The 72,089-nt window shown below is 43.5% G+C and overlaps 1 protein-coding gene and 3 pseudogenes across 1 annotated transcript; 2 read left to right on the forward strand and 2 right to left on the reverse strand.

The window, feature by feature from the left end:
- Positions 1 to 812: 812 nt before the first annotated feature.
- On the reverse strand, positions 813 to 24,401 carry LOC120058656 (inactive dipeptidyl peptidase 10-like). The gene is made up of 22 exons (XM_039007407.1): positions 24,341 to 24,401; positions 24,107 to 24,201; positions 23,369 to 23,440; positions 15,215 to 15,267; positions 14,498 to 14,579; positions 13,942 to 14,062; positions 13,159 to 13,313; positions 12,939 to 13,036; positions 11,910 to 12,033; positions 11,033 to 11,137; positions 9,329 to 9,420; positions 5,307 to 5,354; positions 4,217 to 4,335; positions 4,018 to 4,074; positions 3,681 to 3,791; positions 2,846 to 2,912; positions 2,390 to 2,584; positions 2,233 to 2,287; positions 1,987 to 2,086; positions 1,835 to 1,893; positions 1,667 to 1,739; positions 813 to 1,521 (listed from the first exon to the last, which is right to left on the reverse strand). Exons 1-22 carry the CDS (start codon positions 24,399 to 24,401, stop codon positions 1,298 to 1,300), a joined length of 2,166 nt encoding a protein of 721 aa, XP_038863335.1. The 3' UTR covers positions 813 to 1,297.
- Positions 24,402 to 50,956: 26,555 nt separating this feature from the next.
- Positions 50,957 to 59,072, forward strand: LOC120058657 (annotated as a pseudogene).
- Positions 59,073 to 60,328: 1,256 nt separating this feature from the next.
- LOC120058658 lies at positions 60,329 to 63,938 on the reverse strand (annotated as a pseudogene).
- LOC120058894 lies at positions 62,147 to 69,227 on the forward strand (annotated as a pseudogene).
- Positions 69,228 to 72,089: the final 2,862 nt, after the last annotated feature.

Here is a 72,089-nt window from a genome sequence, read left to right on the forward strand (position 1 = left end):
AAAAGTTCTATTTTGGTTTCATCTGACCATATGACATTCTCCCAATCTTCTTCTGGATCATTCAAATGCTCTCTAGCAAACTTCAGATGGGCCTGGACATGTACTGGCTTAAGCAGGGGGACACATCTGGCACTGCAGGATTTGAGTCCGTGGCGGCGTAGTGTGTTACTGATGGTAGGCTTTGTTACTTTGGTCCCAGCTCTCTGCAGGTCATTCACTAGGTCCCCCCGTGTGGTTCTGGGATTTTTGCTCACCGTTCTTGTGATCATTTTGACCCCACGGGGTGAGATCTTGCGTGGAGCCCCAGATCGAGGGAGCTTATCAGTGGCCTTGTATGTCTTCCATTTCCTAATAATTGCTCCCACAGTTGATTTCTTCAAACCAAGCTGCTTACCTATTGCAGATTCAGTCTTCCCAGCCTGGTGCAGGTCTACAATTTTGTTTCTGGTGTCCTTTGACAGCTCTTTGGTCTTGGCCATAGTGGAGTTTGGAGTGTGACTGTTTGAGGTTGTGGACAGGTGTCTTTTATACTGATAACAAGTTCAAACAGGTGCCATTAATACAGGTAACGAGTGGAGGACAGAGGAGCCTCTTAAAGAAGAAGTTACAGGTCTGTGAGAGCCATAAATCTTGCTTGTTTGTAGGTGACCAAATACTTATTTTCCACCATAATTTGCAAATAAATTCATTAAAAATCCTACAATGTGATTTTCTGGATTTTTTTTTCTCATTTTGTCTGTCATAGTTGAAGTGTACCTATGATGAAAATTACAGGCCTCTCTCATCTTTTTAAGTGGGAGAACTTGCACAATTGGTGGCTGACTAAATACTTTTTTGCCCCACTGTATGTGTTACATAACAGCATAGCAGGCTGATTTTAGCTGTAATAAGTTAAGCAAAGTTAAGATATGCAGGATAACGAAACATAGAAGAATGCATTGTAAACCACTCTGCTTCATGCAGCCTTTACGACATGCATGTTCAGGCTATTTTGTAAACTTTAAGAAGAATCAACATTTGGCCTGGCCATGGTCACTTCTTGGATAATGGATCCACACAGTGTAAAGAATCAGGGACAACAATTCAAACAGTACAAACAATGTTGGGAAGAAATTGTATATTTCCAAAGTTGCTGTGAACTGATAACAGTAGGCTGTGATCTGATATTCTTGGTCCACACTCCCGTGCTCTTGTGTCTAGTCAGTGGCTGTGGGAAGAGACTAGTGTTTAGTAGTAGTCTGACTTTGAGTAGTCGTCACTTCTCAGTATGTTTCTCCAGTACCAGAGGTGGGAGTACTCAGTCGTCCTCCTCATCCTCATCTGGCTCCTCTATGGAGGCCAGGAGGGGGTTGTGTCTCAGGCAGGTCTGGAGGTAGTGCACCAAGGTCCGTTGGGAATGCTGGATGCTGCGCCGCTCCTTCAGGATGTGGCCCTCGTCTGGGTACAGCTGCAGGGAGTAGTTGGCCTCCACCTTCACCAAGCGGCTCAGGAGCTCTGCACTGTGCTGGAAGTGGACCCGTGCTGCGTAACCCAAAGCCAAAAAACACACACATAAGAGAATAAACAAACACATACAAGTTATTATTAATAAGTTCAGCAGTTGAATTGCATATTGATTAAAAAAAAGTGGACAAATGTAGCTGTTAAAATCATAGCCAAATCTCACCGTCTGCAGTCCCATGCAGTAAGAGGAAATTCTCGTCTTTAAGCTTGTGAACATCTTCCAATACAGATGCCGTCTGAGGAGACAAAACAGAGACAGAGAGCCCTTACAATAACCTATTGCCTTATACTTCCTACCATGCATGTTTACACAAGGTATGAGGATCCTCACCAGGTAAGTGTGCTCCTCCTTTGCTGGGAGACCTAGATACCTCTCTGAGAAGGCAGCACCTATACATGAAAGCAAAATAGATTACTGTTATTGGTTTCCTTTTCAACATAGGCTCTTGTGTGTTTTTTCACTATTGTATAGTCTTCACTTACTGTAGAGTTTGAAATCTGTTATGGGAGCCACAGCGGCTGCACATTTAAACAGCTGATCAGTCGCAGCTAGCATCTTGAGGGATAAATAACCACCAAATGCCTGTAGGGAAAGACACAAGTGCCGTTAAACAGAGAGACTTTATAATATATGCTTTTGCAACATTATACTTTTGAAACTCATGTGATCACGTGGTCATGGCCAGAATATAGGTTAATTGTTGCTGCCATAGTTAACATAATAGTAACCTTGCCATACAGGGCAATCCGCCGATCATCAATGTAAGGCAATTGCATCAACCACCTGTGGAGAAAAAAACAAATAGGTCATACATTTATTTATGGATAATTTCTACAATATGTCAACAAAATGTCATGGCCAATAATAACACTGTATAAAACTAACTCTACGACTCCTAGTTGATCTTTGACTCTGAGGGAGCTGAGCTTGCGGGGATCCACACTGCTAATCTTCTGCCCCCGGCCGACCCCACTCCTTCCATCCACCCAGGCTAACGCCATGTCATGTGTGCTGGCGAGCACCTCAGGCCATCCCATAGTAAACTCCTCCGTCACCGACTGACTGCCTGGAACTCCGTCCCTGCATGACAACATGAGGAACAGGGTCAGCTGGTTTTGACAAAAATTTCAACTGGAGGGACTGAGCAAAGGGCAAAGGTTAAACAACTAAGCTGTGGTTTAGCCTGCTGGTAAACTATGGGGAAATCAATGTCTGTTAAAAGTTATGTAACAGGCCGTAAAACTGTAAAAGTGAATCCTTGATATAGGCTCACATTAAGAGGCTTCATACAATGGCATAATCATGTTATAACACCATTGATCAGCTGTGTTTATAACTTACACAATGATGAGTAGAGGGAGAAGGTGGGCCTCATAACCCTGGGGCAGAGACAGCTTCAGGTGTAGATCTAAAGGAAAACGAACAGAGGGCCCACACTCAGTCTCAGATAAGATATACAGAGATATACACTGAACCAGAGCTCATCAGTATTCTCCCCCTGAAACACCTGTGGGCGCCAAACTAAAGGACCAGTAAATGAGCTCCCCTGAGTCCTATGCATGTCACTTAAACAATGAGTTAACGGTAGCTTATTGAGAATGTGTAGGCCTACAGTTGACACCCACACACACACACACAAAGCACACATACACGTGCGCACGCACACACTTTGTTCTCCTCCCAAAGGGAGAGTATGAATCATGCTCTCGCTACCATGGAGACCTAATCGCTAAATGAAACAATTACTTTCTTGATGGGTATGCTGCTGTATTTGGCTTGTTATTTACATGCCTGGCCAAGCGGAACCAGTCTGTTCTGTGACTTTTTAAACCTAAAGCAGTCTCTGTTCTGTGACTGTTTGAACCTAAAGCAGCCTCTGTTCTGTGACTGTTTGAACCTAAAGCAGTCTCTGTTCTGTGACTGTTTGAACCTAAAGCAGCCTCTGTTCTGTGACTGTTTGAACCTAAAGCAGCCTCTGTTCTGTGACTGTTTGAACCTAAAGCAGCCTCTGTTCTGTGACTGTTTGAACCTAAAGCAGTCTCTGTTCTGTGACTGTTTGAACCTAAAGCAGTCTCTGTTTTGTGACTGAAGCGAATGGAAAATTATGTCAGTGAATGTTAATTATAATTTTAGACTGCTCTGTGTGTGTGGGCCCAGGGTGGTTTCACACACTTACCATGGTTGTCAGCTGCGAGGGTCTTGAAGACCGTCTCTGGGAGTCTCTTCCCTTCTAGGGTCTCAGAGAGAGGTGTGTTGTCCTCCAGAACTATGTATCCTAAAGGAGATCAAACAAAATACATTTACATTTACACAGTCTATTCACGGTCATGCAGCTATCTGCCTCCTTTCTGAATTCCAATAACTGTCTGAAACTGCTCAAAATTCTTCTCTACATTATATGTTCGTTTGCTCATGTTGCCCTCTACTGGCCATTGTTGAAAGTGTCTGATGGTAAAAAGTGGAGAAGGTTCGAGATAAAGATTCAGAGTGTTTAATAGATTAGTCAGACAAACCAGACTCACTGGAGGGGTCCTTCGTGTTGTGTACTGTCACCTTGGGGACTCCGGGGCCTAGGGAAACATGGGCCAAAGAGATAGAAAAATTATACATGTTTGATTATTGTTAAAATGCTGTTTTAATTCAAGCAGTAGGGTGTGTGCGTGTGGTGTGTGAGCGTGCCTGCGTTTGAGTGCGTGTGTACAGAGCTCCTACCTAGGCAATAAAGTGTGAAATATGTCTGATTGGGGCTGAACACTGCTTTGAAAAAGCTACAGTCATCTAGAAGGTTGCAGGTCAGACACTGGCGTTGGAAGATCCCTTCAAAGTCCGCACTGAAAGAGAGGAAGACAACAGAGTGACCAAACACACCTTAAAGAATAGTGTATGAGGAAGGTTTGGGTCTGAAACTATTTGGCTGTCCCAATCAATACATTAAGGTTGTAAATTACACCTTAATTAAACAAATAATACAATGATAGCTATGCTAAAATACATTACTGAGTTGACTCCTCAAACACAAATAGGACTGACTTCTCAACACAAATAGGACTCTTCAAGGGTGAAAAAAAGGCAACAATTTAAATAAAACCACTATCTCCGACCTCTCAGTAAGTATCTCTCTCCAAGGGAAGTACCAAAAAAGAATGCACAGAAAATCACCTTTAAACCAGACGCCAATCTCTCCCTCTACTCTATCATCTGGTGAGGCCAAAAGCAGACTAATAAAAAACACAATATAAAACATATAAGGCGAATGACTGGGGGGCTGAGCACATTAATCACAGGTTGTGGATCAGTTTTTATGTATGTATACTGTATGTATACTGTAGGGCAATATAGGGAATAAGGTGCCATTTGGGACGCTGTCGTTACGTCCCAGTGACTCATCCTCTAGCACAGCACCATCCCATCCACTGCGTTGGCTTGGTCCCCTCTGATTAACATGTTAGGTGGTCTGCCTGGAGCGCCCTTCGAGAGGAACGGCTTCGGCTGCTGCACAATTTAACCCTTCAGCTCACGCCTCACTTCTCTGACCATCTACCTTCTCATGAAACCAGAAAATTGTTGAGCCACCATTCCTTTGACTTGAATTTGAAGTAGATAGTTTTGTTTCATTGGCTGATAAACTAATATTTTCATCTTAAAAATCGGGAATTACATTCAGTAAAAAAAAGGTATGTTTCAGTAACTAAAATGTTTTGATTTGGGAGCTGAAAAAGAAAATTTAACTTCATCAGTCAAAGTCAGCACGCCTACGAAGGATGAAATTCTGGATAAAGTAGTTTTGACAGTATGGCCTCACCTGTACAGGTGTCTGCTCTGTCTGGATTCTTCTGTGCTGAGGAAGTAGCTGCAAACAGAGAGGACATAGTGATGCAGTCAATAGAAGACATTCAATCAACTCCCACCTTCCCAGGACCGCTGAATGTGGAGATACACTACATGATCAAAAGTATGTGGACACCTGCTTGTCAAACATCTCATTCCAAAACCATGGTCATTAATATGGAGTTGGTCCCCCCTTTGCTGTAATAACAGCCTCCACTCTTCTGGGAAAGCTTTCCACCAGATGGTGGAACATTGCTGATGGGACTTGCTTCCATTCAGCTACAAGAGCATTAGTGAGGTCGGACACTGATGTTGGGCGATTAGGCCTGGCTCGCAGACGGCATCCCAATTCATCCCAAAGGTGTTCGTTGGGGTTGAGGTCAGGGCTCAGTCAAGTTATTCCACACCGATCTCAACAAACCATTTCTATATGGACCTTGCTTTGTGCATCGGGGCATTGTCATGCTGAAACAGGAAAGGGCCTTCCCCAAACTGTTGCCACAAAGTTGGAAGCACAGAATCGTCTAGAATGCCATTGTATGCTGTGGCGTTGAGATGTATCTTCACTGGAACTAAGGGGCCTAGACAGAACCATGAAAAACATCCTCAGACAATTATTTCTCCTCCACCAAACTTTAACGTTGGCGCCATGCATTCGGGCAGGTAGCATTCTCCTGGCATCCGCCAAACCCAGATTCGTCTGTCGGACTGTCAGATGGTGAAGCGTGATTAATCACTCCAGAGAACGCGTTTCCACTGTTCCAGAGTCCAGTGGTGGCAAGCTTTACACCACTCCAGCCGATACTTGGAATTCCGCATGGTGATCTTAGGTTTGTGTGCGGCTGCTCGGCCATGGAAACCCATTTCATGAAGCTCTCGACGAACAGTTATTGTGTTGATGTTGCTTCTAGAGGCAGTTTGAAACTTGGTAGTGAGTGTTGCAACCGAGGACAGACAATTTTTACACACAACGCGCTTCAGCACTTGGCAGTCCCGTTCTGTGAGCTTGTGTGGCTCACACAGCTTCACAATAACAGCCGATACAGTTGACCGGGGCAGCTCTAGCAGGGCAGAAATTTGTCAAACTGACTTGTTGGAAAGGTAGCATCCTATGATGGTGCCACGTTGAAAGTCACTGAGCTCTGCAGTAAGGCCATTCTACTGCTAATGTTTGTCTATGGAGATTGCATGGCTGTGTGCTAGAGTTTATACACCTGTCAACAACGGGTGGGGCTGAAAGAACTGAATCCACTAATTTGAAAGGGTGTCCACATGCTTTTGTATAAATAGTATATGTTAGTTAGTCCATATGGACACTATGATATCTATGATTTATTTACACACTTCACTCAACACATTCATGGCATTAGTTGATTCTCAGACAATGTCGATAAGGCTGAATTACAGAACCTTTCCAGTGATTTGAGTTTGACTCCATTGTCTATACAGCAAAATTAGTATGAAAGCTGTGCTATATGAGTGTCTTGCTTGGAGGCAGACAGCCGTGCCAGCCACCACATGGGCAATTGGGACTGTCTGCATCCATCCGGTTCCCGTCATGCTCTGTGATGATGATGATGATGCTGCCACACACACACACACACACACACACCGCACATGCACAACTCAATTTGTCTAAGCATGAAGGACTTGTGACTCTGGCCTGCTCAGTCTATGACCATCTAATCATGTCTTGTTCAGTTTCAGCTGACTTGACCTGAGCAAAGTCAGATATTTTTTAAGTGAATACTACATTGCCTCTTTAAGTTAAGGATCAAGGGCTAGCTATTTTAAAAGGCAATAATACCTTTATGTGTTTTTGTGTCCAAAACATCGTTCTACAACAGTAGCCTACTTGTAATTTCTGCTAATCATATCAACACACACAGTTGCTCTCCACATAACATCACACGCAGAGGCTTTCTATATAGCATCACACCCAGAGGCTCTCTATATAGCATCACACGCAGAGGCTTTCTATATAGCATCACACCCAGAGGCTCTCTATATAGCATCACACGCAGAGGCTCTCTATATAGCATCACACGCAGAGGCTTTCTATATAGCATCACACCCAGAGGCTCTCTATATAGCATCACACCCAGAGGCTCTCTATATAGCATCACACGCAGAGGCTTTCTATATAGCATCACACCCAGAGGCTCTCTATATAGCATCACACCCAGAGGCTCTCTATATAGCATCACACGCAGAGGCTTTCTATATAGCATCACAACCAGAGGCTCTCTATATAGCATCACACACAGAGGCTTTCTATATAGCATCACACCCAGAGGCTCTCTATATAGCATCACACGCAGAGGCTTTCTATATAGCGTCACACCCAGAGGCTCTCTATATAGCATCACACGCAGAGGCTTTCTATATAGCATCACACCCAGAGGCTCTCTATATAGCATCACACGCAGAGGCTTTCTATATAGCATCACACGCAGAGGCTCTCTATATAGCATCACACCCAGAGGCTCTCTATATAGCATCACACACAGAGGCTCTCTATATAGCATCACACACAGAGGCTCTCTATATAGCATCACACCCAGAGGCTCTCTATATAGCGTCACACGCAGAGGCTCTCTATATAGCATCACACGCAGAGGCTCTCTATATAGCATCACACACAGAGGCTCTCTATATAGCATCACACGCAGAGGCTCTCTATATAGCATCACACCCAGAGGCTCTCTATATAGCATCACACCCAGAGGCTCTCTATATAGCATCACACACAGAGGCTCTCTATATAGCATCACACGCAGAGGCTCTCTATATAGCATCACACCCAGAGGCTCTCTATATAGCATCACACGCAGAGGCTCTCTATATAGCATCACACCCAGAGGCTCTCTATATAGCATCACACGCAGAGGCTCTCTATATAGCATCACACACAGAGGCTCTCTATATAGCATCCACACGGAGGCTCTCTATATAGCATCACACACGGAGGCTCTCTATATAGCATCACACCCAGAGGCTCTCTATATAGCATCACACCCAGAGGCTCTCTATATAGCATCACACACAGAGGCTCTCTATATAGCATCACACACGGAGGCTCTCTATATAGCATCACACACAGAGGCTCTCTATATAGCATCACACCCAGAGACTCTCTATATAGCATCACACACAGAGGCTCTCTATATAGCATCACACGCAGAGGCTCTCTATATAGCATCACACCCAGAGGCTCTCTATATAGCATCACACGCAGAGACTCTCTATATAGCATCACACACAGAGGCTCTCTATATAGCATCACACACGGAGGCTCTCTATATAGCATCACACACGGAGGCTCTCTATATAGCATCACACGCAGGGGCAGTCACTTTACAAATTACAATGACTAACCTGTATCCCCGCACATTGACTCAGTACCGGTACCCCCTGTATATAGCCTCATAATTCTGTTACTTTTGTGTAATTATCTTTTTTACTTTAGTTTATTTCGTAAATATTTTCTGAACATTTTTTTTTTTAAACTGCATTGTTGGTTAAGGGTTTGTAAGTAAGCATTTCACGGTAAGGTCTACAGCTGTTGTATTCATTGCATATGACAAATAAAATTTGATTTGATTTTCTCTATATAGCATCACACGCAGAGGCTCTCTACATAGCATCACACGCAGAGGCTCTCCACATAGCATCACACATAGAGGCTGTCTATATAGCATCACACACAGAGGCTCTCTATATAGCATCACACACAGAGGCTCTTTATATAGCATCACACACAGAGGCTCTCTATATAGCATCACACACAGTGGCTCTCTATATAGCATCACACACAGAGGCTCTTTATATAGCATCACACACACAGAGGCTCTCTATATAGCATCACACACAGTGGCTCTCTATATAGCATCACACACAGAGGCTCTCTATATAGCGTCACACACAGACGCTCTCTATATAGCGTCACACACAGAGACTCTCTATATAGCATCACATGCAGAGGCTCTCACATACATTTTCCTATTGTCCTCATCCAGGGCACACAGCACAGTGACATCCCAGTTCCCGGACGTCAGAAAGCGAGGAGGGACAGAGGGGATGGCAGGCTGTGTCACATAGAATGAGAGAGAAAAAGAGGGGGATGAATACAGAAACAGACAGACTGCCAGTGGAATGCAGAGTCATCTAGAGAAAGATGTAATAAGATGTGAAGGGCCTCCCGAGTGGTGCAGAGGTCTAAGGTACTGCATCGCAGTGCTAGCTGTGCCCCTAGAGATCCTGGTTAGAGTCCAGGCTCTGTCGCAGTCGGCCGTGACCGGGAGACCCATGGGGCGGCGCACAATTGGCTCAGCGTCATCCGGGTTAGGGAAGGGTTTGGCTGGCAGGGATGTCCTTGTCCCATCGCGTTCTAGCGACTCCTGTAGCGGGCCGGGTGCAATGCACGCTGACAGGGTCGCCAGGTGCACTGTGTTTCCTCCGACACATTGGTGTGGCTGGCTTCCGGGTTAATTAAGTGGGCATTGTGTCAAGAAGCAGTGCAGCCTGGCGGGTCGTGTTTCGGAGGATGCATGGCTCTCAACCTTCGCCTCTCCCGAGTCCGTACGGGAGTTGCAGCGATGAGACAAGACTGCAACTACCAGTTGGATACCATGAAAAAGGGGTAAAAGCAACAACAACAAAAAGATGTGAAGAGAGTAACCGACAGATAGGGAGATGCAGATAAGAACATTGTCAGCAAAACAGAGCTATTCAGAAACAGTCACAGATACCTAAAATAATCACTGCCAAGACTTCAGCTCTCTGATATTAAGATCTGTATAATAACATATTGTTTTATGCCACCCTGCCCTTGCCTGATGACTCAAACTGAATTCTTCCACTGCTCTATGTTCGCTAGACTACCATCGCTGAAGTCATTTGTGGTGACGTCAAAATGACGTCACCACAAACTAATCAGAGTACCAAATCTAATGACGAATTTTCAAAACGCCCACGTGTGTTCTAGCTCTGGCCCAACCCATCGGTTCCTGTGACCAATCAGAAAGGTTAGAATATCTTCCGAGTGACACAGCAGTCTAAGGCACTGCATCACAGTGCTAGTGGCGTCACTACAGATCCGGGTTTGATCCCAGGCTGTGTCGCATGCGGCCATGACTGAGAGACTCATGAGGCGGAGCACAATTGGCCCAGCGTTGTCCAGGTTAGGGGAGGGTTTGGCCGGCTGGCATGTCCTTGTCCCATCGCGCTCTAGCGACTCCTGTGGCGGGCCGGGCGGATGCATGCTGACACAGTCGCCAGTTGGACAGTGTTTTCTCCGTCACATTGGTGTGGCTGGCTTCCGGGTTAAGCAAGCGGTGTGTCTAGAAGTTGTGCGGTTTGGCAGGGTTGTGTTTCGGAGTACACGTGGCTCTCGACCTTCGCCTCTCCCGAGTTGCAGCGATGGGACTAGACTGTAACTACCAATTGGATATCACGAAATTGGGGAAATAATGGGGTAAAAAGTAAAAATATAATATGTTTGTGTTCTAGAAATTGTTAGGGAGGTACTTAGATCCACACTCATTGTAGAGAAGAAACAAACGTCAGTGGGCGTGGCAGAGCAAGGAGTTTGGGTAGCCAGGCAAACCCTGACCCTATTGAAGATTTAACAAGCAGTCTGGCATTAAACCCTTGGAGGATGACACAGGGGTATAAAAGTTTGAGTGCCCTCACACTGACCTGGGCTGGCAGACTGGCAATGTGGCGGAACTCCCCCCGGGCACCCTGCTTGGCTGGCAACGTCAAATAAAACCAAGAGCCATCAGATGAAAACAATGGCACCTCCTGTTGGACAAATGAGACAGGCATGGTCAACAATACCAATCCAGGAAATATCACAGGCCAATAAGACTGGATCAGTATTCCAGTTTCAATTAGTAGCAGCTTTTGTGAAATGAGAAATGCCTACCTGTCGTTGGTTTTGCATTAAGTCCATGACCATTGTGTGTTTCTGTGGATTTGATATGGAGATACGAAATAAAGAAAACGTTTCAGCATATTTAAACAGCCAAAGTTAATATTGTAATGAATCCATAAGGACTGGCTGGAGAGAGGTGGCAAACAAATGCTGCAGCGGATCATTGGAAATGTATCACAAGCAGTATAATTGACCTTATTTAAGCTGGAAGAATATGACATCTTAAAGGAAAAGGGTTGGTATTTGTTTCATTAGTCCATTGTTGATTTAGTCCCAAAATGTTCTCCTTGTCAGCAATCTAGTGTTCAAGATATGCAAGTTTCAAAATACAGAAAGCAATTTGCATCATATGATGCTGCGTTTTAGCATAATTCGGGGATGATTTCTGTATTTTTTAAAAAGTGACATAAGTTGAAAACTTGAGTGCTGACAAGCAAAACATTTTGGGACTATGTCAACAATTGACTAATTAAACAAATACCAAAAAATAGTTTTTGGGTGGAGTTTTCCTTTAAGGAAATCAATCCAAACACCCCAGTGGATAGCTTGTGGGATGGAAATGCTATAAAAGTAATGAATGGCAGAGAGAAGAGTCAGGACACCCATTGGATTACTGTGGAGTAACCTTTGACCTCTCACCTTTGAGCATGCCCCAGTGGTGGCCTCACACACACAGAGCTCTGATTGGTTCTGGGCCCGGTTCAACCAACGTACCGCCAACTGAGTGCTGCTGATCCATGTCACCATGGAGATGTAGCGGTCTCTAGGGAGACATTTAGGGAAACAGACAGAAAGAGAACGTCTCTTGGATGGCACAACACAGATGTAAAGGGGATTTTCTAGGTGAAACAAATAGGAGAGCAGTCGTTGGTAAAGGCAATCAAAAATGAATCTGGTTTAATACAAGTTGCAACAGGGAGACAACCTGCAGCATGGGAGCATAGAAACATAACGAGCCGTCTCTGAGCAGGCCCTTATATCCTAATCACATATGTTCTGTAAACACATAACAAAAGACATAACACAAGGTACTGAACCACACAGTCTCACACAATACAATAATAACCAGTGTATCCTCTGAACTGGCTCCTTTAAAGCCAATGTATGCTTGATCCAAAAATGTGGTCGGAGGCTCTGTGTGGAGGGTGTGACGCAATTGTGGAGCATCCGGGGGCATGCAGATGCCAAATCCAGCTCTGTACCGCATCGCTGTGCGCCTCCCAAATTTTGTAACAATGCGGAGGGCTCTATATAGCTTCGTGTAGCTCTGCATTAACATAATTGGTTGACGGTAGGTGGGGGCAGGAGGTCCTGTATAAACACAAACTCCCTTCCTTGACAACTTCCTTCACAACAGCGCTGCTCTGCTACACGAAGCATGAATGCCCTGACATTTGCAGAGGCAGTATCACCGTAAATGCTGCAGAGCCTTTTAGACTGGCGCCAATATCATCAGCAGATAGGAGTCTATAAGATTCAAATCTAGAATTCAAGTCTAGTGACCATCAACCTTGCACAAACAGAATCATGTGTATTACAGAAAGGAAAAGTATAATAGATTGTTTTAATCACTTAACTGAATATTAACTTTATTCATCTTAAATTTCCCATTAGAACAGATAATAACATTAATGACGATGTCAGTTGGTTAAATTTTGGACATAGTACCTGGCCCTGACAGAGTCTGGAGGGATCATCTCTAGAGTGTGAGCTGGACCATAGAGATTCACCACAAACAGACTGACAGTGGGGATGGTGGAGCCAGCCTGTACACACACACATATAGGATCAGAGTATTAGATTCGTTAGATAACATGACAGGCTGAGAGCTGAGAGAACATAATCAGAGCATTCATACATTTTATCATATGAGATCAGTGTTGTTTACCTTGGGGTAAGGAAAGAACACATTGGAGGGATAGACCCCACCCAAGAAGTGAGGTATCTCCATTAGCGGTGTGGCAGAGTTGTTGATGGTGAGGTATGCCAAGCGAGCTCCATCTTTCGACCACCAGTTGGCAGGGTAAGTCAAGAGCACTTCCTCTATAAACAATTTTACAGATGAACAAAGCAATCATGTGTCAAAACTATTTCAAATACACATTTGTTACTCATGGAAGTCCAATTGTTACACATTTGTCACGTTCTGACCTTAGTTCCTTTTTTATGTCTTTATTTTAGTTTGGTCAGGGCGTGAGTTGGGGTGGGCATTCTATGTTGTTTTTTCTATGTTTTGTTCTGTTGTTAGATTTCTATGTGTTTGGCCTAGTATGGTTCTCAATCAGAGGCAGGTGTCAGTCGTTGTCTCTGATTGGGAGCCATATTTAGGTAGCCTGTTTTTCATTGTGTGTGGTGGGTGATTATTTTCTGTTCTGTGTTTTGCTTCACCGTACAGGACTGTTCGTTTGTCGTTTTATTGTTTTTGTTCAGTATTCTTATTAAAGCAATATAGACACTTACCACGCTGCGCATTGGTCCTCCTCTTCTTCCACCCACGACGAGCGTTACAACATTGCAAATAGTGCAAAACATTTCTCAAAGCCATATACTATCTGCAATGTCATTAATCTCAGGGAACAGTTTTCAATATGGAACATTTTGCAAACAGTTTTTAACCAACCAATCAATGGCTATGTCATCGTGATAGAGGAAGGGTTAGAGTATCTCTTACCCTCGTAAATCCAGTCACTCAGCCCGTTGACCACCAGCCCCTCTCTGCCTGTAGCTGTGAGGCGGAGAGGTTTACTGCTCACTTCTGTCTGGTAGTAGATATCGCCTTCAAACACAAAGGCCTGGCAGCAACAGAAACAGTACTAATCCATTATCAAAGCAAGGCACAGAGTGCTCAGTGTTGGCTGGCCCAATCAAATGTCTGATTGGCTCCAAGTGGGAATGCATCAGCCAGCCAAGTCACAAGCCAATACATCTCAACTTGCCACTGAAAGAGTTGCATTGTCAGTTGAACACAAACATTGCACTGAAAAAAACTTTACATTCAAAACACATAATCCAATATTAATCTAAAACAAACACTGTGAAATAAACACTGTGAAATAAATCACAGAAAAAATCATTATAACTCAAATATTACCACTGCTGAATAAAGGCGTTATAGATTTGTTGTGGTCTCAAATGCATTTCTAGCCCACCAGATATTGAGGTGGAATGCAGGATGAGTGAGTAAAGGTGTGTGTGTCTCTATGAGTGAATGAGAGCAGCTGCCTTACCAGCTGGTTCCCCTGCAGTCCCCAGGCTGCATACTGTATCAATGCCTTCTCCCCCGCTGGAGGGTTAAGCTCCAACAGAACCCTGGGACACACACAGACACACACACAGACACAGTCCCTCCATTAGGATTCGACTGGCCTCTAAAGCCACTTGTGGATAAAAAAATGTAGAGAAAAGATCCGTCCATGCTTGTTTGTAAGCACTTGAGAGATGTCGTAAAAAAGACACGATGCAAATGCTAAAACCAAACAGACTGAGGTCGGTCATGCAATGGAATAAGACCTCTTTCAATGCATTGAAACAACACTCTTATCCTCCTAAAAACAGGCAGACATATTGTGGCAACACATTCCCAGGCATTTCATATTTTGTTGGAGAGCAGGTCATCCTGAATTCCTTTAATTGGCAATAGTGCTCCTCATACTGTAGACCCAAGGCCAAAGCTTCCATCGACAGACACAGGAGCGCCCTTCCTCACTGGTGGGCCAGCAGATAGGAATCTCTGATAGTAAACCTAGAGTTGATGTTGACCAGCCAGAGAGGACAATTACTGTATAAGAGTAATGGATGTCTGACATAACAGATGAAGTTTATTCAGATGAAAGAAATACACATTTGGTGGTGCTTGGCCAGTCGAGGCCAGGGCCCACTTGCGTCAGCAATGCACATGCCCAGTGCAGCCCATGCATTAGCCTTCATGGTTCTACTGTACCTACCCTTTAGCCACATTGTAGATGGCATAAGAGGCTGTGAAGGACTGAGAGAAAATCTGGAAGAAGTAAAGGAGATGATGGGCACATTGGTCCCAGAGTTACACAAACACTCAATCTCAAACACGCACGCACGCACGCGCACACACACACACATACACAAACACAGCCCTGAAAAAACAGAATTAAATGTACAGTTAGACCATAAGACAATCTAAATATGCAAATGAACAACAATTGGAAGTCAGTGGCCAGTCCATGAAACCAGGTCAGCAATTCCATCAATCACATTGCATCATCACAAACTTCAGTTCTGATTATCCAATCGAACAGCACAGACATTGATAACCCAGTCTATCCTAACAGAGAACAGGAGACATTACAGGCATGATGTCATGTGAGGATGAGAGAGAAAAGGGGGACAGAGAAAGACCTCCTCACTAAGTAACATCATTACAGCCAATATCCCTCCAATTGAGAAAGATTGAGAGTGGCAACTCAGCTTGACCAGTGGTCAGCTAGGCATGTCGAAAAGTGGACCCTAATCAATGAGTGTGTCCTGAAAGTATTTTTTTGAAACTGCACTATCGGTTAGGGGCTCGTAAGTAAACACTTCACTGTAAGGTCTACACCTCCTGTATTCGGCGCATGTGACTAATAACATTGGATTTGAAGTGTAAACTAACTCTGTGTGTGTGTGTGTGTGTGTGTGACATTCTATAGAGGACATTAGATAATTTTTGACTTAATCTGTCTAGTACTGTCTTTTTGCTAGCTAGGGCCATCTACTTTAAGTGCTGCCTGTTTTCCCAGTAGACTACTTGGTGTGTGACCAGCTGACTGCTCATAACTTGCTGATGATTGTTGACAAATCAACTGGGATGAAGGGGCAGTGGCTGTATTGAAAGGGTAGTAGTTTCACCTATGCCGCCTGTTTTCCCAGTAGACTACTTGGTGTGTGAACTGCTGACTGCTCATAACTTGCAGATAGTTGTGTTTTCTGACTATGTTTTCTCTCATAGTCCTAGAGCATCTGTTCGTCGCACCGGTGGCACAGGGCTACTCATTTCTCCTAAGTGGAGATTCTCTTTTATCCCTCTCTCACCAGTCCATTTCCTCATTTCAATTCCATGCTTTCACTGTCACTTGTCCACTCAAGCTTAACACTGTTGTCATCTATTGCCCACCAGGTGCCCTTAGAGAGCTCCTCAATGAGCTTGACACCTTGATAAGCTCATTTCCTGATGATGGCTCACCACTCTTCCTTCTTGGAGACTTCAACCTCCCTAGCCACTCAGGCTCTACCCAGATGGTCATGCACCTTCACAATCTTCGCTCTCTCTCTCCCACTACTCTCTTCTCTTCTATCCCATCAGCTCTCCCTTCTGCTAAATCCTTCTCCCTCCTGTCTCCTGATTCTGCCTCTTCGACCCTACTCTCCTCCCTTTCCGCATACTATGACTCGCACTGTCCATTTTCCTCCTGTCTGGGTCATCCCTACCCTCCTTCTCCGTAGCTGAGTGACTCATTGCAAGCTTACAGAACAGGGCTGTGGGCAGCTGAGCGAAAAGGGAGGAAAACTAAACTTCTGGAAGACCTATTATCCTTTCACTCCCACCTCTCTACCTTCTCTTCCTCTGTATCCGCTGCTAAAGCCGCTTTCTATCACTCTAAATTTCAAGCTTCTGCTCTAACCCTAGGAAGCTCTTTTCCACCTTCTCATCCCTCCTTAATCCTCCACCCCCCCTCCTCCCTTTCTGCGGACAACTTTGTCAACAACTTTGAAAAGAAGGTTGAAGACATCCGCTCCTCATTCACTCAGTCTATTGGGTCCACTGGTCACACTCACACAGAACTCCCCTACGCCTTGACCTCTTTTTCCCTTCTCTCCAGATGAAATCCTGCAACTACTGCGGTCCGGCCGCCCGACAACCTCCTCCATTTTCCCTCATCAACTCATCCCTGAACACTGGCTCTATCCCCTCTGACTTCAAAATGGCCCAAGTCTCTCCCCTCCTCAAGAAATCAATACTCGGGGGCCTCCCGAGTGGCGCAGTGGTCTAAAGCACTGCATCGCAGTGCTTGAGGCATCACTACAGACCTGGGTTCGATCCCAAGCTGTGTGACAACCGGCCGTGACCGGGAGTCCCATAGGGCAATGCACAATTGGCCCAGCGTTGTCCGGGTTTGGGAGTGTTTGCCCGGGGGGGCTTTACTTGGCTCATCGCTCTCTAGCGACTCCTTGTGAGCGGTGTTTCCTCCGTCACATTGGTGCAGCTGGCTTCCGGGTTAAGCAGGCGGCTGTTAAGAAGCACTGTTTGGTGGGTCATGTTTCGGAGGACGCATGACTTGACCTTCGCCTCTCCCAAGCCTGTTGGGGAGTTGTAGCGATGAGATTGGATCGCAATTGGATATCACGAAATCAGGGAGAAAAAGGGGGTAAAATACACTACCGTTCAAAAGTTTGGGGTCACTTAGAAATGTCCTTGTTTTATAGAGAATATCTACAGAGGCCCATTATCAGCAACCATCACTCCTGTGTTCCAATGGCACGTTGTGTTAGCTAATCCAAGTTTATCATTTTAAAAGGCTAATTGATCATTAGAAAACCCGTTTGCAATTTTGTTAGCACAGCTGAAAACTGTTGTTCTAATTAAAGAAGCAATAAAACTGGCCTTCTTTAGACTAGTTGAGTATCTGGAGCATCAGCATTTGTGGGTTCAATTACAGGCTCAAAATGGCCAGAAACAAAGGACTTTCTTCTGAAACTCATCAGTCTATTCTTGTTCTGAGAAATGAAGGCTATTCCATGCGAGAAATTGCCAAGAAACTGAAGATCTCTTACAACGCTGTGTACTACTCCCTTCACAGAACAGAGCAAACTGGCTCTAACCAGAATAGAAAGAGGAGAGGGAGGCCCCGGTGTACAACTGAGCAAGAGGACAAGTACATTAGAGTGTCTAGTTTGAGAAACAGACGCCTCACAAGTCTTCAACTGGCAGCTTCATTAAATAGTACACGCAAAACACCAGTCTCAACTTCAACAGTGAAGAGGCGACTCCGGGATGCTGGCCTTCTAGGCAGAGTTCCTCTGTCCAGTGTGTGTTCTTTGCTGATCTTAATCTTTTCTTTTTATTGGCCAGTCTGAGATATGGCTTTTTCTTTGCAACTCTGCCTAGAGAGAGAGGGAATTAATTCTAATGTGGAGTAATAAATCCTTCCCCATTGTTCCACCAGATTTCTTTGCTTGTCTCCCCCCCATTACTATATCCCCAGCTCCAAATGGAGGAGCCACGCTGTAAACAGACCAGAGTGTGTGTGTGCTCACGTGGGACATGGCGACAATTGGACAGTAATGAGATACAACAGTACTTGTATGAGGTGAGATATTGATAGGTATTGTTGCGCTGCAGTACACACCATAAATAAGGTTAATAGAGTTCTTCCCCCAGCCCATTTCTTTGTGCAAAACATATGTTTCTATCTGGTAGTGCCTCAACATGCAGTACAGTCATGGCCAAAAGTTGAGAATGACACAAATATTAATTTTCAAAGTCTGCTGCCTCAGTGTCTTTAGATATTTTTGTCAGATGTTACTATGGAATACTGAAGTATAATTACAAGCATTTCATAAGTGTAACGATCGTCTTCCGAAGAAAGAGAGGAGGACCAAAGCGCAGCGTGGTAAATGTTCATGATGATGTTTTTTAATTAAACTCAGAACACTAAACAAAACAATAAACGATGTGAACAAACGAAACAGTTCCGTGTGGCGACAAACACTGACACGGAAGACAAACACCCACAAACCAAAAGACAAAACAGGCTACCTAAATATGGTTCCCAATCAGGGACAACGATTGACAGCTGCCTCTGATTGAGAACCATATCAGGCCAAACACAGAAAACCAACACAGAAATAGAAAACATAGATTTACCCACCCAACTCACGCCCTGACCAACTAAAACAAAAGACAAAACAAAGGAACTAAGGTCAGAACGTGACAATAAGTGTCAAAGGCTTTAATTGACAATTACATGAAGTTGATGCAAAGAGTCAATATTTGCAGTGTTGACCCTTCTTATTCAAGACCTCTGCAATCCGCCCTGGCATGCTGTCAATGAACTTCTGGGCCACATCCTGACTGATGGCAGCCCATTCTTGCATAATCAATGCTTGGAGTTTGTCAGAATTTGTGGGGGTTTGTTTGTCCACCCGCCTCTTGAGGATTGACCACAAGTTCTCAATGGGATTAAGGTCTGGGGAGTTTCCTGGCCATGGACCCAAAATATCGATGTTTTGTTCCCCGAGCCACTTAGTTATCACTTTTGCCTTATGGCAAGGTGCTCCATCATGCTGGAAAAGGCATTGTTCATCACCAAACTGTTCCTGGATGGTTGGGAGAAGTTGCTATCAGAGGATGTGTTGGTAACATTCTTTATTCATGGCTGTGTTCTTAGGCAAAATTGTGAGTGAGCCCACTCCCTTGGCTGAGAAGCAACCCCACACATGAATGGTCTCAGGATGCTTTACTGTTGGCATGACACAGGACTGATGGAAGCGCTCACCTTGTCTTCTCCGGACAAGCTTTTTTCCGGATGCCCCAAACAATCGGAAAGGGGATTCATCAGAGAAAATGACTTTACCCCAGTCCTCAGCAGGCCAATCCCTGTACCTTTTGCAGAATATCAGTCTGTCCCTGATGTTTTTCCTGGAGAGAAGTGGCTTCTTTGCTGCCCTTCTTGACACCAGGCCATCCTCCAAGTCTTTGCCTCACTGTGCATGCAGATGCACTCACACCTGCCTGCTGCCATTCCTGAGCAAGCTCTGTACTGGTGGTGCCCCGATCCCGCAGCTGAATCAACTTTAGGAGACGGTCCTGGCGCTTGCTTGACTTTCTTGGGCGCCCTGAAGCCTTCTTCACAACAATTAAACTGCTCTCCTTGAAGTTCTTGATGATCCGATAAACGGTTAATTTAGGTGCAATCTTACTGGCAGCAATATCCTTGCCTGTGAAGCCCTTTTTGTGCAAAGCAATGATGACGGCACGTGTTTCCTTGCAGGTAACCATGTTTGACAGTGGAAGAACAATGATTCCAAGCACCACCCTCCTTTTGAAGCTTCCAGTCTGTTATTCGAACTCAATCAGCATGACAGAGTGATCTCCAGTCTTGTCCTCGTCAACACTCACACCTGTGTTAACGAGAGAATCACTGACATGATGTCAGCTGGTCCTTTTGTGGCAGGGCTGAAATGCAGTGGAAATATTTTGGGGGGATTCAGTTCATTTGCATGGCAAAGAGGGACTTTGCAATTAATTGCAATTCATCTGATCACTCTTCATAACATTCTGGAGTATATGCAAATTGACATCATACAAACTGAGGCAGCAGACTTTGTTAAAATTAATATTTGTGTCATTCTCAAAACTTTTGGCCACGGCTGTATGTTATACCAGCACCTAGTTGTCTGTAACTGCAGAGCAGACTCAACTCTCCATTTTCTTTTCCCTTCTCTCTAAATTAAACAGTCTTACATTACATTACATTTTAGTCATTTAGCAGACACTCTTATCCAGAGCAACTTACAATTAGTGCATTCATCTTAAGATAGCTAGGTGAGACAACCACATCACATTTTCTCTTTTGGCAGTTTCCACCTGTCTAACTCCTGCTGCATTTCCTCATCTCCATCCATCCTCTCCTTCCCCTCTTTTTGGGTAAAACAAAGGGAATAACTCTCATAAGCACTGACGCACACATACATATGCACACGCCTAATTAGTCTGACTACAGATGTAGGATCTTCATTTGATCATCCTGTTCGGAATTTTAAAACTTGTAGTGTATTTGAGGTTTAAAACGTCTTCTGAAGTTTCCAAATTCACATTTCCTGTTTTTATTTTCCTGCTGTAGCATACTGGATCAAATTAAGAACCTACATCTGTAGTCACACACAAAAACAATTTGTCTGACTATTGAGGATTTTAAGGAGCGATTTAACCCCTCTGCTACATAGGAACTTTGTTCTCTCCCATATGCAGCCCCCACCATCCCTACTCCTAACTATATCCCCCCTTTCAAAATAAATGTATTTCCACCCACTAGGCACAAATCTCCCCCAAAGCCCCACCAGCTACATCTAGCTAATATGAAATCCAGTGGAGAAGCCGTTCAACTTAACAAACAGCCCACTAATCCATTTCCCACCACTGCAGCCCTCTCCTCTAAGCATCCATCCTCCTGATTCTTTTCCACCCCTTCTGATTGACTTCCATTGGACAGGATGATCTAAGGGCAACTGGTGCATATCACATGTTTTTCTCCCCTATCTCTACTGCGTCTATCTCTCTATTCTCTCTGTCCCTCTCTCTATCTCACTTTGCCATTCTCAGCGGCATACAGATCCTCTCCCCAATAAGAAAGCCGGTGCTTGCTGCATACTGCTTCAGTCAGCAGAAAACCCCCAGAGATAGAGAGAAAAAAGTGAGTTATAGAAAGACTGAGGGAGTGAGAGAGAAGCAACGCAGAAAGAGAGCAAAATATAGAGAAAGACTGAAGATATATCCCCCCACATCCACCACAGACACCACTGTTCACATACATAAAATTGCACATGTGGCCAGGTGACATACAAGTGTGCATACATCTACTCACTCAAACTCTGTGCATATAGATGGGGATAGAACATCCTGCTGATGCAACAGTAAAAATGCAAACAGAGAATTGTAGACAAACCAACGCACAGGTACTGTAGAGCTATAACCTATTGATTCATATATCTGAAGCATGTACTGATGCATGTACTGAAGCTCATCAGTTACTAGATCGTTCAATCAGACTGAACGAGCTCTGCTATCTATATCTCTTGAGTGGTGCAGCGGTCTTAGGCACTGCTTCTCAGTGCTAAAGCCGTCACTACAGACCCTTGTTCGATTCCAGGCTGTATCACAACCGGCCATGATTGGGAGTCCCATAGGGCAGCGCACAATTGGCCCAGCGTAGTCCGGGTTTGGCCAGGGTAGGCCGTCATTGTAAATAAGAATTTGTTCTTAACTGACTTGCCTAGTTAAATAAAGGTAAAATATATACATACACACCATCTAAAAAGCAGTATTAACGTGCAAAAAATTATACTTGTGTTTTTGCCTCCCCATTTTACAACAGTGCTAATCTGATCATCAACTACTAAATAAGGAGAACAGCCAGGCTGTTCTGACAGGGCTTTGTAATAAGGCAAAAATTGGGCTATGGGCTTATTTTTTTCCTAATAATTTTTTCCCTCCTCTCCCATTACCTGTATATTACACCTTTTGCTCACTCCTTTGGGGAAACAGGAAACTATTTATTAATCGAGCGGTTATTTACAGAACGAGTAGGTCGGGGGGGAGACAGAGAATGCTGTCATAAGGCAAAGAGAGAAACAGGAAAACGCATGTGTTGTTAGAGTTGCTTGTTATGCTGGGGTTTGCCTCAAACCACCTGCAAGTGTGCATTAGACATTAGACTCTCATATAAGCTTCTCCTTTACATTCCCCGCCGGGCGATTTCATTACCGCATGCAGCTCCAACTTTACCACGCTATCTCTCCCTCCCCCTGCCCTGCTATCTACATCAAACTCTCTCTCAGCCATTCATACCCTCCATCCTTCTACACCCCTTCCCCCATCATTACCCAGTCTGAAGATTGCCAGTGATTTCACTAGTGGCTGTTGTTTGAATAGCATGTAGAGCAACAGACTGCTGCAGTCACTAGTTTCCCTTTCTCTTTCCCTCTCCCTCTCCCTCCCTCCATCTTTCTCTCTCCCTCTCTCTCTCTAACTGTTTCATAAGGGGATTTACTGTAAAGGCTGGATTAGAATGCATGGCATCATTGTACTACAGTCACAATGCAGTTGGGAAATAGACCTGTCATTAGTCGCAAACGGAAACAGATTTGACTCAATTGATTTTCTCTGATGGTCTGGAATCAGTTTGTGGCGTTGCTGTGTAAAACTGTGTTCAATGAAAGTGAGTGGGAAACCCTTGTTGCAATCAAATCATCTTTGGTGTCTTTGGAGAATTGCTTTGACAGTGAGTATGATTATTGATGAAGATTGACACTGTAAAATAGATGGTTCTTCTGAACATTTTATTTTGGTCATAACCAGAGTCACTCACCGGTTGAATGTTGTATGTCAACAAGACAAACCTCTTGTCTGCAGACACATGGAACTTTGTGTAAGTCAAATCCTGAAGAAAACATGGTAAGATAAACATGTCAACAACATGCCTAGATCTAATATGAGACTTAACCTTCAAGAACAACATCCCTGGAGCTAAGTAGTTATAGATAATGTCAGAGATAGGACTGCACTTGGGAAGCCATGGCCATAGTTACAGTAGGTCTGCCTATATCATGAGTAGAATGCTAATTACTGTTGTAGGCTTACAACTACGGTGTGGGATTAACATAGCAACAGAGATGATACACCAAGTGAGAATCTGGCGAGACCCGGAGAGGAGATGACATCTCCCCATCTTGACAACAGAACCCTGCTTAGCTCCTAGGCAATGACCCACATAAGTCTGTCAGTGTCGCACAGAGCCAGGCGGTGTTGTTCAAAGTGAGGCTCTTGCTTGAAAAATCTCTTTGAAGCCGTATGTTGAAGGCTTCAATTGAACAGTGAGGGAACCAAATAGACCCAAAAGAGCTTAAACTGTCACTGCCTCTGCATATCTATATAACTGTATAGTTACTACTGCTCTCTACTGTTATAACAGTCGTTATATAGTTCTTTCTCCATCTGGGAGGACCACTCAGTCTCTATTGAATTTGCCCAGCTGACTCCGTATATGAGCCAATCAATAGTGGAATACAGCTCCTCTCCTGCGGGGCCGTTACGGGCCGTTACTCACTAAAGAGCTGTTGTCCAGCAGGGTAGCTGTGATGTTGGAGTGGAGGCTGTAGGACAGGACATGACCCTCTCTGGTTCTGAGAGCAACCTCATTCTCTGGAAGGGACAACACAGGCCGAAGGGAAATGGTTACCTTTTGGTTGGTTCACTTAATATAACATGAATGGGAGCTTGCCTTGGCTTCCCTATACATGTTCTATCTCGTTCCCCCGCTTTAGGGTATCAAGGCTCTTACCATCCAACCAGGTCACACAGGGGTCGTGAACTGTATACTTCTCACTTTCCAGATCCTCCATGGTGAGACGGGATCGCAGAAACAGGTGAGACTCATCTTCCAGAGAAAGAGAGAAAGCGAGAGAAATGAGAAAGTGGGAGAAAACAAATGGGCAAAAACACTCCACACCATTTCCACCCGGAATGAACAAGAAGCTTCCTCTATTCACACAGAGCCAAGGCACAGCTGGTGCTGCGGCTCAGCTTGTTCTTAGCATAACACTGGAGTCTCATCTTTTGTCTGAGTCTCTTTTCAATGCAGGGGAATTTTGTATTTGTCAGTGTTGATTTGTTTTGTGAAATTGTGAACGTCATTGTTGATATGTTTATCTGATGGAGAGTCTCTGTTCTCACTCCTCCTCCCACTGCATCCTCTCTCCTTCTCTCCGTCCCTCTCTCTCTCTGTTCTTCAAGCCTCCTTCTCACTCACCCCCTTCACCCCTCCTTGCCTTTATTCTCTTTCTCTCACCCTTCTGCATTCTTTTTCTCTATTTGTTTCTCTACATCTTTCTTTTCCTCCCCATTCCTTCTCTTCCCTCCCCCATTCCTTCTCTTCTTTTCCCTCCCCCATTCCTTCTCTTCTTTTCCCTCCCCCATTCCTTCTCTTCCCTCCCCCTTTCCTTCTCTTCCCTCCCCCTTTCCTTCTCTTCCCTCCCCCATTTTGTGTTTCATCTTACCAGGTGTGAGCATGATGACTGAAAGGATGACCAGTGATAGAACACCAACGATCACCATCATGGCGATTGCAATGCCCTTCCAGTTCCGAGGTGGACCGGCTGAAGCATGCATGTCCTAACAAGAGAAGCACACACACACACACACACACACACACACACACACACACACACACACACACACACACACACACACACACACACACACACACACACACACACACACACACACACACACACACACACACACAGTGATGAGTGTAATGTCCACACACACAGCTGAGGGAGAGAACATTAGTGCCGCTTCATTTCCACAGCCTCACAGTAGGGGTTTCTCTCTCAGACACGCAGATCTGCGGTGTAGGCAACAGGGAGTCTCTGGGGGAATAAGAGTTTCGTACAGCCTCTCACTATGACAGAAAAATGTGTAATTTAGAGTTCTTCTCCTTTGCCAGGGAAACATGTTTAATTGATTGCAGACTATAATTTCTGTCATGGTTTAATTTCTCGAATCTGTTGCCTCATTTCACCTGTAACAGCTTTAATGGGGTACATGGTAGGGGTTGGGAGCGGGAAGGGTGCACGTTCCATGAAAGGTGAGTTAGCTACCTGGAAGACCAACATGATGAGGTGTGATGATGAGAATTAATTTAACAAAAAGTTCAAGAACACAAGGTGAAACATAAATAAGATGGAACAGTACAAGAAACAGCTGCTGTAGGAATATTACGTCTGTATATTCTCCTCCAATGCTCCTCAGAGCTCTACTGGAATAAGGGAGCCACAGTATCAGTCACGATTAAATACAACTGCAGACGATTCCAGAGTCCTCATATATAGTGTGTGGCTGTCTGAGACAAGACACCGGGGCATTATATTCATTGGAGTGTGAGAGCGCAATCACAATGCAGCCATAAACCTCATGGCCTGGCCCTGTCCTCAAAGCAACAGAGCCATGGCTGGCTGCTGTTTTCCATCACCCTCACCTTCCCGCAGGCCTTGATGGAGGATGGGAACAGCCATGGGGATTGCTGGTTGACAGATTGCTGATCCTCCATCCAGCCCTGTGTTACACCAGCTGTCTCCGAACCACCACTATACAGCCACTGTTGCACTCACACAGACACACACACACACATCTCCACTTATGCAATGTACAATCCCCATCCTCACATGCTCTCCACCTATCTACATACTGAAAAAACTTAAACCACAATCACACAAGACACAATCATAAAAGTCAAATCAAACAGTTGACATAACAACAAGAAAAGGGCCATGGAGCATATTATTGATACCAGTAGAACCAGAAAGGGAATGATATCTGTACATAGTTCCACACTTTTAAGAGAGAATACTCAACACATGTACAGTATATCATGTTTCATGTTTTGTGTGTAGCCCAGGAAGAGTAGCTACTGCTTTTGCAACAGCTAATGGGGATCCTAATAAAATACCAAATACTACACCAGCTCTGATACTCTTCAGATGTGGCAGGACTTGCAAACTATTACGGATTACAAAGGGAAACCCAGCTGAGAGCTGCCCAGTGACGCAAGCCTACCAAACGAGCTAAATTACTTATATGCTCGCTTTGAGGCAAGCAACACTGAACCATGCATGAGAGCACCAGCTGCTCTGGATGACTGTGTGACCACGATCTCCATTGTCAATGTGAGTAAGACTTTTAAACAGGCCGCAGGCTCAGCGCATGCTCTGACTAGCTGACAAGTGTCTTCACTGACATTTACAACCTCTCCCTGACCCAGTCTGTAATACCTACATGTTTCAAGCAGACCACCATAGTCCTTGTGCCCAAGAACAAGGTAACCTATCTAAATGACTACCGCCCTGTAGCACTCACATCTGTAGCCATGAAATGCTTTAAAAGACTGGGCATGGCTCACATTAACACCCTCATCCCAGAAACCCTGGACCCACTCCAATTTGCATACCGCATGAACAGATCCACAGATGACGCTCTCTCTATTGCACTCCACACTGCCCTTTCCCACCTGGACAAAAGGAACACCTACGTGAAAATGCTGTTCATGGACCACAGCTCAGAGTTCAACAGCATAGTACCCACAAAGCTCATCACTAAGCTAAGGTCCCTGGGACTGAACACCTCCCTCTTCAACTGAATCTTAGACTTCTTGATGGGACACCCCCAGGTGGTGAGGATAGGCAACAGCACATCCACCATGCTGACCCTCAACATGGGGGCCCCTCAGGGGTGCGTGCTTAGTCCCCTCCTGTACTCAAATCAAATCAAATCAAATTTTATTTGTCACATACACGTGTTTTTTTTTTTTTTTTTTTTTTTTTTTTTTTTTTCCCCGGGGGTGGATCAGCTTAATATTGCGGAAAGAATGTTGCTTCCAATGTAATTGTCTGCATCATTTCCAATCCCCCATATTTTTTGGGGTAAATATATATATCCATTCACGTATGCATACATATACACATATATACATACACATACCTACATAGACATACATACTTTTTTTAAAGAGTATACCTTTATTATTATTCCCCGCAAACCCTACCACCAATCCCCCAATTGGAGTAAACTGATAAACATTTCTGTTTTTACCTTCAATTTATACATCTTATACACATTTTACAGACACAGTCTACTTTATAATAGTTCTCTCTTGTTTGTTCTTAGTCCTTCCTCTATTTCTGTTGTCCATCCAGTTTGATTTCCACTTGTAACTGTGCTATTTCACAATAGCTCCGCACCTATACACATTTCACAGATCCCGTATGCCCTACATTGTTTATCTTGTTATTAGTCCCACCCTTCAGCTCCACTCAACCTTTCCCATCTATCTTCCAACATCATCCATTTCGGATTTTTATTTGCCATATATTTTTCAACTGTGCTGTGATGCTTCACAAAAGATTTGAATCTTCCTATTCTCATAGCTTCCACGGATTGTAAATTAAAAATAAACATTTTTGCTAAAATAATTATTATATTATTGATTGATTGACTATGGCTTTTCAAATCCCCCAGTATTGCTATCTGTAGCGTTAGTTCTACGCAAATGTTGCAATTCTTCAACCATTCCTGGACCTGTGACCAAAAACGAGCTACATGCGGACAATACCAAAATAAATGGTCTAATGACTCTGCCTCCTCACAGCAGAATCTACAGAGCTGGGAAGATTGTATCCCCCATATATATAACATTCTATTAGTTGCAAGAATTTTGTACAATAATTTAAATTGAAAAATTCGAAGTTTTGAATCCGGCGTTGTTTTGCGTATCAATTCATAAACCATGTGCCATGGAATGGGTACATCGAAAATCTCTTCCCAACTATTTTGCAATTTATATGGCACAGCTGTAAGTTTTTTGGTCCTTAAATGAAATTGGTATATGTTTTTATTTATCACACTTTTCTTTAACCATTTATGTTCTTTAATATAAGGCCGACATACAAGTTCCTTACTTTTATCCCCTTCCACCTGCCTCTTCCATTTTTGTGGTAATGCTGCAATTAATTGGTTGTAATTTTGGGTAGAGCAGACATTTCCATATGTCTGTGTTAGCTGCATGTGTGACATTATTCCACCAGTCCTATTTATGATATCATTCACAAAAATTATACCTTTTTTAAACATTTCTTCGATAAATACAGTTTTTTTTATCAATTACTATATTTGAATTTAACCACAAGATTTGTTGTACTATTTGTTCCGTCCTTTCAGGTGGATTAAACTGAAATTGCAACCAACTTTCTAAGGCTTGTTTAAAAAATAAAGATATTTTGGAGATTATTTCCTTTTCAAGCAACCGAAAGTGAGCAGGTGTAATCTGAATAAAGGGAAAAAGGCCCTTCTTGAACATAGGATGAGACATTCGTACCAATCTACTAGAGAACCAGTTTGGATTTAAGTATAACTTTTGTATGACTGATGCCTTTAGTGAGAGGTCTAATGCTTTAATATTTAATAATTTCTGCCCTCCGAATTCATATTCGTTATATAAATAGGCCCTTTTAATTTTATCTGGCTTGCCGTTCCAAATAAAATTGAATATTTTTTGTTCATATAATTTAAAAAGCAGGTCACTAGGTGTAGGCAAAACCATAAGCAAATAGGTAAACTGTGATATGATTAAAGAGTTAATCAGGGTGATTTTCCCACAAATAGACAGGTATTTTCCTTTCCATGGTAGCAAGATCTTATCTATTTTTGCTAACTTTCTATAAAAATTTATTGGAGTGAGATCATTTCTTTCTTTTGGGATTTGTATACCGAGTATGTCCACATCACCGTCAGACCATTTAATTGGTAAACTACATGGCAATGTAAAATGTGTATTTTTTAGTGATCCAATACGTAATATGGTACATTTATCATAATTTGGTTTTAATCCAGAGAGGATAGCAAATGTATCTAGATCCTCTAAAAGGCCGTGGAGAGATTCTAGTTGTGGTTTTAAAAGAAAACATGAATCATCAGCGTACAATGACACCTTAGTTTTTAGGCCCTGGATTTCTAATCCCTTAATATTAATGTTTGATCTAATTTTAACAGCTAACATTTCGATGGCAATAATAAATAGATATGCCAATAGTGGACAACCTTGTTTTACTCCTCTAGATAGTTTAAAACTTTCTGAGATGTAGCCATTATTTACTATTTTACACCTAGGGTTACTATACATAATTTTTACCCATTTTATAAGAGATTCCCCAAAATTGAAATATTCTAGGCATTTATATATAAACTCCAGTCGTACTTTATCAAAAGCCTTTTCAAAATCAGCTATGAAAACCAGGCCTGGTGTCCCCGATATTTCATAGTGTTCTATTGTTTCCAGTACTTGCCTTATATTATCTCCAATGTATCGTCCATGTAAAAAACCTGTCTGATTAGGATGAATAATATCTGACAAAACTTTTTTTATTCTATGCGCCAAGCATTTTGCTAGGATTTTTGCATCACAACACTGAAGTGTAAGAGGTCTCCAATTTTTTAAATGGACTGGATCTTTATATATACCACTTGGGTCCTGTTTCAGTAATAATGATATCACACCTTCTTGTTGCGTGTCTGATAATCTATCATTTATATAGGAGTGGTTAAAACAAGCTAATAATGGTCCTTTGAGTATATCAAAAAAATGTTTGTATACTTCCACTGGTATGCCATCCAGTCCTGGAGTTTTCCCATCCTTAAAGGCCCCAATTGCATCAAGTAGTTCCTCCTCTGTAATTAGGCCTTCACATGAGTCTTTCTGTACAGATGTTAATTTTACATTATTATTAGGGAAAAAATCCATACAATTACTTTCAGTTAGTGGAGATGGAGGAGCCTGAAACGAAAATATATTCTTAAAGTACTTTACTTCCTCTTTCAAAATATCATTTGGTGAATCATGCGTGACTCCATCATTTGTAACAAGTTTTAATACGTTTTTTTTGGTAGCATTTCTATATTGAAGATTGAAAAATAATTTGGTGCATTTTTCCCCATATTCCATCCAGTTCGCTTTATTTTTGTAATATATTACACTGGATCTTTCTTGAATAAGTTCCTCCATTTCTTTTTGTTTTTCCTCTAACTTATTCTGTGCCTCTATGGTACCGTTTTTATTGTTATCTAACTGTACTGTTAGTCCTTCAATTTCCTTTGTTAATATGGACTCTTTTGATCGAAATTGCTTTTGTTTTATAGATGAGTACTGAATTGCATGGCCTCTAAAGGCACACTTAAAAGTGTCCCATACAATATGGGGATCTGCTGTACCTATGTTATGTCTAAAAAAGTCAGTTATAAATTCTTCTGTCCTAGTTCTAAACAATTTATCATCTAGTAGGCTTTGATTAAATTTCCAATATCCTCGCCCACGTGGAAATTCTGTAAGAGTAATATATATGCCAATTATGTGATGGTCCGACCGCATTCTGTCCCCTATCAAACACTTTTTAACTTTTGGTGCCAGAGAGAATGATATAAGAAAGTAGTCAAGGCGACTAGCTTGATTAAGCCTCCGCCATGTATATCTCACTAGGTCAGGGTATTTAAGTCTCCATATATCCACTAATTCCAATATATCCATGACATTCCTGATTTCCTTACGTGCCTGAGGGTGATAGTTTGTAGTGTGATTTCCTTTCCGGTCCATAGAGGTATTTAAGACCGTATTAAAATCTCCCACTATAATAATAGAGTCTAGTGTTGCTTGTAGAGTTGATACATTCTTATATATATTTTCAAAGAAGCTTGGATCATCATTATTCGGACCGTATAGGTTAACAAGCCATATTTGTTTATTGTCCAATAACATATTTAAAATAATCCATCTACCTTGAGGATCTGTTTGGACAAGTTGCACATTTGGATCAAAGTTATTATTAATTAAAACCATCACCCCTTTTGAATTTCTTTGCCCATGGGAGAAATATATTTCGCCCCCCCAGTTCTTTTTCCACAAAACTTCATCTAAAACTGTTGAATGGGTTTCCTGTAAACAGTAGATATTATAATCCTTCTCTTTTAGCCAGGTAAATACTGATCGTCTTTTCTTATTATCTGCTAAGCCATTACAATTGTAACTGGCTATACTTATTTCACCACTTACCATAATGAGACACACCTTTCAATTATTTTTATCAAAATATATGTTTGTAAACGTCCTATTAAAAAGTAACATAATGATTGAGTGTCTATATAGTTGTACCATGACATTTGCATCTCCACTAAGCAAACCTCCAATTGGTCCCCACTATTCCACCCGCCAAAAGCCCCCATCTCGAGTTGGGTTGTCATCCCAATGCCCGGCAGACCACCCCTGACCCCCCGCATTGCACAGCCCCGGACCGACTGGGATCCATCCTTCGAAAAGTGCACACAGCACCATCCACCGAACCGAAGCAGATCCATTGCCAAATGCATTTCCATCGCCCTCACCTCGATTTTTATTACATATTGCTGTGAATCATCCTCTATAGTCCCTAACATCTTTTACTTCTTCCTTCGCAACAGTTGTGGGATACACACATACACCCACACACATTCAGCCCTTACCCCCACACAACCATAAGCTCACCCTCTCAACAATTGCACCATCCCAGAGCCCAACTCAAGATGGGTCATGATTTACAAATGTACTTGCAGTTGCAGCTGCATGAGAAGGCCTGCAAGACCGCGCAAAAAATGAGCATAAATGTAGAGATTTATTTACCATTGTCACATCCTAGATGATGGAGGTCAAATGTACACCTTCTTCCTGAAACACCCACAATACGGTCATCCATTTTGACCATGTTCCCAAGCATCTCCATGCAGTCCGATTGGTTTCGTGCCACCAGGGCCACAATAATATACCCCCTCTCTGAATGTCCGAGTGTGACCCCCTCCCCATGGGTTACTGCAGCTAGTGTTGCCAGCACTGCCACTGCCTGGGTGGGGGCACCCCACCGGAATCCCCACCGGCTAGGTACAAGGTCGTCAAGGTTCTCATTAGCAGCTTTGAGAATTTCCTTGTTTATTATGCTCTCCCTTTAGGGGGCTTTGGCTTTGCAGGACCAACCCTGCCAAGCAGGCTCAGAATCTTGAGGGGGCAGTGCTGCTCTTGGTCCCTGACCTCATTTTGGCTGCATACAGACCGCTTACAGCATGCACATAAAACAGTTAGGGACTTCTCCTTAGTATCTGGGCCATTCATGTGGGTGTCTAGGGTATAGGGCCATGGACCGTACCATTAAAATAGGATAATAAATAATTAGATATAATTTATTTTAAAAATGTAGTTCCCCATGATAGGACAATAAATAAATAAGACGTATAATTCATTATAAAAGTATATCCATCATCTGAACAACATTGAAAGCCCTCTCATACCCGGCCCACAGCAATACACTGGCTCTGGGATATGCAACTATTTCATTACTCACTCACTCAACTTTCCAAACATAACAAATAAAAATAAACACACATACACATGGTTAGCAGATGTTAATGCGAGTGTAGCGAAATGCTTGTGCTTCTAGTTCCGACAATGCAGTAATAACCAACAAGTAATCTAACCTAACAATTCCACAACTACTACCTTATACACACAAGTGTAAAGGGATAAAGAATATGTACGTAAAGATATATGAATGAGTGATGGTACGGAACGGCATAGTCAAGATGCAGTAGATGGTATAGTGTACAGTCTATACATATGAGATGAGTAATGTAGGGTATGTAAACATAAAGTGGCATAGTTTAAAGTGGCTAGTGATACATGTGTTACATAAAGATGGCAAGATGCAGTGGATGATATACAGTACAGTATATACATATACATACGAGATGAGTAATGTAGGGTATGTAAACATTATATTAAGTGGCATTGTTTAAAGTGGCTAGTGATACATTTTTACATAATTTCCATCAATTCCCATTATTAAAGTGGCTGGAGTTGAGTCAGTATGTTGGCAGCGGCCACTAAATGTTAGTGGTGGCTGTTTAACAGTCTGATGGCCTTGAGATAGAAGCTGTTTTTCAGTCTCTCGGTCCCTGCTTTGATGCACCTGTACTGACCTCGCCTTCTGGATGATAGCGGGGTGAACAGGCAGTGGCTCGGGTGGTTGTTGTCCTTGATGATCTTTATGGCCTTCCTGTGACATCGGGTGGTGTAGGTGTCCTGGAGGGCAGGTAGTTTGCCCCCGGTGATGCGTTGTGCAGACCTCACTACCCTCTGGAGAGCCTTACGGTTGTGGGCGGAGCAGTTGCCGTACCAGGCGGTGATACAGCCCGACAGGATGCTCTCGATTGTGCATCTGTAGAAGTTTGTGAGTGCTTTTGGTGACAAGCCGAATTTCTTCAGCCTCCTGAGGTTGAAGAGGCGCTGCTGCGCCTTCTTCACAACGCTGTCTGTGTGGGTGGACCAATTCAGTTTGTCCGTGATGTGTACACCGAGGAACTTAAAACTTTCCACCTTCTCCACTACTGTCCCGTCGATGTGGATAGGGGGGTGCTCCCTCTGCTGTTTCCTGAAGTCCACAATCATCTCCTTTGTTTTGTTGACGCTGAGTGTGAGATTATTTTCCTGACACCACACTCCGAGGGCCTTCACCTCCTCCCTGTAGGCCGTCTCGTCGTTGTTGGTAATCAAGCCTACCACTGTAGTGTCGTCCGCAAACTTGATGATTGAGTTGGAGGCGTGCATGGCCACGCAGTCGTGGGTGAACAGGGAGTACAGGAGAGGGCTCAGAACGCACCCTTGTGGGGCCCCAGTGTTGAGGATCAGCGGGGTGGAGATGTTGTTACCTACCCTCACCACCTGGGGGCGGCCCGTCAGGAAGTCCAGGACCCAGTTGCACAGGGCGGGGTCGAGACCCAGGGTCTCGAGCTTGATGACGAGTTTGGAGGGTACTATGGTGTTAAATGCTGAGCTGTAGTCGATGAACAGCATTCTCACATAGGTATTCCTCTTATCCAGATGGGTTAGGGCAGTGTGCAGTGTGGTTGCGATTGCGTCATCTGTGGACCTATTGGGTCGGTAAGCAAATTGGAGTGGGTCTAGGGTGTCAGGTAGGGTGGAGGTGATATGGTCCTTGACTAGTCTCTCAAAGCACTTCATGATGACAGAAGTGAGTGCTACGGGGCGGTAGTTGTTTAGCTCAGTTACCTTAGCTTTCTTGGGAACAGGAACAATGGTGGCCCTCTTGAAGCATGTGGGAACAGCAGACTGAGATAAGGATTGATTGAATATGTCCTTAAACACACCAGCCAGCTGGTCTGCGCATGCTCTGAGGACGCGGCTGGGAATGCCGTCTGGGCCTGCAGCCTTGCGAGGGTTAACACGTTTAAATGTTTTACTCACCTCGGCTGCAGTGAAGGAGAGCCCGCAGGTTTTGGTAGCGGGCCGTGTAAGTGGCGCTGTATTGTCCTCAAAGCGAGCAAAAAAGTTATTTAGTCTGTCTGGGAGCAAGACATCCTGGTCCGCGACGGGGCTGGTTTTCTTTTTGTAATCCGTGATTGACTGTAGACCCTGCCACATACCTCTTGTGTCTGAGCTGTTGAATTGCGACTCTACTTTGTCTCTATACTGGGACTTAGCTTGTTTGATTGCCTTGCGGAGGGAATAGCTACACTGTTTGTATTCGGTCATGTTTCCGGTCACCTTGCCCTGGTTAAAAGCAGTGGTTCGCGCTTTCAGTTTCACGTGAATGCTGCCATCAATCCACGGTTTCTGGTTTGGGAATGTTTTAATCGTTGCTGTGGGTACGACATCGTCAATGCACTTTCTAATGAACTCGCTCACCGAATCAGCGTATTCGTCAATGTTGTTGTTGGACGCAATGCGGAACATATCCCAATCCACGTGATCGAAGCAGTCTTGAAGCGTGGAATCAGATTGGTCGGACCAGCGTTGAACAGATCTGAGCGCGGGAGCTCGCTGTTTTAGTTTCTGTTTGTAGGCTGGAAGCAACAAAATGGAGTCGTGGTCAGCTTTTCCGAAAGGAGGGCGGGGAAGGGCCTTATATGCATCGCGGAAGTTAGTATAACAATGATCCAAGGTTTTACCAGCCCTGGCAGCACAATCGATATGCTGATAGAATTTAGGGAGTTTTGTTTTCAGATTAGCCTTGTTAAAATCCCCAGCTACGATGAATGCAGCCTCAGGGTGTGTGGTTTCCAGTTTACAAAGAGTCAGATAAAGTTTGTTCAGGGCTATCGATGTGTCTGCTTGGGGGGGATATATACGGCTGTGATTATAATCGAAGAGAATTCCCTTGGTAGATAATGTGGTCGACATTTGATTGTGAGGAATTCTAAATCTGGTGAACAGAATGACTTGAGTTCCTGTATGTTGTTATGATCACACCACGTCTCGTTGATCATAAGGCATACACCCCCGCCCCTCTTCTTACCAGAAAGATGTTTGTTTCTGTCGGCGCGATGCGTGAAGAAACCAGCTGGCTGCACCGACTCCGTTAGCGTCTCTTGAGTGAGCCATGTTTCCGTGAAGCAAAGAACGTTACAATCCCTGATGTCTCTCTGGAATGTTACCCTTGCTCGGATTTCATCAACCTTATTGTCAAGAGACTGGACATTGGCGAGTAGTATGCTAGGGAGTGGAGCGCGATGTGCCCGTCTCCGAAGCCTGACCAGGAGACCGCTTCGTTTGCCCCTTTTTCGGCGTCGTTGTTTAGGGTCACCGGCTGGGATCAGATCCATTGTATTGGGTGGAAGGCAAAACACAGGATCCTCTTCGGGAGAGTCATATTCCTGGTTGTAACGATGGTGAGTTGACGTTGCTCTTATAATCAGTAGTTCCTCCCGACTGTATGTAATGAAACCTAAGATTACCTGGGGTACCAATGTAAGGAATAACACATAAAAAAACAAAATACTGCATAGTTCCCTAGGAACGCGAAGCGAGGCGGCCATCTCGGTCGGCGCCGGAAGTAGTACTCCCTGTTCACCCACGACTGTGTGGCCACACACGACTCCAACACCATCATCAAGTTTGCAGATGAAACAACGGTGGTGGGCCTGATCACCAACAACGATGAGACAGCCTATAGCGAGTTCAGAGACCTGGCAGTGTGGTGCCAGGACAATAACCTCTCCCTCAACGTCGGCAAGACACAGGAGCTTGTCGTGGACTACAGGAAACAGATGGCCGAACACGCCCTCATTCATATTGACGGGCTGTAGTGGAGCGGGTAGAGATCTTCAAGTTCCTTTGAAGTTCCTCTGTGTCCAAATCGCTAAGGATGTATCATGGTCCAAAGACACCAACACAGTCAAGAAAAGGGCCCAACAACACCTCAGGGGGCTGAAAAGATTTGCCATGGGCCCTCAAAAAGTTATACAGCTGCAACATTGAGAGCATCTTGACTGGCTGCATCACCGCTTGGTATGGCAACTGCTCGGCATCTGACCACAAGACACTACAGAGGGTTGTGCGTACGGACCAATACATCACTGGCGACGAACTCTCTGCCATCCAGGACCTCTATACCAGGTGATGTCAAGTCATAGACTGTTGTTTCTGTTCTCTCTGCTACCGCACGGCAAGTGGTACCAGAGCGCTAAGTCTGGGACCAAAAGGCTCCTGAACAACTTCTAACCCCAAGCTATAAGAATGCTAAATAGTTAACAAAATAGCTACCTGGACTATCTGCATTGACTCTTTCTGCACTAACTATTTTTTGATTCTATGCACACCCACTGGACTCTACCCACACACTCACACCTACTCACAGGCACACTGTCGCCACACACACACTTACTACTCCTCACATACGCTGCTGCTACTGTCTGTTATCTCTCCTGCTGCTTAATCCTGAGAAACCTAGCTAAAAAACTGTCATTCCAAGGCTGTGTGAGCCAAATATCAGCCTGAAAAGTTGTTTGAAAATGATGTGACAACGGGGAGACAGCTCCCATATCTTGACTGGTTGCCAGTGTGGGACTCCAGCCAAGATCTCATCTTTGATAAATCTCCCTGGCTCCGGTTTCATAACGCGTTCAAATTAAAACCACTACCTGTTTCATAACACGTTCAAATTAAAACCACTACCTGTTTCATAACACGTTCAAATTAAAACCACAGGGACAACAACCACAAAAGTGATGTTTCTACACTGAGTGCTCTACAGAGAGATATCAAACCAACTGATGTGAAAGCAAGGTTCTCACCACTAAAGTTACTGTTCTTGTCTTGCTTCTTTCTTTGATTGTCTGACTATATTCTATTTTTTATGATCTCTCTGCCTCACAGCACAATCATACAGGTCCAGAGCTCCAGACCAATAAGTCCTCCCCTGACGTGCTCCTTTCTTTGATTGTAGCTGCTATTCTCTATCTCTGTAATTCTCTCTGTTCTCTCAGCACAGTGCACAGTACTGTGCTGTACAATATTGGACCCGATCAACATCATTCCCTCTGATTGGGTGTTATGGAAGATATGGAAGAAAAGAGACTCTAGCAGGCAGACACACACACACACACGTGCACACACACACACACACACACACACACACACACACACACACACACACACACACACACACACACACACACACACACACACACACACACACACACACACACACACACACACACACACACACACACACACACACAGAAGAGAGGAGACCCTAACAGAGAGACACGGTTAATGTAATTTCCCTTCGCTCTTCTGATTCGACCACAGATAGTGTTTTGATTTCAAAATCCTTCCCTAATTACTACTGTATGCAACACTCTGCTGAAACATCCCCTCTAATGGGATGCACCACCATGGGAAGCACATCAGATAGAGCGGGAGAACCCTGCGCATGCTGGCTGGGGGAAGAGGGAGTTATGTCAAAGTTGCAAATGAGACACAGATACAGGAGACGGGAAGATAATCCCAAGGGTGGATACACACAGCCACCATATTCTGGGTGTGTTTCAATGATGGTGACGCTACATCTGAGGAATCGAGGATTCAGCACAGCACTGATTGCCAGAAGAGGTGGACAGATGAGGGGTTTTATTGACATGTGAATATCACCAGTGCACGCTTTTTGGTGACCCGAAAAAGGGAATCATGACAATAAAACAATTATAATGTATAATACCACTGCTCTGTGAGCCATCCATCCGAGAGAGAGTCGAGAGGAGCCTATGATAAAGCTTTGATGAAGCTGTCAGTCAAACCAACCCACAGGCAGTCTATACTCTAGTCTATAGACTAAATGGAGCATTGTATTGTATGTGCAACCAACCATGTATCTCTTGGGGAGAGACCTCTGCAAACATTTGCAGTGCTGACTACGTTTGTAGCGTCAGTGAGAGATAACAGAGTTCCCCTAACACCATGGCCAACAGACAGAGCAGACCAAGGGAATTCCCCTCAACCAAATGAGAACAGGATCATACAGTGTGCAGCTGAACAAGGTCCAGCGGGAAACAATTCATAGAAAGAGAGCAGCCGGTAAAAGGGACTTTAGATGGGACACTAGAAAGCTTCTCTCCTCACAAAATATGACACATCCTTGTGTAATCCCTGGACCGATAACCTGACCCCTTCTTCATTGAGCAACTCAACTAACAGTTACAGATAAAACACATGCTGAAACACATACTGTATGTAGACTGTAATCAAAACACCTTAATTGTATGTTTGGCTACAGACTCAAAAATGGAAACCACACAAAATAGAATTGCTCAATTTGCTCCCAATGCACCAGAGGTAGTTCATAAATTAGACTCTGGGGATCTCCTTGTCTGTCTGTCTTTGGAACAGGCGGTGAAAATAACACAATAAATCATCGGGAGCAGAATCACAGCTAATGAAGCTATTGTTGAGACATGCTGACTCTCATCTACATATCCAAATCCCACCAGCTACATAATTCTGCAGCAACCAATCACTAGTAACCATAAAGAAAAACAAGATGTGCCAAGACATGATATTTGACATGACATTTGAAGATCAAGCAAGCCAGTCAACCATTACATTTTAAGAGACAAAATTGTAATAGCAAATATTTTTTGGAAGATACAATAAGCCTACCAGCATCTTGTTTTAATGATTCACTGTAATTGATCTCACGGGACAAAAGCAGATGAACCATTAACACATAACTTTTATTTGAATGCATTGCCACATCAATATCTCTTTGGTACCTCAGTTCAATAGTAGCCATTATGAAGCAGTTTCCCACTTTCTGACTGGTTTAAATGGATATAACTGGGGTGACGTGTAAGGACCTCAACAGCACTGCCAGTGCTCCGCTATAAACTTCAAAGGATTTGAGAGCTGTATCGCCATGCCATGATTGAAGTGACCTTTGGGATAATCAAATTTCAATAAATACAGTGCTCTATACCTCCATTTATTTGGCAGAATTACAACAATTAGCCTTTTCTCACTTGCCTCTCACATCCTAAAAGGTTATAGGTGGTAGGCTTTGGATTTGGGTTGAGGAGACTGACACTTTTGCCCTAAGGACTAATACCATATACGCAGCAGCACCTGCCACAGTTGCATGGAAAAATCCACTGCTTTAAGCCTCCTCTGCTGTGAGCCCTGCAGCCCTTTTCTCTATTCCCTTTCATGCACCCCACCAAGCAATAGCAAATGACTGTACAAAAAGGCACTCAGTACACTATATGGCTGCTGAACCTATCCTGAACCTATCCCACTCCTCTACATAGCTGTGTCCGCCCTGGGGAGAAGGGAGTGTGATACTGCTGTAAACTATGAGGGAGAGGAGAAGTACATAAAAGGGACGGCAGGTAGTCTTGCGGTTAAGCGCGTTGGGCCAGTAACTGAAAGGTCACTGGTTTGAATCCCTGAGCTGACTAGATGAAAAATCTGTTGGTGTGCCCTTGAACAAGGCACTTAACACTAATTACTCTGGATAAGAGCGTCTGCTAAATAATTGATATGAGAGAGAGGTAAATGTTCTGATACGGGACTGATACAGTTGAAGTTGGAAGTTTACATACACTTAGGTTGGAGTCAATAAAACTTGTTTTTCAACCACTAACAAATTTCTTGTTAAACTATAGTTTTGGCAAGTCAGTTAGGACATCCACTTTGTGCATGACACAAGTAATTTTTCCAACAATTGCTTACAGAAAGATTATTTCACTTATAATTCACTGTATCACAATTCCAGTGGGTCAGAAGTTTACATACACTGAGTTGACTGTGCCTTTAAACAGCTTTGAAAATTCCAGAAAATGATGTCATGGCTTTAAAAGCTTCTGATAGGCTAATTGCCATCATTTGAGTCAATTGGAGGCGCACCTGTGGATGTATTTCAAGGCCTACCTTCAAACTCAACGCCTCTTTGCTTGACATCATGGGAAAATCAAAAGAAATCAGCCAAGACATCAGAAAACAAATTGTAGACCTCCACAAGTCTGGTTCATCCTTGTGAGCAATTTCCAAACACCTGAAGGTACCACGTTCATCTGTACAAACAAAAGTATGCAAGTATAAACACCATGGGACCACGCAGCCATCATACAGCTCAGGAAGGAGACGCGTTCTGTCTCCTAGAGATGAACGTACTTTAGTGCGAAAAGTGCAGATCAATCCCAGAACAACAGCAAAGGACCTTGTGAAGATGCTGGAGGTAACAGGTACAAAAGTATCTATATCCACAGTAAAACAAGTCCTATATCAACAAAACCTGAAAGGCCGCTCAGCAAGGAAGAAGCCACTGCTCCAAGACCGCCATAAATAAGCCAGACTACGGTTTGCAACTGCACATGGGGACAAATATTGTACTTTTTGGAGAAATGTCCTCTGGTCTGATGAAACTAAAATAGAACTGTTTGGGCATAATGAGCATCGTTATGTTTGGAGGACAAAGGGGGATGCTTGCAAGCCGAAGAACACCATCCCAACCGTGACGCACGGGGGTGGCATCAACATGTTGTGGGGGTGCTTTGCTGCAGGAGGGACTGGTGCACCTCATAAAATAGATGGCATCATGAGGCAGGAAAGTATGTAAATATATTGAAGCATCATCTCAAGACATCAGTCAGGAAGTTAAAGCTTGGATGAAAATGGGTCTTCCAAATGGACAATGACCCCAAGCATACTTCCAAAGTTGTGGCAAAATGGCTTAAGGACAACAAATTCAAGGTATTGGAGTGGCCATCACAAAGCCCTGACCTCAATCCTGTAGAAAATTTGTGGGCAGAACTGAAAAAGCGTGTGCGAGCAAGGAGGCCTACAAACCTGACTCAGTTACACCAGCTCTGTCAGCAGGAATGGGCCAAAATTCACCCAACTTATTGTGGGAAGCTTGTGGAAGGCTACCTGAAATGTTTGACCCTGTCACGAATCCCGCTTCCTGAGTCTGGGTTTGCCTGTGTGTCTGTCCTGGAGTGTGTTTCAGGTGTCCTGGAACGCACCCTGTCTGGTTGCCGGGCGAATTAGCTCATTGGGAGATTGATTTCACCCGCACCTGTTTCCCGTCAGTAATCTGCACACCTGTCCTGATCATCATCTCTACCCTTCAAAAGCTCTGACCTGACTTCCATTCCCTGCCGGATCGTTAGCCATGAACAGTATGTTGTGCCTGAGTACCAGACTCCAGTTGGATAGAATTTGTTTTGTTGTTTTCATTTACGTATTGCTTGCCTTGAACTTACCTCCGTTTGTTTTGTCTTCAGTTACTCACCTGGATCATTCACTCCATTCCCGCCTGGTTGACAGAGGATTCTGCTACTACATTGGATTCACCTATTTCCTCTCATCTACTCACCACCGTTGCCCGCTACGCCATCTGGATATATCTACCTTTTCACATTTCACTGTAAATAAATACTCACCTTCTTCCTACGCTCCTTGTCCTGGTCTGCTTCTGGGTTCGATCTTGAAAGATCGTGACAGAACGATCCGGCCAGTAATGAACCCAGCGGACCTGGACTCCGTTTGCCATGCCATTACCCTGCAGGAGAAGAAATTGGGACAACACAATACGGCGCTACAGGAGATAGCGAGTTCGATCCAGAATTTATCTGCTAGCTTGACACAAGTCCAGGATCAGCTCAGTTTGCAGGTGATTCATTCACCACCGGTTTCACCCATCTCACCTGCCGTGTCTGAAGCGGTTCCATTTCGTGAACCCAAGGTACCGACGCCTGATAAATATGAAGGGGATTTGGGAAAATGCCGTTCGTTTCTTATGCAGTGTGGGTTAGTGTTTGATCTACAGCCCCATTCTTACGCCACTGACAAGGCTAGGATAGCCTTGGTTATTGAACTGTTGCGTGGAAGAGCTCTGGAATGGGCTTCAGCCGTTTGGGAACGACAGGGAACCTGCACGGCTTCATATCAGGAGTTCACGGGAGAGATGAGGAAGCTTTTTGATCATCCAGTCCGAGGTAAGGACGCAGCTAAACGTTTGTTCTCTCTTCGCCAAGGAGATCGCAGTGTGGCAGATTTTATGATTGAGTTCAGGACATTGGCTGTGGAGAGTGGTTGGAATGAGGAGTCACTACAAGCGGTTTTTTACAAGGGGTTGTCAGATGAACTTAAGGATGAGCTGATTTCTTATCCAGAGCCTAGTGACTTAGACAGCTTGGTCGCTTTATCTATTCGGGTTGATAATAGAGTCCGAGAGAGAAGGAGGGAGAAGCAGTGGGGTCTATCCAATCAATCTGTAACTCGGTTACCATTCGGTTCAGGAGGTGAACCAGGACGTATTGATCGTTATTCTCCACACGGGATTAGTGGAGGAGTCTTGCCACCAGATTCTGAACCAATGCAAGTGGGGCGACACGGGCTAACTAAGGAGGAGCGCCAACGTAGACGTGAGACCAATAGCTCTTTCTACTGTGGTAGATCGGGACATTACAACTCCGCTTGTCCACAGCGCCCGTTAAACTGCCCGGCTCGCTAAATTTGGGAGGAATTTTAGCGAGCCAGTTTCAATCTCTCAAGGATCTTGTCAGACCCCGTTTTCCTGCGACCCTTATGAATAAGGATCAGAGTTTTGACCTGAACGCTTTTATCGATTCAGGTGCCGATGGCAACTTTATGGATGCCGACTTGGTGGAACAGCTGGGGCTTTCCAAGGAGCAATTGCCGGAAGCCATTGAAGCAACCACTCTGAACGGCAGTAGTCTGGCACGGATCACTATGAGGACTGAACCGGTTAAGATGTTGGTGTCGGGAAATCATTCAGAGTTTATCTCTTTCTTCATTTTGTCCTCGCCCCATGTTCCTCTGGTTCTTGGTTACCCCTGGCTGAAGGAACACAATCCCTCGTTTGATTGGGTGACAGGGAAGGTAACTAGTTGGAACATTGAGTGTCATGCTAACTGCCTTAGGACTGCCTGTTCTCCTGCTGTTTCCAGTCAGGTCAGTGACTCTGCTCCTCCTGATTTGTCCCTGGTTCCAGAAACATATCACGAGTTGGGTGAGGTATTCAGTAAACAGAAGGCTCTGTCTCTTCCTCCCCACCGACCTTATGATTGTGCGATTAATCTGTTTCCTGGATCTGCCTTTCCCAAGGGACGGTTATACAGTATCTCTCGACCGGAACGTGAGGCCTTGGAGACCTACATCAAGGAGTCTCTAGCTACAGGTCTCATTCGGCCATCGTCATCACCTTTGGGAGCAGGATTTTTTTTTTGTGAGCAAGAAGGATGGTTCTCTTCGACCGTGTATTGATTATCGGGGTTTGAATGAGATTACGGTTAAGAACAAGTATCCCCTGCCCTTGATGAGCTCGGCTTTCGATTCCTTACAGGGTGCTACGGTTTTTACGAAGCTTGATTTACGTAATGCTTATCATTTGGTTCGGATCAAGGAGGGGGACGAGTGGTTGACTGGGTTCAATACTCCGATGGGACATTTTGAGTACCAGGTGATGCCGTTTGGACTGACCAACGCTCCGGCGGTGTTCCAAAGTATGGTGAATGACGTTTTGAGAGATATGATTGGTATTTTTGTGTTCGTTTACCTGGATGATATCCTCATTTTCTCAAAGGAGCTTTCTAGCCACGTTCTGCATGTCAAGCAGGTCCTGCAGCGGTTATTGGAGAACCGTCTGTTCGTGAAGGCGGAGAAGTGTGATTTTCACGCCCATACAACGTCATTCCTCGGGTACATCATATCCAGGGGAGAGATCAAGATGGACCAAGAGAAGGTTCGGGCGGTTCGGGATTGGGTCCAGCCCGGTACAAGATTGCAGCTCCAGAGATTCCTGGGGTTTGCGAATTTTTATCGGAGGTTTATCCGTGACTACAGCCGGGTGGCTGCACCTTTAACTGCCCTGACGTCTTGCACCAGAAAGTTCTGTTGGACTCCTGAGGCAGACCGAGCATTTCTGGACTTGAAGAGCCGATTCACCAACGCCCCGATTCTCTCTCAACCTGACACTTCCCGTCAGTTCGTTGTGGAAGTGGATGCTTCTGATGTGGGTGTGGGCGCCATCCTGTCCCAGCGTAGCTCCACTGACGGTAAACTCCATCCCTGCGCTTTCTACTCTGGTCGTCTTTCTCCAGCTGAAAGAAACTACGATGTGGGTAACCGGGAGCTTCTCGCTGTGAAGCTTGCCTTGGAGGAGTGGCGGCACTGGTTGGAGGGAGCGGAGCAACCGTTTGTGGTCTGGACTGACCACAAGAATCTGGCTTACGTACAATCGGCTAAACGTCTCAACGCCCGTCAGGCTAGGTGGGCCTTGTTTTTTGGACGTTTCAATTTTTCCCTGACGTTCCGACCTGGGTCTAAGAACGGGAAGGCGGACGCCCTGTCCCGGATGTTCTCTAAGACGGAGGAGAGTGGGGTCAAGACTGAGACGATTCTTCCCCAGAATGTTGTCGTGGGAGCCGTTACATGGAGGATAGAGGAGGATGTGATGGCGGCCCTTCGGACGCAGCCCGGCCCCGGTAACGGTCCACCCGGTCGGTTGTTCGTACCCGAGTCGGTCCGTTCTGCTGTCCTTCAGTGGTCCCACGCCAGCAAGATAGCTTGTCACCCTGGCGTTGCTCGGACTATGGCACTACTGCGCAGACGTTTTTGGTGGCCTGCCATGGGAGAAGATACCCGGAGGTTTGTTGCCGCATGTCCTGTTTGTGCCCAGAACAAGAGTACCAATCGGCCCAGCTCTGGGCTTCTTCACCCCCTACCTATTCCTCGGCGACCTTGGTCGCATCTGGCCCTGGATTTTGTCACGGGATTGCCCCCTTCTGTTGGGAACACGGTCATTCTGACCATTGTGGACAGATTCAGCAAGTTTGCTCATTTTGTTCCTCTCTCCAAGCTTCCATCGGCTACGGAGACGTCCGAGATCCTGGTCAGGGAGGTTTTCAGGGTTCACGGATTGCCCAGTGACATTGTGTCTGACCGTGGTCCTCAGTTTACCTCTGCTGTCTGGAAATCCTTCTGTTTGGCCATTGGAGCTACAGTCAGTCTCACTTCTGGATTTCACCCACAATCTAATGGTCAAGCGGAGAGAGCCAACCAGAAGATGGAGTCCACGCTGCGTTGTCTTGTCTCCTCTGATCCCACCTCTTGGTCATCTCAATTACCCTGGGTTGAGTATGCCCATAATACCCTTCCTTCATCTGCCACTGGGATGTCCCCCTTCCAATGCCTTTACGGATACCAACCTCCTTTGTTTCCTTCTCAGGAGAGGGATCTCTCGGTTCCCTCTGTCCAGACCCATATTCGTCGTTGCCACCGGACCTGGCATCGGGCCAGGAAGGCTCTCCTTAGAGTTTCTGACCGGTATCAGATACAGGCGAACCGTCGCCGTATTCCTGCCCCAGCTTATACGGTTGGAGATAAGGTTTGGTTGGCTACACGGGATCTCCCTCTACGGACGGAGTCAAGGAAGTTGTCACCTAAGTTCATTGGTCCGTTTGTAGTGGAGAGAATCATAAATCCTGTGGTGGTTCGACTCAAGTTGCCTGCAACACTTAGAGTGCATCCTACTTTTCATGTCTCCTGTCTCAAGCCGGTTCACCTCAGTCCTCTGTTGCCTCCTCCTCCTCGTCCTCCTCCTCCTCGGATGATCGGAGGTGGTCCTGTCTACACGGTGCGCCGCATCATGGACTCCAGACGGCGGGGTCGAGGGTACCAGTTTCTAGTGGACTGGGAAGGATATGGTCCAGAGGAGAGGAGTTGGATTCCTCGGCGACAGATTCTGGATGACGACCTGATTCGTGACTTCTACCGCCTCCATCCTGGCGCTCCAGGTAGTCCGCCCGGTGGCGTTCGTCGGAGGGGGGGTACTGTCACGAATCCCGCTTCCTGAGTCTGGGTTTGCCTGTGTGTCTGTCCTGGAGTGTGTTTCAGGTGTCCTGGAACGCACCCTGTCTGGTTGCCGGGCGAATTAGCTCATTGGGAGATTGATTTCACCCGCACCTGTTTCCCGTCAGTAATCTGCACACCTGTCCTGATCATCATCTCTACCCTTCAAAAGCTCTGACCTGACTTCCATTCCCTGCCGGATCGTTAGCCATGAACAGTATGTTGTGCCTGAGTACCAGACTCCAGTTGGATAGAATTTGTTTTCATTTACGTATTGCTTGCCTTGAACTTACCTCCGTTTGTTTTGTCTTCAGTTACTCACCTGGATCATTCACTCCATTCCCGCCTGGTTGACAGAGGATTCTGCTACTACATTGGATTCACCTATTTCCTCTCATCTACTCACCACCGTTGCCCGCTACGCCATCTGGATATATCTACCTTTTCACATTTCACTGTAAATAAATACTCACCTTCTTCCTACGCTCCTTGTCCTGGTCTGCTTCTGGGTTCGATCTTGAAAGATCGTGACAGACCCAAGTTAAACAATTTAAAGGCAATGCTACCAAATACTAATTGAGTGTATGTAAACTTCTGACCCACTGGGAATGTGATGAAAGAAATAAAAGCTGAAATAAATCATTCTCTCTACTATTATTCTGACATTTCACATTCGTAAAATAAAGTTGTGATCCAAACTGACCTAAGACAGGGAATTTTTACTTGGATTAAATGTCAGGAATTGTGAAAAACTGAGTTTAAATGTATTTGGCTAAGGTGTATGTAAACTTCCGACTTCAACTGTAAATGCATCCTTTTAAAGTACACTCTTCTTGTTCAACCACCCCATCACAGATCAAATCTGTGGAAACAGAACCAAGCACGGAGGTGCAGTATATGAATTGCTTGGCTGTGTAAAATAAAAGGACTGTGCCATAATAACACAGAGAAACATTTGCCTGGGAAAGATACACTAACTAGTGTTTTGTGGATTCCTTGTTTAACCTACAAAATGTAATGAATCAATTCTAAATTGTTGGGAGACATAAAACATTCCCCACTGGCCACTTCAGACAGGAAAGATATTTATAATCTATTTTCAATTATTCACAATGTTGCACAGTATAAAAAATACCAATGCAACCTAACACAGCACTGCTTAAAAACAATGTTGTTGACAGTCTGACACATGATTTGTAAACCAAATGAATAGTGCAGCTCTGAACTGAAAATGCCGTCACGGCTGAATTGTTGCTGTCGCTGAGAAGGTGATGGGTATTCTTAATTAGACTTGGCAAGGCTATAAAGTACTGCTGTACTGGAGATGGAAAGCATATCGCAACACTAACTAATATCCAGGAGCAATGTAATTCTCAGAGAATTAATTAAAAACATGTATGCAGCTATTAGCAACTGTCCACCAAGAAGCAACCAACTAGTCACATTTTGTTACTTTTACATTTCTGGACCTTTCTGGAGCATCAGTAATTCTGCAACCTATTGACAGCCTGCAAGTAGAGCTAGCTACATGCAAAAACTGTTGCAACTTCTCTGTTTGAATAGGCTCACAGAGCTGCTGAATGACCATGCAGTGGACATAATTCAGTACAAGGGGGGAAATTAATATGGCATTAAAAACAGTGGCAAAAAGTGTGAAATGAAAATGCTGGTAAAATAAGGTCTGGTGTAAATAAGTCAACTTTGCTATTCAGATTTTAAATCAACTTAATTGAGCCTATACACTTTATATAATTACAGAATACATTTGATTGTCCATCACCTGCTGCAAGTTGTGTGCCTCATTCACACTTCGATTGCAGATCTCTTTATCTACATGCTGTAGGCTATAAATCAATTAATAAAGTAGGCCTATATGCCCTTTGGCATGGGTAAGCCATGACTACAGCATTTTAATTGCTATAACCGCAACCGACACGCAGTATGATGTGTTTTAAAATATAGCCTACATAATTTAACTGAATCAGTTTACCAACAAAAAAAATCACTACATCAAAGCAGTTTGCGATAGAAGAGGGGAATACCGGTATTGGGGTTACCACTGCGAACACTGCAGTGCACACAGAAGCTTGTTCAAGAGATGCCTGTATATATTAAGTACGAATAAAAGAGCACAACGGAAGGCTAAATACTAATTGATAATCACATCATGTTGATTTAAATGTAAAAACTATTTGACTGGTCACAACAGAGATATAAAAAACAAAACAGGCGCATTTAGAATATCCTTCAAGCGCATACGCTCACATGTAGACACACGCACACACAGACCTCTGCGACTGTAATGTTATAGCCATGCTCATCAGAGAGCTTTATGCAATGAGATTAACGCAGATCCTGCTCTATGATAAAATAAAAAAACAATATTGGGAACATCTAAAAAAATACGAAACAGTATTGAGTATAGCCATTTACCAGGTCCGTGCCCATGTTCTGTTGAGTGGTGGCAATCATCTTTGCTGTCTTCAACAAGCTTCTTCCTAGAATTAAATCGAGCTCCTTTCAGCACTTGATCTGGATGAATGCACTTGCGATGTTCACAAGTTGTCCAAGTAAAAATGCTCGCTCGCTCTCTCTCTATCGCTCTCCGTCTCTTCTACAGTATCTCCGCGGGAGGGAGAGTTTGTGTGTATGTTGTTCTGTTTATGGCCATTTGCTTGCTTCCTCACTGATTTCCAACCCATACCATTGATTAGAAGCTTTGGGGAGTAACATTTAATCTGATTACCAATTGTTTTTAACTAATCAGTTATGTTACCAGCAAAAACGATGTAATCAGATTACAGATACTAGAGTATTACTTAATTGATTACTTTTAAATTCAGAAAGGATGTTTGTGAAAAATATATATTATGACACCTTTCTGTTTTCTCAATGGCATTCAATTCAGAATCAGCATTGAACAAAAGGGCTAGATTAAGTTTGTTCCACCTGAGCCGAGTCTGACCACAAGTCAGAGACCACTATGATGACATGACACACCAAATGTTGTCTTCTTCTGATTCCTCTAAATGGGATAGTAATCCAAAAGTAACAAAGTAGTGTAACGACCCTGGGTTTATAACCGCGGAAATCGACTCTGCCAATTGAGCATGCTTTTGCGGCACAGTCGATAGCGCGCCGGGCTTCGGGCTAAAAGGTCGATGGTTCGAGACCTGCTCCCTGCCTGTTTCATTACAGTAATCAGTTTACGTTACTGAGTTTGGCTAATCCAAAAGTTACGTTATTGATTACAATTTTGGACAGGTAACTGTGACGGGTTACAGTTAGAAAGTAACCTACCCAACCCAGTTGTTAAACTCTGAAATTAATCAACACACAGTCGTAACCTCTGGCTTAGCAACATTCTATGGCTGTAAGTAGTCATATTGGTGCAACACATATGCCATGTAAATCACAGTTCTGACTAGATGGAGTACAGCTACGACCGGAAGTGACTTTTCGTAGCAGGTTAGGAGAGCATTTTAACCAACCTTTATCCTAAACTTAACCTAATTCTCCTAACCTGCTACGAAAAAGTAACTTCTAGTCAAAACCATAAATCACAGCTACTGAGTTCAAATAGCCTAATAATGATAGAAATATCATCAATGTGTTAATATGATATCAATCAATATGATATAACAAGAATAAGAATTCGTGTTAATTAATACTAATGCTCAATAATTATTGTCATCATAATATTCACCAGTATAATGTAATATGGATTAGATTTTCCCAGATGTTCATAAATATTTCACCCATTTTATTCACTCTTGTATGCTGCATTTGGAGCCGATTTTTTTTAGTTTTGTGTTTTCCCATGAGAGAGAAGCTAATTGACTGCTCTGTGGGGAGGAAAGACTGGACTGGCGGATACTGGATCAGCGCTAACAACAGTCGTTTAATGGGGCAGTCGTCGCTAGTTATCACAACCACAAGGCATTAAACGCCACCTATTTAAAAATGTATCTTCATAAAATCTGATTTTGAACCCAATCACACTGTTGACCTTATGCCTAACCCTAACCTTAAATTAAGACCAATCTTTTTTTTTACAATATAGCCAATTTTGACATTGTGGCTGTGGTAACCGCCATGTGCGCGTTGATTTACAGCTAGGTGAAGAACGTCAGTTGATATTCATTGGCTAGTGGGTAAATTTGAAATGCAACGCGCCTGCCTTGCTTCTTGTACACACTTCCAGGAGTTTAGCGTGAGATAACCCAAACAAAAGAATAACAAACTTGATCATCCAGTGCAAAAACAGAGGTCAAAACATTTGGCTGTGCAAAGATGTTTCTGTTTTGTCTGCCTTTTTTCATTAGTGTGGTGGACTCAAACGGTATGTAGTGGCAGCTAACGTTAGCATGCTAGTAGCTAACTGTTAGCTGTACAGTAGTTTTTTAAATTACACATCACCAGCAATGTTGGCTAGCTACTGTAGCCAACTAACTTTAGCGTCTGAGTTAAATCTACTGTTGCTTTCCTTCCATCTAAATTGTATGTTGAATGTGCAAGTTTTAGCTAATTTGGGTGACTTTTATGTGGCAAATTTGGTTCGCTAATGTTGGGAAATTGCTTATTTAAAAAAAAATCTGCTATTTTTTGGATTAGGAAAAGACAGTTGATCTGTTCATCATAGTTGGCTATGATGAATGATCAGCCAGGGTTCACCACCACCAGACACTTTCGCCCATCCGCAATTAGCCTGGGGACGAGGTTATTCACCTATTGACATTTAGCAAACTTATTTTCAGAGGTTTCTATGTGCCCTTATTTTTCTCAGAAGATGGACGCTCCTGTGTTAAACCTACACAGCTTGTTTGACAATCTGCGGTGTCATGTTGACATACTCAATGAGAGCATTGAACCCCGTAAGTAATTGTATTTAATTTGATTAGACATGGATATTAATAATGTAGACAATGCAGGACAATATATATTCAAAGCTACCACACCTTTATTGTGCATCTTCTCGTATCAGAGTTCATCCAGATGGCCCTCAACTTTGAGGACTGTCGTGTAGATGGCTTAGGTTTGAGCAGGACCTGGGGTCCTGCAAGGAAGTGCTTGCCAAAGCAGAAACTGAGAGGGGAGCCCTGGAAGTCAAACTCAAGCATGCTCGCAATCAAGTCGACGTGGAGATCCGCAGGCGCCAGAAGGCAGAGGCTGACTGTGAGAAGTTGGCGTGTATTCACAGCAAGTCTAATTCATATTTGATTTTATTCTCTTTACTGGTACCCTCCGACTGGTTCACTCTTCTCTGAAGAAACTGTTGAATGGCTTTATACAACTCCTCTCACCTTCCTTCTCCCTGCGTTTTGTTGTGTTACAGGACCGTCAGATCCAGCTGATTCGGGAGCTTCTGATCACTGAGGGCTCCAGCAACAGCTTCCAGCTGAATGAAGGGCAGCGTTCTGCTCTGGCTTTCCTCAATGCTCGATCTCAGGCAGCACGAGCCAACCTTAACACCAGCAGAAGTTAAGGATCCCCTGCTAGTGTCTTGCTCCTCTTCCAGATTTTGAAAGCTTATCAAAGCCTTTTCTGTAATATATCAACACCTGAAGTGTTACAGTATTTCATTTTGTTTTCCATAGATGAGTCTGCCCCCATTTTATCAGACATCAGCTATGATAAAACAGATGACTCGCTGGTAAGCTTGTAACTTTGTCTTGTCTAAATTCTTGAGCCTCTGAATCATCAATTATGTTACTCATAGCCAAACCATTAGCAGGGAGAAGGGCTAAGACAACCAATACATTATGTAATTGAGACGATAATGTGCTATATACACTACATGACCAAAACCATGTGGACACCTGCTCATCGATTTCAAAAAGGCTTTACAGCGAAAGCACCACAAACAATTATGTTAGGTCACCGCCAAATCACAGAAAAACAGCCATTTTTCCAGGCAAAGACAGGAGTCACAAAAAGCAGAAATAGAGATCAAATTAATCACTAACCTTTGACGATCTTCATCAGATGACACTCATAGGACTTCATGTTACACAATACATGTATGTTTTGTTCGGTAAAGTTCATATTTATATTTAAAAAATCTCAGTATACATTGGTGAGTTATGTTCAGTAGTTCCAAAAACATCTGGTGATTTTGCAGAGAGCCACATCAATTTCCAGAAATACTCATAATAAACGTTGATCAAAGATCAAGTGTTATACATGGAATTTTAGATCCACTTCTCCTTAATGCAACCGCTGTGTCAGATTTCAAAAAATCTTTACGGAAAAAGCAAACCATGCAATAATCTGAGGTCGGCGCTCAGAGCCCAATCAAGACAAAAATATATCCGCCATATTGTGCAGTCAACAGAAGTCAGAAATAACATTATAAATATTCACTTACCTTTGATGATCTTCATCAGAATGGACTCCCAGGAATCCCAGTTCCACAATAAATGTTTGATTTGTTCGGTAATGTCCATTTATGTCCAAATAGCTACTTTTGTTAGCGCGTTTGGTAAACAAATCCAATGTCACGAAGTGCGTTCATTAAAAGCAGACGAAATGTCAAAAAGTTCAGAATCAGTCAGTAGAAGCATATCAAACGATGTATTGAATCGATCTTTAGGATGTTTTTAACATAAATCTTCATTAATGTTCCAACCGGAGAATTCCTTTGTCTTCAGAAATGCGATAGAACAGAGCTCGCTCTCACATGAACGTGCATGGTCAGTGCATGTTCAGGTCATGGTAGACCTTACTCAATCCCCTCTCATTCGGTCCCACTTTACAGTAGAAGCATCAGACAAGGTTCTAAAGACTGTTGACATCTAGTGGAAGTATTAGGAAGTGCAAAATGACCCATATCCCACTGTGTATTCGATAGGGGCTGAGTTGAAAATCGACCAACCTGATTTCCCACTTCCTGGTTGGATTTTTTTAATCAGGTTTTTGCCTGCCATATGAGTTATGTTATACTCACAGACATCATTCAAACAGTTTTAGAAACTTCAGAGTGTTTTCTATCCAAATATACTAATAATATGCATATATTAGCAACTGGGACTGAGGAGCAGGCAGTTTACTCTGGGCACCTTTTCATCCAAGCTACTCAGTACTGCCACGCAGCCATAGGAAGTTAAGACTCTATAAATGAGCACAGTTTCACCATGCTCTTTCTTTTCACTCCCAGACACTCCCCTATCGGCTGTCTGGTTCTGACCGCACAGTGAAGGAACTGAAGGATAAGTTCTTGCAAGGGAAGACTGTCCCGCTGCTCAGCAAGGTGGAAGATATCCACTGCATCACTGGCCTCCTCAAGGACTTCCTCAGGAACCTCAAAGAACCCCTCCTTACTTTCCGCCTCAACCGCATCTTCATGGAGGCTGCAGGTAGGTGTTGGCTCTATAGCGATAAAACAACTTTTTTGAGGATAACAGCATTGCCCTGATGTACCAGACCATCAGTGACCTGCCACAGGCCAACAGAGACACCCTGGCCTTCATGGCCATTCATCTCCAGAGGTGAGCATCTGCTGTGCATTTAACTATGAGCTCTGCTTACTCACTTAATTGTATATGAACAACCAAGCATTTCTTGACATGTCTTGTAGAAAGAGGCCATGCTTGTTGCATTCTGTGACACGGGTATTTTTCCATACATGGGCTCCTTATTGACCACCATAAACTCTTTCAGGGTCGCCCAAAGCCTGGACACTAAGATGGACATCACCAATCTGGCACGGGTGTTTGGGCCTACTATCGTTGGCCATGCAGTGCCTGACCCAGAGCCCATAACAATCATACAGGACACCAAACGCCAGCCCAAGGTAAGACACATTACAACAACACAGCTCTTGTTTTAAGTGGCAGTATTTCTTCACAAAAACACATGGGCTGCAAAAATGACATGATTGCCATTTTTATATAAAAACAATATGTCTTTGTCTTGCAAGTTGTTTGATCTGTTTTGCCTGCTTGGAAGAGGACGACGCAATAGGCTGTAATTCGTTTCAATTCAATACAACTGTATTTTTCCCCTCATGAGTAATTTATAGTAGTTCATGTTTTTCTATTGTTACCCAGGTTATTGAGCGTCTGCTGGGCCTGCCGGTGGAGTACTGGAGCCAGTTCATGATGGTGGACCTTGACCAGCCACATCTTGATCACATGATCATCGAGAACGCTAACTATTATACCCCTGACCAGAAAGGTGAGCGAGTGCATGAGTAGCAAAACGTAATCTCGGTAACCCAAAACCAAATCTCTAGTGATGCACCGACATGACATTTTTGACCGATATCCGATATTTTCCTTGCCAAAAAACCTGATACCGATATTTTAAATTTTTGCGGCATTTTAAACATTTTAGTACAGTTAAATAGTTAGACCACTGCATCCATGTGAGTGTGTTAAGGCACTGCATCTCAGTGCAAGAGGTGTCACAACAGTCCCTGGTTCGAATCCAGGCTGTATCACATTCGGCCATGATTGGGAGTCCCATAGGGCGGCACACAATTGGCCCAGCGGTAGGCCGTCATTGTAAATAAGAATTTGTTCTTAACTGACTTGCCTAGTTAAATAAAGGTTACACACACACACCACACTGACCAAAAAGTTATATTGTTTTCATTTACATATGTCCCCATTACCAGTAAAACATAATCAAAACCTATTTCTTTCACTTACTTGCTGTTTCGTTGTTCATTTGTTTCATTCTCAACCAGGATTTGTATGGAATGCCGTTTGGGTCTTCGCGTGTCAAAAAAGATGCATGTCAAATAACATTTTGACGTGTCAAATAACCTTGTTGACCAATCAGGACCTGAATATGACTGCACGTCACATAATAATTTAACGCGTTCATTAATTTTTAAGTAGTGTAATCAATGTGTAATAACTATCACTCATATTTCATATGTCACAACGATTCATCGATGTGTATTTTATGATGCTGTTAAAGTTGTCTCGCGTACCTACAGTGCTGGTCAGAAAGAAAAGCTAGCTAGTTCATGGATGCAAACAATGTTCTTCCCCAAAAACATAGCAAAACGACATCTGTTTTAGTAGCTATAGTTGAAGTCGGAAGTTTACATACTTAGGTTGGAGTTTTTCAACCACTTCACAAATTTCTTGTTAACCAACTATAGTTTTGGCAAGTCGGTTAGGACATCCACTTTGTGCATGACACAAGTCATTTTTCTAACAATTGTTTACAGACAGATTATTTCACTTATAATTCACTATCACAATTCCAGTGGGTCAGAAGTTTACATACACTAAGTTGGCTGTGCCTTGAAACATCTTGGAAAATTCCAGAAAATGATGTCATGGCTTTAGAAGCATCTGATAGGCTAATTGACATTATTTGAGTCAATTGGAGGTGTACCTGTGGATGTATTTCAAGGCCTACCTTCAAACTCAGTGCCTCTTTGCTTGACATCATGGGAAGATCAAAATAAATCAGCCAAGACCTCAGAAAACAAATTGTAGACCTCTACAAGTCTGGTTCATCCTTGAGAGCAATTTCCAAACACCTGAAGGTACCACGTTCATCTGTACAAACAATAGTACGCAAGTATAAACACCATTTATTTATTTTATTTCACCTTTATTTAACCAGGTAGGCAAATTGAGAACACGTTCTCATTTACAATTGCGACCTGGCCAAGATAAAGCATGTGGACCACACAGCCGTCATACCGCTCAGGAAAGAGATGCTGTCTCCTAGAGATGAACGTACTTTGGTGCGAAAAGTGCAGATCAATCCCAGAACAACAGCAAAGGACCTTGTGAAGATGCTGGAGGAAACGGGTACAAAAGCATCTATATCAAAGTAAAACGGGTCCTACATCGACATACCCTGAAAGGCCGCTCTGCAAGGAAGAAGCCACAACTCCAAAACCGCCATAAAAAAGCCAGACTACAGTTTACAACTGCACATGGGGACAAAGATTGTACTCTTTGGAGAAATGTCCTCTGGTCTTATGAAACAAAAATACAACTGTTTGGCCATATGTTATTAGGAAAAAGGGGGAGGCTTGCAAGCCAAAGAACACCATCCCAACCGTGAAGCATGAGGGTGGCAGCATCATGTTGTGGGGGTGCTTTGCTGCAGGAGGGACTGGTGCACTTCACAAAATAGATGGCATCATGAGGCAGGAAAATTGTGTATATATTCAAGCAACATCTCAAAACATCAGTCAGGAAGTTAAAGCTTGGTTGCAAATGGGTCTTCTAAGTGGACAATGACCCAAGCATACTTCCAAAGTTGTGGCAAAATGGCTTAAGGACAACAAAGTCAAGGTATTGGAGTGGCCATCACAAAGCCCGGACCTCAATCCCATAGAACATTTCTGGGCAGACATTATAAGCAGCCAGCTAACATTATAAGCTGGCTGCTTATAATGTTAGCTTTGGGTAGCTGGCTAGCTATGTATTTTCATGAACTGAAGTTCAATTTCAATAGGTCGAGCAACAAGTGGCTACCTAGCTAATACTTACTCACAAGGATTCCTAAGAATAATGAAAATGACTGCAGTTTCTACTGGTCATTGTTTTCAGGCTGGTTGTATTGGTGCTAGCTAGGTACCCCAGAAGTTGCAGTCAAACAAATAATGCTTTATTACCAAAGCGTTATTGTAAACACATCGTTCGTGGCCGGTGTTTGCTTGTTTGCAGGCTTTTTTTGTACAGCTTTGACAGTGCTACTAATAGTAGTGGTGGCGCTTGGCTTGCACGTGCAAATTCAGAACACACAACATTCTATAATAGAACTGTGTTATTTAACGTGTCAAATAGTGTTATTTGACATGTATCTTTTTCAACACGCAAAGACCCAAATGGCGTTCCATAGTAGGTCGTGAAGCTAATAGCAGTGACGCTATTACTGTGTAACTCTGGTAGGGAAACATCTGAAAAATAGCACACTTGGTAGTGTGTACTGGTGCTCGACCAGTCGCAAAAGCCAACATCACCCATGACAGAGAACGGTTGATTGTCAAGGGCAATGAATGCCATTATCTTGGCTTTAATGGATTTTGCCTTTGAGTTGTCTCGCTGAAATTTTGTTACTCTTTCAAATGACTGCTCAATCCACACAGCAGACATTGTGGGCTAGGTTAGAAATGCTGTGTAGTGTCATTACGTCATGTACCTACGTTTTACATAGGTATGCACGTCAGCTTTGACATCGGTTTTGCACATCACCGTTAAACTAGACATCAGGGCAATACCAATGTTGGCATTTTTAGCTAATTCCGACCGATTCCAATATGTTCACCGATATAGCATGCATCCCTACAAATCTCTATTAGGTTATTGTGTTATTATATTGAAGATTTAAGAATTTTTATTTATAAGAACTAATGAAAATATACAGCTTGGTAACGAACTGTGGTAATGTGACTAATGTTGACTGTGTTAATATTGTTCCAGTGAGCATGCTGGGTCCCCTCACAACTCCAGAGCACCACCAGATGAACAAAACCCCGTCCTCCAGCTCCCTGGGTCAACATATGAGGTCCACCCTGAGCAAGACCACGCCCAAGTAAGCACTCTGTGCTGTCATGCATTTAACTTATTCAGCATTTTGTGTTGTAGTAGGTCACTGCAATGTGTATAAAGATCCTGTCTGAAGGACTTGAGTTGTCACTAGTCTCGAAGCAAACACCATTGGTCTATAAACCTGACAGTCTAGAGTACATTTTCACCTAATTATCAGATTGTTAAGGTGAATGACATGAGTAAATTTTTCACCCAAGTCTTAATTCACTTCCTTATAACTTTGGTTTCTGTTGATTAATATGTGTGTGGTGTTGTAACTTTCAGATTTGGGAGTAAGGCTGCTGTGGTAGTGGGATTCCCCAGTCGCCCAGGAAACTTCTTTGCATCTCCGCTCCTCAAGTAATCCAAAGCAGCCGCCGGGCAGCTCTGTTCACCTAATGGGAAATAAATGCAATACCTAGCAATAGATTGATAAACTTTTTTTTATTTTATACAATTTTACACAAGACTGAGACTAATGCTTCCACAGACGCTGTAAACATTTATTTTGTGTTTTTATATTTCAAAATGCTAAGGTTTTAGTGTGTAATAGGATCTTTTGGAGCGCTGATTTAAAAAATAAAAAAAGGCAATGAAACCTACTAGGTTTGTAGATACAATGAGGTTTTCAGTATCTTTCCGTGATTTATTTACAAAGAATGTTGAACATTGGTTGAGAACATTGTTTTTTCTACCATGTTATTGACTTGTTTATTGTTTACTCCATGTGTAACTCTGTGTTGTTGTCTGTTCACACTGCTTTGCTTTATCTTGGCCAGGTCGCAGTTGCAAATGAGAACTTGTTCTCAACTAGCCTACCTGGTTAAATAAAGGTGAAATAAAATAAAAAATAAAAAGAATGGGCATGTCTGAAATTAGGCAGGTGTTTGTCTAACATCTAACACACAATTTAACTTGCACATTACCAGTTAGAAAACATTGCATAGAGCTTTTTATGCTGAACTTGAATGGAGTTATTATTGCATGTGGCATATATATTTTTTTTTTCTGTTTATTTATATAATCACCTTTTGTAATGTCTACATGCTTAAGCAGTTTGATTGTACATGTTTAACTCAATTTGTCTTTTACATACTCAAGACTAGCCACAGTATAGTAATATTAATTTGGCACATTTGATAAATGTCTGCAGCATTCTTTAGCGATAATCAACTAACTTTAAGGTAACCATGCAGCTGTGTGCTTGGTAACTTGAGCACATTTTGCAACTTGAGGATACATTTGAAAGAAATTCACCTTCCCTTGTTTCCTAAAAATATAACTTACAGTATTGGCCAATATGACTATCTTTGTTTGCACAATGGGAGGTTGGTTCTGACTAATGTTCTGCACCTCTAACCGCATTGAACACTTGAATGCTGCATCAGAGTACCAGAGTGTAGAAATGATGGCATTTCAACAAGAATGTCAAATTTGCTTTGATCAAAGCTTTTTGTGGACCAGTTATTTTGTATGATCAATATTTAAAATTGTCTTTGTTTCATTATTGCATTTTCTGGTATTGCTGAAAACTTCAACAAAAGCACATGATGGTATACAGATCATTTTGAAGGCAGCAGGTCAGGTCTCTGCTCTACAATGTGTTCTGTTACGCCAATCTTGACACTAGCTCCCAGGAAGGGAAAATGTCATCCTACGGTGTTAGGAATGAATTGGTCCTAGATGATATGCACATTAACACTGTACAAGTAGGTCTACTGCATGAACTGCCTTTTTACATGCCTGGAAAGGTAGCGTTGAGAAATTTTAAAGAGCAAATGAATTTGCCTATGAACATAACAGTAAGCTATTGCACAGCAATTGCATGAAAATGAGTTTATATCAAAGCATTTGTTCCACATTTAGAATGTCTGTCAGACTGGGTGTTCTCTGAATGATATGTTTCAAAAAATGAAGTTTCGGTGTGTGTGATTCGAATGAGAGACTGCTGGAGAGAACCAGCACACTGGGTGCTTGATGATTACAGTGGTCCTGTTCAGAAAGTTTCCCCTTGAGCCAGAACATCCTATTAGAAAGTGTGTAACATCAGAACTTGGGAATTGGCCAGAGGAGTGTTCTGGAAGGCAGAGTCTGAACCCCGCATCTCCAGGATGGGAATGCCACTAGCGTGACACAGCAGGAACCAGACAAACAGAGGAGATGGCATACTGGGGACCCTTCATCGCAGAGCCAGAGTCCAGACCACTGCAGTATCTCCCCGAGGTAGTAAGGGTGCTGTCCAACAGCCCGCTCTGGATGAACTTTCCCTGGGGAGAATGGAAAGCCTGAATTGAGGCTATTCCTTGGATAAATTAATATACTATAAAACAAACATACAAATACAGGAAGTTTATTCAATGTTTTGAGAGTGGTCGTGACTCATGTTTACAGCACTTTGTAGTGAGAATACTTTCCAACTACCCCACTGCATCCATGAGGATTATAAAAAAGGTCAACCTCCCCTAAGGAAGCCCACCAAGCTGACTCACAGCATTATCTGGGTTCCCTTTGACGAGCCACTTCGGCTAGTCAGTGATGGCCTCTGTGACAAAGCCAAGGCTCCATATCCCCCAGCCCAGGTAGTCCCTCAGGCCCAAGGCCTCATCTCGCTGCTCACTGTTCAGCATGAGGGTGGGCAAGAGCGTCAAACACCCAGACAACTGAAAGGTAGAGGAATAAATAATTGACTGAACCATTGGTAGAATAGATCAAAGGTGTCTAAATAATATTTGCACACGTCAAGATTATGCCCCTACTCAACAAGACATTCACCTGGGACCAAAATAGAAGAAAACATTTGCAAAAGAGTACTGTATACTGTCAGTGTGCACTGGTAACACTAATTTATGTTCTCTCCCATTTGGGCACAATGCACACAACCCTGATATCAGTGGCTATCCTAATCTCAAATTTATAAGGAGCAAATAAGACTGAGCAGTGAGTTAAAGTGGATTCCCTAATGGGCTACAGAGGGTTGCTTAAGGACGATGGAAATCACTGCTGTGGTGGCTGAGTGAGAAAAAGAAAAGCCGGTGACCATAATGATTCAAAGTACCTTGAACATTCCAGTACACAAAGAATGTCCCTGGGCTGTCTCTGACATTGTTAAACCTGTGATCCTTGCCGTCCTTCACGATCCGCATGAAAAGGAATGTTCCAAGCCTGCAGAGGTTAGAACATGAGTACCGTTGTCACATTATCCCCAGCATTATTCATTAACCCAACCATAATGACTCACAACCATAAAGGGTTCTGCAACACTGTGCTGAGCCAAGCCTTAGCCTTGGCTAAGACTGCTGAACTGATACACAACTTTGTTGAATGAAAAGCAAATGAGCAGAGAACACTAAAGCTCTGCAGGTGTTTATAACTTTTTTGTTCTTCTCCACTGATGGGATTGGATATTAGATCACAGGAGGCTGCTGAGGGGAGGACGGCTCATAATAATGGCTGTAATAGAGTGAATGGAATGGTATCAAACACATGGAAACCATGTGTTTGAAAGTGTTTGATATCATTCCATTAATTCTGTTCCAGCCATTATTATGAGCCTCTCCTCCCCTATTAAGGTGCCACTGGCCACCTGTGCACTAGATTGGAAACCCTTTCACCCTGACTCTGTCAAGCTTACCTTACTCCCCATGCTGTCACCAATCCAGTCTGCACATTTTGCCTCAAATGACGAGAGTCCCTCCCCAATAGCAACTCAGGTGGGCAAGTAATATAAATGTGCCAGACCCTAAAAAATAGAAGTTTCACAGTAAGGCGTGTTCAATTAATGTTTTACCCAGTAGCCTACAGACAGTGACAATTAGCTCCAAAGTTCAAGGGTAAAACTTTCGATGAGCACATACAGAGCAGTGGAGCAGCACAAGAAGACAGGTTAAAGAAGCTTGTCAAGAAATGCAATTAATTTGTTGCATTGACAAGGAATGCCCATTCAGTGTCTACAGGTAAGTTGCAGTGTTTTACATAACGGTAAAGTAAATTGTTCATTCTGAATGGCACATACTGTCCTAACAGTTTTAACTTGCATTTTGACAGTTCATATGTAGACAAATCTGTTGGAACATATTATACTATAATAAGGCAAAAGCCAACAATTGTCACATTCAATGTTTTTTGGTTTAAGGCAATTCCATGGCAACAGAGTGATACAGTACGTTACAATATTGCTACGCCATTTTTGTCGATCAAACATCTGCTATGTTAATGGACAATTCCACGATAAGAGTGATGCTGATACACCCCGATTTTTCACTTTAAAATGTATACCAAACAAAAAACAATGATTGCAAAGTTAAACAACTATGCACAAGGATTACTTTTAACAATTTCAACTGAACCTCTTGCAAAAACACATTTACTTGAAGAACAGTGCAGATTTAAAGTTTGGTAACAGAATGACAGTTTGTGCGGTTTGTGTAATCATTGGGTTACCAAACTTTGCATCAAAAAAAAAAAAAAAATGACACATGCAATAATAACTCAGTTCAAGCCTATCATAAAAAGTTAATGACAGAATGATGGCACAAACTCATTATTACCAAACTTTGCATTTGTAAATGTGTTTTTGTAAATTTTTCCGTGGAAATTGTTAAAAGTAGTAATTGTGCATAATTGTTTAACTTTGCAATCATTCTTTTTTGTTTGGTATACATTTTAAAGTAAACAAATCTGAGTTTCAGCATCAGTCTTATCGTGGAATTTCCCTTTACCATAGCAAATGTTTGATGATCGGCAAAGGGCGTAACAATATTGCATTGGTAAAATTGATCTACTGTACAAATTTAAGTCATGCGAGCTACAGAGTAACTATTTATGGTAAACATATCACGATACAAGTTGACCAATCTCGCGCTACAATGTGACAATTTGTGGCAAATCATCTTGGAGTTTGGATCATTTTGGATGATTGCTTTAGCATTCTTATTTATAGAGGCTTGCAAGGGTGACTAAATCAGTTGGTGGTAATGTTGAAGTTTAAATAACAGTGGTTTTGTAACATTGATATTCATCAGCTACAAAATGCTATACTTTCATTAACGTAAAAAAAGCCTAATTCCATTCCATTTTGTTTGACCGCATTATTGTTTATTTAGAATAGGCCTATGCCCAAACCTAATAGATTCGATTACTTATTCAACCAATGGTTGAAATCGTAGCGATTCCCTGCAAACACGCCTCGGCGTGAATTGGTATGCTTTAAATCAACATGTTATATACCTGCTAAATCATAGAACTTCTCGGTTTTGAGAGCTCCTGATATGGCCCATCCAGTCCACTGGATTCTCAGGTCTGTAGCTGCACATTTTGCTATCGTACTCCCTTTATCAGGTCCAGTAAATTCTATAACATCGGACCAGCCCCACTATTTTAAAACAGTCCTGTGTAAAGTTCACTTCCATAGTATGTAGGCGTGGCCAATGACAATTTGATAAGACATAGGCGGCGGCGTCTTCTTCTTCTTTGGTGAGGTTTAACAGCGGTTGGCATCCAGTATGTTGCATTACGCTCCCAACTGAACTATAGTATAGCTCAATTACACTTTGTGATACAAAATCTCATTACAACCCATCACCTTTACTTTAACCCTATCTTATCCTACCCCAGGCCAACGGCCTGAGAGGATTGGACATTACCAGTCAACACATGCTGTACCTCTTCTGAGAGGATGGGACACTACCACTCAACACATGCTGTAACTCTTCTGAGAGGATGGGACACTACCACTCAACACATGCTGTAACTCTTCTGAGAGGATTGGACATTACCAGTCAACACATGCTGTAACTCTTCTGAGAGGATGGGACACTACCACTCAACAAATGCTGTAACTCTTCTGAGAGGATGGGACACTACCACTCAACACATGCTGTAACTCTTCTGAGAGGATGGGACACTACCACTCAACACATGCTGTAACTCTTTTGAAGTAAAATCTCGTACTCCCAAATATTTTTCTGCAGCTGCCACCACAACATATTTTTTCTGTGATTTATGTTCAATTTCTGCAGTACAGTTGATAACCATTGCTATGAACGCTAAGAAGCCAACCTAACTGAAGCATACTGTATATCTCTCATTGGTCTATCCCTCTGTGCTAGCACAGATATCCTCTCAGAATCCCTCACCCTTGACCCATCCTCTTCTACTTTCTTCACTGCCTCAGCATACGACACGTTCTGCACTAAACTTCCGATCCACAGCAACATGTGCACCCCTACAGTTGACACACAACTTTATCCACCAAAACGTCACAATCCTCTATCCCATGCCCTCCTGCACACTTCCCACATCCTGGAATTTCCCTCATACACACTGCTGTGACATGACCATAAACGGTGCACCTGAAACAGTGCAGTGGATTCGCCACAAAAGCTTTAACAGGATAACTGATATATCCTAACATGACCTTGTCGGGTAAAGACTCTGACTCAAAACTCAAAAGGACTGACAGTGACTCCTCTGTTTCACCACGCTCACCACTGGGTCTGCGTCGCACCAAACGGTGGGCGTCACAAACACCAGGAATCTTCAACTTCACCTCCACACTAAACACTACACCAGAAATAGCTAATTTTAATGGTGCCCTGTTCCTAAGAGCAAAGCAAGAAACAGATCTTGACCCAAGTTGTGTGACACGGAGCACCCACTAGTTCTGGTCAGAAGAAACACAAACAAATATAACAAGTCCACTACAGTTTACCTTCACTGAAACCGAAAATGGATCCACCAAAAGGCAAGGATCCACTTTATCCAAAAATGGCACTCCTACTGGACCAAATGTATCTTTATCATAACCATGTGCATCAATGCAAGGCTCGGGCTCCGAGCTCCTCACACCTTCTACCCCTTCCATTTCACCTCCAGAACTCAAACTGCCGTCCAGCTCAACCTGTTTGAACTTGACACCAATCTTCCTTGACAACCTCTCACTTGTTATTTCTAGCTTCAACAGATTCAAACCCATCCTCTGCCTCCCTCGATCTCCTCTCTCTTTCTCTCCAATCCTCTGCCCTTAACCAATTATCCGACCCTTCTGAAAATATTCAACTTTTCCAAGCCAAAATCTATTTTTAGCCTCGAGAGAGAGACATGCTAAGCCCTGTACTCCCTCCACTTCAAACTCAAGCCATCACCAGTTCACCTTCCTTCCTCCCGGGCTAATAATGCAATACATTCATCAGACATAGGTGTGCTAAGAACACTGGGAACACAGGGGGACTCCCGAGTGGCGCTGCGGTCCAAGGCACTGCATCTCAGTGCTAGAGGCGTCACTACAGACCCTGGTTCAATTCCAGGCTGTATCACAACCAGCCATGATTGGGAGTCCCATAGGGCGGCACACAATTGGCCCAGCGTCGTTAGGGTTTGGCTGGGGTAGGCTGTCTAGTTAAATAAAAAAATGTAATCATTAAAACTGCCATAGACTTTAGACATGTTTGATGCACTTTTGATCTTGAGCTTAATAGGCATCTATCCCGATCCCGACTAATGTCTTAACTTGTCTTTCCTCAACCTCTACATTTCCAGGGATAAAAAGCTCAACACCGGGGAAAAGGAGAAATTATGGCAGAGGGCAATGGTCCAAAAGGAGGCACTGGGATCTTTGCTAAAAGATTCCAAAGGCAGCTGAGCAGGGGCAAAGAGAAGGTATACAGTACTTTAACTTTCTCAATATAATGCACAATATTATTATCAAGTTGTTTGTGGTTTGACATGTATAGTATTCCCTACTTTTTAGGTCTTGCAGAAGTTTGGAAAGACAGTGGAGACCAAAGATGAAATATTTGAACAATGCCTCCTAAATCTGAATGACCAACAGGTAGTCACCATGACAGTACAGTACTACACAGAGATCAGACCATACCATGGGTATGAACCTGTAACGATAACCTTAAACGGATATGTGATTTATATTCTATAGAAAAGGCCTGTAAATGTGCCCCAGTAAATCCCATAGATGTATGTATAGCCTACAGACAAGATGAGTCACTCTATAATCTCTGTTTGCAGATTGATGGGAACCGGTTATACAAGGACCTGAAGATTTACCTTAGTTCTGTCAAAGGTAAACATTTGTTCAGTCTGTCTATGTTGTAAATTAAACGTGATCTGTATGATGTTGTCCATAAATTGCATGGTTTTCTATAGCTTTAGCACCATCAGTAGTGCCCCAGTCTGATAACATGTGATCCATGCTGTCGACTTTCCACAGGAATGCGGGAAGCTTCAAAACGTCTTTCCCAGTCTCTGTATGGTGTCTATGAGCCGGACTGGGATGGAGAAGAGGACCTGGGGACCATTGTAGAGGTCAATCATAGCACTGCTGTATTATTAAGAATGGCATGCATGACTGTTGATTATTATTATGCACATTTCTGTATAAAAAAACATACATTTTCTCCATATGCCAACAGGGTGAAGACCTCCTGTGGAATGATTATGAGGCGAAGCTGATAGATAAGGCACTTTGCACCATGGAGTCTTACATAAGCCAGTTCCCAGATGTCAGGGTAAGGATGGAAACACACACACACTCCCTAAATATTTGATCTCACAAGGGCATTATTCCTTTCCTCCAACCCCCCAGGAGAGGGTGGCCAAACGAGGCAGGAAGTTAGTCGACTACGATTCCTCCCGTCACCACTTGGAGGCGATGCAGAATGCTAAAAAGAAAGATGATGTCAAAATAGCCAAGGTCAGACAGACAAGATACCCCTGTCTACTTAATTTGCACAGCAATGATCATTTAAACAAAACTACAAACTCTCCTCATCATGGTGCTTCTCTCGGGTACAGGCAGCTGAGGAGGTAAACAGAACCCAGATTGTCTTTGAGGACATCAACAGAGAGCTGAGGGATGAGCTCCCTACTCTCTATGACAGGTAAGGAGTCGGAAGTCCGCACATAGCCAGATAGCAGAATGACAAATACATCATTAGGTCAAGTGTGTCAATGAAGAAAAAGTAGCGGACAATTTATATGAATAATGTTTTTTCTTCTCTTCATTTTGTTCCTGAAGTCGAATTGGATGCTATGTGTCAGTCTTCACAGCCATCTCAAATTTACGGGACACCTTCTTCAAGGAAATGACTACTGTATGTGCAGGTCATATTCTTCTCAATAACTGGGGTGGGAACACAGTAAAAAAAAGCAGTTATGTGGGGCTTTGCTTTGGTTTATAAAAAACTGAACTGTTTTGTCAGCATTTAGGTAACAAAAGCCCTAGCTCTTTCAGCTTATATCTATTCTTAAACTGGTGTAATATCCTCTCTTTCAGTTCAACAGTGATTTGCAGAATGTGATGAAGGACCTGAAGGATCAGCATCCAGACAAGGATTTTGTCGTCAAAGGGTTGAATCAGTAAGTTGGCTAGGATTTTACATCTCTCACCAACCCTGTTTTTTAAAATTAACTTTCCTCCCATTTTGAGTCTATCGATGAGCTGTGGTCTGGGATGAACGAAATAGTGCGTGTTACATAAAGCATAACGGTAATTAAAGCAAAGTAAGCGTATCAACATGTAGTCATCCTATCCCTCCTCTCACATATCTTTCAGGACTGGCTCTCTGAAGAGGCGATCTTTCATGTCCCCCAGGTCGTGGAGCGCTAGCTTCTCTGACTTCCATCAGAGTTATAGTCCGGGCAAGTCCGGCACCCTCACTAGAGACAGGTCCAGCTTCAGATCCCTTAGTAGTCCTCACTATGATGAGTCACTCACCAGCACCCCTGCAGTCTCCCCACGGTCCCCACCTACTAAAGAGCCCTCTTCAGAGGCCCAAGACCTGGATGCAGATTCCACCCGCAGTGAAGGCCCCACTGCAGAGAAGAAACCGGGATCTGAAAGCAGGGATAACACCACCACAAAAGGGGCCTCTGGCAGCGGCCAGAAGTCAGAAGAGAAACTGACGGAGGAAGAGAAGGATGTGAAAGAGGGAGAGCCTCCTTCAGACCAGCACTCCACCACCTCAGATAAGAAAGGAGAAGAAGAAGAAAGCTCTTCTGCGTTGACAGCGAGTACTTCCGATGTGACCAACTCCAATAACTCAGAGAACGTTGAGCTCCAGTTCTCGGCCATAGACACCCCCCAGCTGACCATAGAGAGCCCTGTGGCCCCTGAGGACTCTGGGGCCCACAGTGTGCAGAACGGAGCGGCTTCTGATGGCTCCGATGCTGACACAGAGACCACCGTGCTTGTCCAAAAGGTGAGACACACATAACCTTTAATGACCTCTCGTCTGTAGTACATTTGATTTACATGCCGGTCTACTCTAATCAAGACAGGCAGTATAATAATGGGATTCCATCGACTGCTGCTAGGCCGTTTGGATCTACTGGTATATAACTTTTCTTTTCTTTTACTTTTAGGCAGCAAAATTACATATCCAGGAGCAAGAGGGTGCGAAAAATACTGTGGTTTAATGAAGGATCTCTGAGGAAAAGATGGTTACTGTCTAAAGTAACTGTAATTGAGTTATTATATTGAGTTTCTTATTTCCTGAGTTAACTGTCAAAATGTTTTTTATTTGTTCACAGAACGAGTTATAGTAATAAGGGAGAGTGGATGAATACTGCACAAGGGAAAATAGGATCAATATGAAAAGCCTTCTCAATATTACTGGAGGGATATAAGAATATCTCCTGTTTCCACCTGCTGTCTAAGACCTGGAAGCTCTTGCTTGTGGACAATATACTTTCAACACAAACGTTTTGTTTTTTAATTAATATAATCAATGGTATGCCAATTTGTGCTTTGTTTAGGGTTGTGCCAGTATACACCCAATAACTGTGAATTGTATTTTAATTTAATTGTAGAGAAACAGCAAGTTCACTAAATTGTACTTGACTCAATTTGACATTCAGCTTTGCAAAACTGTGTCTCATTTCATAGTGGAGTGTCATAAACATAAAACCTAGCGGTCAAACAGGGAAATGGTTCCAATCATTTCCCCACCATACATAATTTTAGAAACACTTAAAATAAGGGCTGTGTTTCGTGTAGGCTTACCCTGGTGTGACGTTTTGATAAGGTCACCTTGTCCTAGAGAGATTTACACTGTTATCAAAATGTCATGCCAGGGTAAGCCTACACGAAACACAGCCCTTATTTTAATTGTTTCTGAAATCCCCTATGGGAAAAATGAATGGTGGAAAAACTATTGGAACCACTTCCCTGTTTGACCGCTAGGCTTTATGGGTATTATGACTCATACTGTGTTACTCTATATAAGTTTGCTAAATTGTACATGAAAAACTTGATTATTGATTAAACAGATAGCTTTTTATAATGTCTTGTTTAGTGACACAGCTGTTAATTGAAAAACTAAAATCAAATGACTAAATCAAACAGTGGTGTAAAGTACTTAAGTAAAAATACTTTAAAGTACTACTTAAGTAGTTTTTTGGGTATCTGTACTTTACTATTTATATTTTTGACAACTTTTACTTTCACTTTATCACATTCCTAAAGAAAATCATGTATTTTTTACTCCATACTCCATGACACCCAAAAGGTACTTGTTACATTTTGAATGCTTAGCAGGATAGGAAAATGGTCCAATTCACACACTTCAAGAGAACATCCCTGGTCATCTCTACTGCCTCTGATCTGGCAAACTCACTAAACACAAATGCATCACTTGTAAATTATGTCTGAGTGTAGGAGTGTGCCCCTGGCTATCCATAAATAAATAAAAACACAAATTGTGACATCTGGTTTGTTTAATATTTGAAATGATTTATACTTTTAGTTTTGATACTTCAGTATACATTTGCTTTTGATACTTTTAAGTATATTTAAAACCAAATACTTTTAGACTTTACTCAAGTAGTATTTTACTGGGTGACTTTCACTTGAGTCATTTTCTATTAAGGTATCTTTACTTTTACTTTAGTATGACAATTGGGTACATCACTGAAATCAAAGGTGTCTTTTGATTAATTTTGTTTTTATATAAAATGTCTCAAACATCTTTGTCCCGATACAGAGTCTTTATTTGTGAGCCTATAACTAGGTTTCCGTCCATTTGGCACGGAAAACAGATTTTCATGCGAATATTCTCAACAACAAAAAATATATATACTCATTTTCCCATGTTGACTTAATTTTTGTTTTGTTTTTTATATTATTTTTTCCCCTTTTTTCTTAACAAATCAATACAAAAAGTACATGGGGGAACACAAGTTTATATATAGAATATACAAAGGACAATTGGGCTAGGGGGTACAATATCACATTACACAAGAACCTTAAGGGACATACACACACAGCTATAATTCTAACAGCTTTTTTGTTGGTAGAATAAAATATAGTTACATTTCTTTTTGCAAGGTAAGAAAGTGTGGTGTTTGGTTTGTAAATTTCATGAAATTAATTACATAAACATTTTCTATTTATTTCAGCTCCGGACAGGAGGGCGACTCTGGCAGCTCCGGACAGGAGGGGGACTCTGGCAGCTCCGGACAGGAGGGGGACTCTGGCAGCTCCGGACAGGAGGGGGACTCTGGCAGCTCCGGACAGGAGGGGGACTCTGGCAGCTCCGGACAGGAGGGGGACTCTGGCAGCTCCGGACAGGAGGGGGACTCTGGCAGCTCCGGACTGGGGATCGTCGCTGGAGGCTCTGGACTGAAGGGCGTCACTGGAGTGGAGAGACACACAGGAGGCTTCGTGCCATGGATCATCACTGGAGGCTTTGTGCCATGGATCATCACTGGAGGCTTCGTGCCATGGATCATCACTGGAGGCTTCGTGCCATGGATCATCACTGGAGGCTTCGTGCCATGGATCATCACTGGAGGCTTCTTGCCATGGATCATCACTGGAGGCTTCTTGCCATGGATCATCACTGGAGGCTTCGTGCCATGGATCATCACTGGAGGCTTCGTGCCATGGATCATCACTGGAGGCTTCGTGCCATGGATCATCACAGGAGTGGAGAGACACACAGGAGGTCTGGCTCTGAGAGCAGGCACAGGACTCACCAGGCTGGGGAGACATGCAGGAGGGTTAGGGCTTAGCACAGGCACAGGACTCACCAGGCTGGGGAGACATGCAGGAGGCCTCTTCCTTAGCCAAGGCACCGGATACACTGGGCCGTGGAGGCGCACTGGCGGTCTCGAGCGCAGAGCTAGCACAACTCGTCCTGGCTGGATACCCCCTGTAGCCCGGCAAGTGCGGGGAGCTGGAACAGGCCGCACTGGGCTGTGCTGGCGAACCGGGGACAACGTGCGTAGGGCTGGCGCAGGATAACCCGGGCCGAGGAGATGCACTGTAGGTCTGGAGAGCAGGGCTGGCACACTCCGTCCTGGCTCGATGCCCACTCTAGCCCGGCCGATGCGAGGAGCTGCGATGTAGCGCACCGGGCTATGAGTGCGCACTGGGGACACCGTGCGCTTCACCGCATAACACGGTGCCTGCCCGGTCACTCTCTCCCCACGGCAAACACGGGGAGTAGGCTCAGGTCTATGACCTGACTCCGCCAATCTCCCCGTGTCCCCCCCCCAAAAAAAATTCTGGGGCTGCCTCTCGTGCACGCCTCCTCGAGCCAACTCCTCGTAGCGTCGCCGCTCCGCCTTAGCTGCCTCCAGCTCCTCTTTAGGACAGCGATACTCTCCCGTCTGTGCCCAGGGTCCCTTGCCGTCCAGGATTTCCTCCCATGTCCAACTCTCCAACAAATGCTGCTCCTTCCTACCAGGCTGCTTGGTCCTTTGGTGGTGGGCAGTTCTGTAACGGCACTCGTGGGCTGAAGGAAGAGTGGACCAAGTGGACCAAGGTGCAGCGTTTA

The sequence above is a fragment of the Salvelinus namaycush genome, chromosome 14 (assembly GCF_016432855.1).
Source record: "Salvelinus namaycush isolate Seneca chromosome 14, SaNama_1.0, whole genome shotgun sequence".
NCBI classification, from domain to species: Eukaryota; Metazoa; Chordata; class Actinopteri; order Salmoniformes; family Salmonidae; genus Salvelinus; species Salvelinus namaycush.

What these genes read in the sequence shown, in the direction of transcription:
- LOC120058656 (XM_039007407.1), bottom strand. Translation starts at nt 24,401, where the DNA reads ATGGAGGATCTGGAAAGTGAGAAGTATACAGTTCACGACCCCTGTGTG. An exon ending in ATCTACAATGTGGCTAAAGG is followed by an intron (nt 14,580 to 15,214) that starts GTAGGTACAGTA and finishes TGTGTGTCCCAG; the next exon opens with GGTTCTGTTGGAGCTTAACC. An exon ending in AGGAGGAGCACACTTACCTG is followed by an intron (nt 1,740 to 1,834) that starts GTGAGGATCCTC and finishes TTGTCTCCTCAG; the next exon opens with ACGGCATCTGTATTGGAAGA.